Source organism: Pituophis catenifer, unplaced genomic scaffold, assembly GCF_029215685.1.
Source record: "Pituophis catenifer annectens isolate HBS135680 unplaced genomic scaffold, rPitCat1.0.hap2 SCAF_3, whole genome shotgun sequence".
In the NCBI taxonomy this organism is placed as follows: Eukaryota; Metazoa; Chordata; class Lepidosauria; order Squamata; family Colubridae; genus Pituophis; species Pituophis catenifer.
In genome coordinates, this window is record NW_027256883.1 from 162801321 (window position 1) to 162873409 (window position 72089).

The 72089-nt window shown below is 39.8% G+C and overlaps 3 protein-coding genes across 6 annotated transcripts in view; all 3 read right to left on the reverse strand.

Annotated features, from left to right (window-relative positions):
• Window positions 1-15807: 15807 nt before the first annotated feature.
• Window positions 15808-24833, reverse strand: CYB561D1 (cytochrome b561 family member D1). The gene is made up of 3 exons (XM_070939665.1): window positions 24710-24833; window positions 18579-18616; window positions 15808-16308 (listed from the first exon to the last, which is right to left on the reverse strand). Exons 1-3 carry the CDS (start codon window positions 24831-24833, stop codon window positions 15808-15810), a joined length of 663 nt encoding a protein of 220 aa, XP_070795766.1.
• Window positions 24834-28698: 3865 nt separating this feature from the next.
• Window positions 28699-53008, reverse strand: ATXN7L2 (ataxin 7 like 2). 4 transcript variants are annotated; one of them, XM_070939671.1, is made up of 11 exons: window positions 52852-53008; window positions 49532-49600; window positions 46717-46821; window positions 44207-44411; window positions 42256-42554; window positions 40815-40897; window positions 35686-35936; window positions 35386-35578; window positions 34216-34337; window positions 31502-32366; window positions 28699-28838 (listed from the first exon to the last, which is right to left on the reverse strand). In XM_070939671.1, exons 1-11 carry the CDS (start codon window positions 52991-52993, stop codon window positions 28824-28826), a joined length of 2349 nt encoding a protein of 782 aa, XP_070795772.1. In that variant the 5' UTR covers window positions 52994-53008; the 3' UTR covers window positions 28699-28823. The 4 variants fall into 4 exon arrangements, with proteins under 4 accessions (XP_070795772.1, XP_070795773.1, XP_070795774.1 ...); XM_070939672.1 differs by having other exon boundaries at window positions 31502-32363; window positions 52852-52993; XM_070939673.1 differs by lacking the exon at window positions 46717-46821 and having other exon boundaries at window positions 52852-52937.
• A 12598-nt stretch (window positions 53009-65606) lies between these two features.
• Window positions 65607-72089, reverse strand: part of SYPL2 (synaptophysin like 2) — a 13582-nt gene continuing 7099 nt past the window's right edge. Inside the window, exons 4-6 of the mRNA XM_070939666.1 lie at window positions 70713-70917; window positions 68583-68774; window positions 65607-66608 (exon numbers count right to left, since the gene is read on the reverse strand). Coding sequence (XP_070795767.1) covers window positions 66480-66608; window positions 68583-68774; window positions 70713-70917 — 526 coding nt within the window. The 3' untranslated portion in view covers window positions 65607-66479. The remainder of the gene's footprint in view (window positions 66609-68582; window positions 68775-70712; window positions 70918-72089) is intronic.

Below are 72089 nucleotides of genomic sequence, written 5' to 3' on the forward strand. Positions count from 1 at the left end.
GATGGCATTCATGTGCATGTGCTGCATGTGCAAAAACCATGTGCATGCGCAGATGGTGCGATTGCATGTGCAGTGCACGGGGAGCTCACATGGAAAAGATGTACGCATGCGCAGACGGTGTGGTTGTTCACGCAGCGCATGGTGGGGGCACACATGAAAGCTGTGTGCATGTGCAGATGGTGTGGTTGCATGTGCAGCGCATGGAGGAAGAGCTGCATGTTAGCACGGATGGCACACACACGCACGAAGCACATGAAGCACGTACCTGTTCGGTGAGTAAAAGATTCACCACCGCTGTACTAAAGGAACAATTGGCCAGAGGTCAAACTAATCCTAGGCATGAGTGGCACCTGAACACAGGTATTCCAAAAGAGTGGCGATTGTTTCTCTGAAATGCGATCCTGTGTTTGGTCCCTCTGAAAGGTATGAGCCAGGGGTGAAATCTAAAATTTGTTACTACCGGTTCTGTGGGCATGGCTTGGTGGTGGTGGTGGGGGTAATGTGACTGGGTGGATGTGGCCAATTTTTTTTTTTTACTTTTAAAACCATTTTTTACATGTAAAACCATGTAAAAAAATGCTTTCAAAAGGCTCTGACAATCCCAGCTGAGTTGCCTGATCGGCAGGCAACTCAGCTGGAATCGTCCGAGCTTGGCTCGTCAGAGCCATTTAAAAGAAAAAAAAAAGGCTCTGATGATCGCGCGGCTCAGCTGGGCATGGAGGGCGGGGGCAGGGATTTTTGCTACCGGTTCTCCGAACTGCCCACCGCCATCACTACCTACTTGCCCTAGCCGGTCCGAACCAGGAGCATTTCACCCCTGGTATGAGCCAAACATTGCAAGGCAGCACCAGGAAAAAAAAGCCACCTCTTGAAGCTTTACGCAAGATACCCTGTTTCCCTGAAAATAAGACCCTGTTTTATATTTTTTTTGAACCCTGAAATAAGCGCTTGGGCTTATTGCCATGCACTTTAAAGCCTGATTGGGCTTATTATCAGGGGATGTCTTATTTTGGGGGAAACAGGGTAGAATAATGTGACATTGCAGAAAGAAGAATGATCTGATTGGGACAGAAGGCAAGCCGAAAGGTCCCATCAGGAAACAGGGTGGCTGTGTCTGCAGCTCTCTTTGAAAGAAGGGCAAAGCGACCCAGAGAGCAAGTGCTGCTTTGCTCTCTGCCCCTCCTCCCACTTCTTTCCATCTGTGAAGGAATGAAAGCAAAACAAGACTTCCTTGCCATGAAAAAAAAAAAAATCCCTGCAAGTACTATTCAGGAGTCTCCCAGGCTGATGAAAGGCAGCCAGCTCAGACAAGCGGGAGTGAAAGATCAGAATCACGGAGGCCTCCCGGTCTCACAGCTTTAATACAAAGCTAAAGGGCTGAAAGGAAGCTAATGGGCAAGCCCCACTCGTTGATGGGAAAGGCCCTTTTTACTGCCATTGTCTAGCCATCTGTCACTGCATCCACTCCGGATAACTTGCCAGCCGGCTCAGTTGAATTCCCAGCTGACATCTCACTATGCAAGGCAGCTGCAAGGCAGTCTGATTCCATGGATACTGAGAGAGAGGGAAATAGCAGCTTGTTCATTGTTTGGGAAGAGGAGTGGCGGTGGGGATGCAGAGGAAGAGACCTTTCTGGGTGCTTGCGAAAGACGATTGTATAATAAACCTTACGGCTGCAGCCTTAAACATACAAATCCAGGAATAAGAGCGTCTGAGTTCAACTGGAGCATCTAGAAGCACCATCCCTTTAGCAACCGGTACCCAACTTCTAAATCTGTGAAAAACAAAGAGCTTCTGTTATTTAGAATAAATAACTTCAGGAAGAAATATTAAATAGGTCACAGAACCTAGTCCAAAGAGCATTTTTACATCAGATTATTGGGTGGCTCTGCAGTGGGTTCTCTCTATAAGGCCATTTTCATAGAGGAATAGATTGTAGTTCCACACAATCACCAGCCTTGCCTCTTTGCTGGATTCTCACACTACTGAATCAATATCTTCTTAGATGTTCTCTGGTCCTTCAATGGTGGACCAGGAAGATTGAGGAAGAATGGCCATCAAACTGACTGGGGGAGAAACTGATGCGGTAACCAGTGTCCTGCCCCTGTCTTCCTTGCAGCTTTTTCTTTTGCAATGAAGAAAACAGTGATCCAAACCGGAAAAGTTTCAAAGCCATCCCAAGCAGTTCTGAAGACTAAGTGGGAAGAAGAAAGTAAATCAGGTATGAGATATGAGATAAGCCCAGAATTCCCACCAATAAAAAGCCACCCATTCTTTTCTCCACAAAAAACTCTTTAAAATAATGTTGTGGGAGCATTTTCTTTGGAGGGTCTGAACCAGCAGTGAAATCTGGCTGGTTCTATCCAGCTCGCACGAACTGGTGGCGCCGGCAGCGGGAGGCCCCACCCAACCGCCAGGACATCATTACATCCTGTTTTTTACCCTCTGTGCACGCTCCCATGCACTCCCATTCCTGAACTGGTAGTGAAGGTAAATGGATTTCACCGCTGGTCTGAATCTAATGGTAGCATGACTGTTTCTCAAGGCCTATATAGAAAGGCTAAGAAGGGGCCTGGAAAAGTGATTTCCTTTGCAATAAAGTCTGTCTTCTGGCAGGCCTAACAGCATCTGGAACATGTCATGAAAGTGCGTTTTAATTGCACTTAAGAGACAGAGAAAGGGGAATAGGACTCACCTTCTGTTGACCTTATTAACCACTAAAAAAAAAGTCTGAAGTATGTTTTGAAATTCTCTGCATTTTGTCTGTGGTTGGTAAAACTTTAGTGGATTATTAGATAATGGATCCAGTCATTACCGGTACAATGACCTAATCTTTATTAGAGAAGTGTGGATTTGACTTAGTGATACTAAATGGATTTTGTGATCAACATTTCATGTAGCATTTCCTCCTCATAAGATCTCCTCTGGGTCATCTGTATCAATGCAAGATCTTTAACCAACAAACAAAATGCTGTTTCAATAGACTTAAAACAGTGAATGATAGGAAATTCAGAGTAACCTTTTAAATTAATACATAGTAAGAGAAAAGTACATGGAATTTTCTTTCCAGTTTTCAACTGATTAAATTGATATAGCTTTATTATATACTCTTAATATGCAAAAAATAATCCAATTGAATAATTACTACCTCCACAGTTGGTTGGTCTGTTAGTGAGTGTATAGTTAAATAGTTGTATATTTAATATGAAATATATGAAAATGATTTTTATATTTATATTATTTTGTTTTAGTTATTTTAATAAATGAATATTTCTTTTAGTGAATCTCAGCTACTAACTTTTCTGCTAAGCATAAGTTTTATAGAAAAAATATTGAAAAAAATACCCTACTCTTTATTATTATGAAAGGAAAGGGGGAGATGAGAAACAAGATCAAAGTCATAATACAACATTTACTGAGGAAAGATCTCAATCATTTCTTGTAAGTGCCAAACAGATTTCTGAAAATATAGTATTCCAGAGTGAAGGACAGATTGGTTTTCTGTGGATTTTGGCACCAGCAGGAAGGCTTCCCCAGAAGATCTTACCAATCAACTTGATCAGGGGTGAAATTCATTTACCTTCCCTACCAGTTCGCAAATGTGCGCGCGCCATTGTCTGCGCATACGCAGAGGCTGAAAATCATCACAAAAAAGGGATGTCATGACATCCAAGCGGGTGGGTGGGGCTTCGCACAGTCGGCCCTACCAGATCGCACGATCCGGATAGAACCAGCTGAATTTCACCCCTGAACTCGATTTATAACAGCAAAGGCAATATGTTGCACCTGCCCATCCAGTGACAATTGGATGGAAATTGGATCCATTTATCATGTATCACTACAGTGTAAATTCTACAGAGATACTAGGTTAACTTACATTGTTCCCCTAATATGTAAATCCCCATGAAGGCCAGCCACTTTCTATGTGAATCAGATCCTAGAAGATTTGAAACCCTTCATTACTTGTTTAGCCAAATTCTGTGTTGCCACAATGAAAATAAGGCATAATTAATCTCAGGAATAACCCTTTCTGTTTTACTGACACTTCAGTTTTAATATACCTTCTTTAATTGTGTTACCTAATTTTAGATGATGTGCATTTTTTTTTCTCCACAGATTTTTTAGATAGGATATTTTAGACTTATCATTTCACAGTTTATTAACATAGAAAATTATAGTAGCTTATGTACACTTTTATTATAGCACCTCCTTGTTATGTTAGTCTCATCCACTTGATGTGACTTTCCTGTGTATACTTTGTAAACTTTGCCGGTCATTGACTGAATAAACATTTCTGGTACTTACTGATAATACGTCAGCTGTCAAGATTTCTTAGTTGGCAAAGAGTCACTGTATCTGTTTCAAGTATGTATATGCATATAACTTGAATCAGGTACAGTAACTCCTTGCCCACCAAGAAATCATATCATATCCTCTGCAAATGGCAGTTCCTAACTGATTTTGAATAGGCAGAATGAAGTCAGACCTGGTGGGTATTTGAATGGATGACTCCTAAAAATAAAATATCAGGACTGTAGATTACTCTGGAAAACAAAGGAGAAAACCATATTCATGTTGTTTCCAAAAAATCAACAAGGTTATGTCATGTAGACCCCAGGAATTGTGCTGTGCTCAGAAGGAATTTGTGCCTTATCACCAGAAGAAGAAAAAACCCCACCACCCTAGAGAATAATTCTTCCATCCACTGCATAGTAATAAAATAATTATCTGCCGTGGTCCTTCTTTCTAATATTCACATACTTCACTACTTCCCTGCTGCTTTGGGCAATCTTTGCAACTGAATTTTACTCTGCATAAATTATGATTTAAAATGTGTTTGATTCACTATTCACCAAATTACATTGCTATCAAAGATTTCTGCTTAACAGCTTTGACAGCTCAAACTTTTCCTTGTGTAAGCCAAATTAAAGATACAACAATCAATTCCTGATGTCTTAATGTTTGTAGAAACAGACAGGTTGATGGAAATTTTAACAAGCCCTAGCATTCTGGAATCTAAATTATCTTTCACAATATTATAGGGACTGGAAATTTGGAATTTATAAACATTATCCTTTGCAACTGGAATCTATCTAGGATTTTAAGGAGTCCTACCAGAGAACACCATAGCAAAATCATTTTACATATGCAGATATTCCTGGAAACTGAATAGACTGGGGGAAAAACATCGGCTTGGAGAAATGAATCTACCTTGGATTCATGTTGCATTCTTTTGTTAAAAGATATGTAGATCAATGGAGCATGAAGCTTCTCCATGCAATTAAATGCTTAATTGGGTTTTGGAGGATATCTGAGAAGATATTTTAAAGAGCCTACTTCTGGCTTGTAAGTATAAACACTGGTGTACATTGCTGTGTAGGGTAATTACTCTTTTCCATTCATCTGGAGTAAAGGGTCTGTAACAGTGAACTATAGTGTTGAGTTGGTGTATAAATCTATGTTAGTCAAGCTGCAATGTAGGGATAACAACAAGGGATAACATGGCAAGATTTCTGTAAGCTACTTTCTTACTTTCAATCCAACCTGAAGGAAGGGTCTAAAGCTTCTAGATTGTGCATAATTTTCTTGGAACTAGCTCTGAACATGTATTACTGAATATGAGTTAGGCTGAAGGGTTCTTCTAAACATTAGATCTTCAACTATCATTTTGAAAATAAGTCACATTGTCACATAAAATGTTTGACTCCAATAAAGCTAGAGTTAAATGTTTTTCTCTCTTTGCTATCTTTTTTGTTCTTTGGTATGTAGAGGATGTATGGATTCATTATCTGCCTTCAAGTCACTTTTGATTCCAGCAACTACTTAAATTTTCTCCAGGATGATCTGTCCCTAAGCTGGCCTTTCAGGTCTTCCAATGGTACATTCATTGCAACTGTAATTGAGTCTATTCACCTTGTTGCTGGCTCTTCCGTTTCCTTCCACTTTTTCCAGCATTAGGGCATTTCCCAGAGGTATGCATGAGTGATGAAAATTGTGCTCCTGGTTTCTAGGTTTAATTAATTGATGTATAGCTCCATTATGTTGCCTGATTTAGAAAAGGGTAACATTAAATTAATTTCCCCTTTTAAGCCTCCAAGTAAAGAAATGGAAGACAGGAACCAACACAGAAAGGAGTTGCTCCAACAGCAGCATTTACACTACTATCAAGTTTTTTTCTTAACCCTACTGAGTATGTGGAGGTTAGGGTGAAATAATTGGAACGAGACTTAATCTTCCCCAACTGGGTACAGTTGCCTTGCACCTGACTGGGTCACCATTTAAAACAGGGCTGTCAAACTCCTGGCCCGCGGGCCAGATGCATCACACACTGGCCACGCCCACACCCAGTTTAGCGAAGGGGGAAAAAGTCTCGATATGCCAAGTGACGCCGACGTGATGTGAATTTGACACCCCTGATTTAAAACATATAATCAAAGGTAGGTAGGGGTGGTATGTGTGTGTATCTGATATTTATTTGTTAATGAATATCATTATCCCAGCCAACCACCTTAAACTGACTTGCTGGGATAACAAGCCTAAATGGAACCAGCCACAGTTCATCTTGTTCTCTGCTGAGGCATTCATGAGACTCACTTACTGTATTATAATGAACATGCTGAAGTGAGCACTGTGGAGGCAAGTTCATTATTCCAAGGTATCTGAACAGTGCTAGGTTTAGGAAGTTTCATGTAAATTATAAATTAAAGAGAATACACCGTTTGTAATAGCAACACATCTGATATGCTCAAGACGAGGAGATTTAACACAAGTTAAGCAGTATCTCACTGTAACTGCATCAGGATGTGTAGTGCAAACAGAATAGCTACTTTCTGTTCCCTAAATTATTTTTACCTGGTCCTCCCCAGTAATAAAGAATATTACTGTCTTTAGAGGAAGACTTGCAAATGGCTCCCCCTTGTGGATTACTAATCCACAAATAAATCACTAGTTGGTACTTCTTGGTACTCTTGCATTGAGAATTTAGAAATACTAATCCATTTAGTGACATGAGTATCCCTTATGCAAACATTCGTATCACAGAATCAGTGTTGTATTTTTGGCTAACAATCTTAATGAAGTGGAGAAATTGTCCTATACTCTGGATCAGTGGTGAAATGCTACCAGGGCGAACCGGTAGTGATAAAAACTACCAGTTTGGGCAAACTGATAGTAAAAAAAAAGCTACCAGTTCCTCCAAGCTGGTATTTCCGACGATCAGCTGTGCCGCGTGATTTAAAATTGCTAGAAAGCAGGAAATCCTGCTTTCTAGTGAATCTAAATTGCACAGCACAGCTGATTCCCCCCCCATCCCGCTGTTCTACTTACCTTCCCAAGCCTCCTTTTGGCCCGTACTGTGCATGTGTGTACAGTGTGCGTTTGGTGCACACTGTGCATGCAGTGCGCATTTAGTGCACACTGCACATGCGCAGTGTGCGCTTGGCACGCAGCTCGCATGCGCAGCCAGAAAACCAGTAGCAAACCGGTTCAGATTTCACCACTGCTCTGGATCCCTTGAATAGCCTGTCACTGGCGGGAGAAAATGCTGTTTCCTCGAAAGCTGCTTCTGTAAAACTGATTGCAGAACATTTCACATGAAGGTAGCTTTTACTAGCAATTTTAAAGCATGAGCCTGCCATGTTAGGAACCACAGCATAACTTAATGCAAAGGGCAACACTCACAGAGTCTCTCAGTCAAAAAAAGCAGGAGAACCAATTTGGTGCTTTCTAGATAGTTTGATTTTGTTCTCCATAATTGCCAGTTAAGTGTCATTGTGAGAGCTGAATCCCAACACAGCTGGAAGGAAATAGATTGCGGAGACTGGATTTGGGCATTGCCAAAAGTCCCACATTTTGTAAACTGGTCGCTCCTAATTGATAGAATAATGATACAAATGGTTTTTCTGTTCAACTTGTTCCATAGTTAACATCAAATAATCAGCCAATAATACAGGCTTTTGTGATATTTATTTCTATATTGGAATAACACATCTTAGTTTCAAAGTAAACAGTTTACAAGAGAATATTTGTGAGGCAAACTATCATCAATTTACGGTAGCATGTTTTACCCTAGCGCGTCAAATAAACATTACTTAAATCATTCAAACTCAAACAATATTTTTTTATGCTTTAAGCAGGCTGTTCTGACAGGCTGCTACTAAATAGAGGGTTTTTTTAATTACAGTATAACTGCTTTTCTAGTATTTATTCCAGAATTGCAAAAAAGCGTACATTATTATTATTTTTTGTAATATGTTTTAATAAACTAATGCACATTAGTGCATTAATGGCAGCTATACCAATCTACTAACCTCAAACTGTCTTTACTTTCAGTTCTCCCTTACTCATTTATAAGATTGGTATTCTTGTGTCCTGTAACAATGAAGTAAACAATCATTTGCAAGGAAGTAATCAATAATGCATTTCATGAGGTCAGCTCAGGAAGAACAACATATAAAGAAACGGAATCATTGCTTTCTAGGGAGAAAACCTTATGTATTAAAGATTCATAACTGCTTCATCAAGCTGATTCCTCTACTCAGAATCAGCATTGTTATATGATTTTTAAATGAGAAAATATGCAGGTAAATTATATAAGCAAATAAAATCTAATGGCAAAATCATACAACTGTAAGGACCAATATAGTGCCAAATGCAACACTTAATCCATATTGGAATTCAGATTAAGGTTCTGTCTAGTCTCTACTGGAACCCATCGAATGAACAGGAGGCTACCGCTGCTCCAAGGAGTAGGTTCCATTGTCAAATTGCTCCTTCTGCAAGGAAGCTTTCCCTATCATTCAATCGTCTTTTATTGCTTTCCTATAACATAAACCCATTATGTCGCAGCCATCACTCTGTGATCTTGGCCTTTTCATCTCTTTAGAACTTGAAGAACTTTAGCTACATACAAAGGTGGGAAACAAACAAACAAATAATAGGTGGGTAAAAATGCTAAATCCAGTCTAAACATCTGGCTGACTGTGCAACTGACCACTACAAAAGAAATCAGAGATAGTACCAATAGTAATAGACCCCTTGGATATGGTCCCAAAGCAGTGGTGAAATTCAAATTTTTTTACTACGGTTCTGTGGGCGTGGCTTGGTGAGTGTGGTGTGGTTTAGTGGCAGGGGAGGGATACTGCAAAATCTCCATTCCCACCCCACTCCAGGGGAAGGATACTGCAAAATCCCCATTCTCTCCCCATTCCTGGGGGAAGGATATTGCAAAATCTCCATTCCCACCCCATTCTGGGGCCAGCCAGAGGTGGTATTTGCCGGTTCTCCAAACTTCTCAAAATTTCTGCTACCGGTTCTCCAGAACCTGTCAGAACCTGCTGGATTTCACCCCTGTCCCAAAGTATCTAGAACACCACTTGAACACCATCAGACTGACAAAAATCACCATCAGTCAATTGCAAAAATAGTTTTATTTGGAATAGCTTACATCCTGAGACAATACCTTTTGTACAATCAAACAAACTCTGCCTAGCCCAGGTCAGAAAGGACTCTCATGTATCATATATAACAGAGGTATCATCTGTTATGAAAATGTGTACTGCCTTCCACATACTATTTATTAATAGCATTAATCAACAGTTTTATAGCAATAATCAAGCTGAATCTATACAGGGTATATAGTTTTATTTTCTGGGAAAGGTGAACATAGGCAGATGGGAGGTGCAGATAAACAGATGAAGAGATCTGTAAATGCAAAACTACTAATTCTGAAAGGTTATAGGGGAATTGCAATTCTGATCCTGGTCTTTTGAAGTACCACCCAGTATCAATAAGAAAAAAATGGGACTGTTGATTAAAGGGAACTTCTTCACCAAACAAAATTATGAAGTTAATGTCAGTGCATTATTAGCAATTCTAAAGATGGTAATTTATTAATTTATTGAAGAAAAAAAATGCTGCCAGGCCAAGGTTGGGTGATATTAAAAGGCTAGTGTGAAAATCCCCAAAAATAAAAAAAGAAAGAAAGAAAGAAAAAAGAAAGAAAAAAAAGAAAGAAGAAAGAAAGAAGAAAGAGAGAAAGAAAGAAAGAGAGAAAGAGAGAGAAAGATTCTGTAAAATCAAATCTTCTTTCTATAAAATAGCAGTACAATCACAGGTTCAGCCTTTTATTTTTTTATGTATTTTAGCCTTTGGTAAGATTGAATGTATCTAAAACTAGCATACATTTTCATTTTTATATAAAGCTTTTGCTGTTGGAATCTGTTGTAGAAAAGGGATCCAGGCACTGTCTTCCTGCTGAAGTCTTATGTTTTCCTAATGTTATTTTTGTCATTTTTCCAATCACCAAAAATTAATCAAGAAGGAAATTATAGAGTGTTTATTTAATCTATTTATATATCCACCCAATCACATGCAACCCAGAAGCATTTATCAGTATAGCTCTAGAGTATTAGGTGATAAATAGCAGTGGGGACTCTGCATTCCAGACCAATGGGCTTGACATGCTCAGAAACAAGATTTATTGTGCATGGGTTTAGCACGTCAAATTCTTAAGCTTCCTTCCTACGGAGAAAATCACTGAATTACACTCGTCTACACGTGTGCACACCCACCCACATACCACCTGTGTGCCCACAGGTGTGCCCATAAACAGGACAACAGAGTTGGTGCTATATAGGTTTACATTGTCAGTATATGAAGACTTAGTTTCAGAGATGTTTCCTTGAGGTTAATCAGAAAACTAAGCAAGTGAATACGTGAAACAAGAAAAGCAAAGATTCAGAAGATTAACACACCTCAATATCGAAGTATTAAATACTGTGATCTATTCCAGGAGAATAAGCACCTAGAAAGTAAGCTCTCCCTAGTCCAGTTCATCTGTATTTTTCACTTATAATGGTTTTAAAGTACAAATAATCTTTGACTTGCAACTCAATTGAACCCAACATTTCTGTCGTTAAGCAAGATAATTTGCCCCACCTTGTGACTTTTCTTGCCACGGTTGTTAAGTGAATCACTGCAGTTGTTAAGTTAGTAACACAGTGAAAGTGAATCTGGCTTCCTCATTGACTTTGCCTGTCAGGTCGCAAAAGGGGATCATATGACCATGGCACCATCATAAATACGACCATGGCATCATCATAAATATGAGCCAGCTGCCAAGTATCTAAATTTTGATGACGATGGGGATGCTTCAGTGGTTGCAAGTATGAAAAAAAGTCGTAAGTCATGTCAGGTGCTGTTGTAACTTTGAACGGTTACTGAACAAACTGTTGTAAGTCAAGGACTACCTGTACCATAACCTACACTTCCAGCCTTTTTTCCAGCTACTTTCCATTTTCCATTCCAGAGTTCTGCCAGGCCAATGATATAGCAAATCAGAAATGTGCTGCTCCAATTTCACTAGCTAACTCAGAACATCAAACTATGTTGCCAGATACAAGCAAGGACAATACAATACATTTCCTCTAATAGTCTAATTAGTGCCTTCCAGATATTCCTATCATACTATAATTCTATAGTATACTATAATTCTGAGTGTTACAGTCCCAGCATATCTACCGTAGAAGACAAGCAGTTTGGGAAGGCTGCAGCAGAGATACACATCATGCCATACATACAATAAGAACAAAATATAAAATTAGGTGATTTCCTCAGTCATAAAATAACCTGAGAAGATAGAAGACATGGAACGTCAAAGCAAAACATCTGAATTACATTCAACAAAATTTTACTTGCTGTCAAAATATTGCTATATTGCACGAAAAATATGAGAACACAAAAACATCTTCTGTATGACTTTGAATTTTCTTCAGATCTTCTGTTTCTGATTCATCGCTCTAGAGTAAACTGCTTTAAAAATTTGCATGACAATCAGAACTGTAAGTAGTGAGTGGGGGGATACAAGATGCAAGACCAAATTGCAAAATTTACTCCTTAAGTAAACCTATAAGCATTGCAGGCACCTATTTAATAGAGACATGTTTGGAGAAATGTGGCACTCTGTTGGGATCACACTTTACATTCTAACAGGTGGAAAGGTCATCACTTATCTTAGCCTGATACTTACAGTATCAAGCTAAGATACGTGATCACTTTTCCACCTGTTAGAATTACATGAAATCAAATGACAAGGAAAGGAAGGTAGTTGGGGCAGAGAATAAATGTAAAACATCCGGCAATATAAAACAATGGAAAAAGTACAGGAGCCATAGTACTGAGGCAACACCAGTCCCAGGACAGTTGTATAATTAGTTCAGGGATGCACACTGATCACACTTGTGGATGATTTGTGGCAGAGCTGGGATGGGGAGCAGCACATCTTGGGAAGAATGGTTCTTCTCAATCTCTTAGCAGTTTTTGATACTATAGGTGTTAGTATCCTTCTGGATTATGGGGAGCAGGAGATGGAGACGTGGTATTAGGGTGCAATAATTCTCCTTTCTCTATGGTTGGTTTCAATTGATGTTGGCAAGAAATATAGGGAGCCATGGAGGTTACCTTGGAAAAGTCATCCAGATGCTATTATCACAACAAAAGAGCAAGTATTTGTTTTTATTCGCTGTGAATAGGAAAGCATTAGAAACAGACTCAGACTAGATCTCTCCTGATTTTGTGGTGTATAAGAGGGAAAACAAATCAGATATGCAATATTCTGTTATTCTAATCTGTGTCAATAAAGTATAATTCCATTATTCCTGTGAAATCAGTTTCATGATCTGTATACTTCATACAGCTGCCAGGAAGAGACAGGTCAAACCCAATGACCTGATGGTGAGGTATCACAATGGTCGTTGCTCTGACCCTTCTTACTTTATATCTACATGAAGCTGCTGAGTCAGGATATCCATCCATTTGGAGTTAGGTATCATCATCAATATGCTAATGATACTCACCTATCTGATTCCCAATGTTGAAGTCATGTTTCAATGCCTAGAAGTTGTGAAGGTCTAGATGTGGAAGAACAAGCTCAGATGGGCTTCTGCTACCTGTACTGCCGTTTGGGTTGCACAGATTCACCTTATATGCCGATTACACATTTTCTTGAACCAAGAGAGCTTTCTAATTGTCATTAATGCCTCAGTCACATTTTGGTTGAACAATTGCAGTGCCATCTATCTGGGGAAACCTTGAAAACCATTCCAAAGCTAGAGTTTTTACAGAAGCAGCAGTGATTGGTGAGCGATCCTATATGTCATCCAGGTTCTAAGGCTTCATTGGCTACTAGATGGCTTCTGGATACAATTTAGTGTTCTATTTTTTTTATCTTTAAAGCCCTATACGACATAGGACTTTGTTATTTGGAAGCATCTGTCCTTTGTTTCTGTTTGTCCTGCAAGGCTTGGGACTCTTCCTGTTCCTGTTGATTAAGTAATTTTATCTAGCCCAGGAGATGAGCCTTCTCGGTGTAGCACATACCTCTAAAATACTATTTCCCCATTTCCAAGATTCACATGGAAAGGGCCTTGGGTTAGGTGATTTGTGTTTTTATCTCTATAGATAGGAGAGCGAATTTGCTGTTGTTCTCCAGATGGTGCAATCTTTTGGTTTGGTTGTTTTTTTTTTCCTTTACTGTTTTAAATTCTATTAGCTGCCATATAGTTGTTGGACTGAGCACCTTAGAAATGTAAAATATAAATATACTAAAAACATTTCCAGCTTGAGGGTGGATACTGAGTAAATTGCATATTGCAGCCCTCTTTGCTTCTGAGGCAATGCTGTGCTGGAACTCCCCAAACACACACAAACACACAAACATGGAATCATTGCCCTGCAGTTACTTATTAATATTGTAATTGCCAAATGAGTTTAAAAGGCCATAAACACTTTGTGTGTGTCACAGGAGAAACTGGGACAAGCACAGTTTTTATAGCCGAAGAGGCAGAAGGTTGTGAGCCACTTCAGTTTCTCTTTTATTTTTAAATGAACCAGATGTGGTCATGCTTTTTTAAAAAAGAAAAAAAAACCTAAAAAGTATTGGTTTGTGGCAGTGATGAAATCTAAAATTTGTTACTACTGGTTCTGTGGGTGTGGCTTGGTGGTGGGGGTGGGGGTAATGTGACTGGGTGGGCGTGGCCAATTTTTTAATATACTTTTAAAACCATTTTTTCTACAACCTCTTCAGCCGACCTCTACAACCTTTTTCTACAACCTCTTCAGCTTTTAAAAGCCTCTGAGGATCCCAGCTAAGTTGCCTGATCGGCAGAGGCTTTTTTTCTTTTAAATGCCTCTGACAATCAGGCAACTCAGCTGGGATCCTCAGAGGCTTTTAAAAGCTTTTTTTCTACAACCTCTGAAGAGGTTGTAGAAAAAATGCTTTTAAAAGCTTTTGACGATCCCAGCTGAGCCGAGCGATCATCAGAGGCTTTTTTTTTTTACTTTTAAAAGCATTTTTTTGGCCAGAGGTTGTAGAAAAAATGCTTTTAAAAGTAAAAAAAAAAAAAAAGCCTCTGATGATTGTGCAGCTCAGCTGGGCATGGGGGGGGGCAGGGATTTTTACTACCAGTTTTCTGAGCCATCCACCTCCATCACTACCGGATCGGGCGATCTGGTCTGAATTGGGAGCATTTCACCCCTGGTTTGTGGGTCTCCACAGTTGGAAATTGGGCTAAAATGTATATTCCCAATCTTCTAATAGACGGAACCTGCTATTTCTTGCCAAAATATTTTAACTTTTATATGGAAAGACATAGTTGGTGGTGAAAAATGTTGCAGAACATATTCTGAAGCCGCTTCAAAACCACTCCCAGTAATATAATTTTACCAGATTGGAAGTATTCAATTTAAATGGGTAGAAGCCTTACTTTACAATTACAGGGTCCTAGAAGTTTGGAAAAAATAGCATACAGTACTTTCAAAATAATAGACTGGGATTTGTCATTTGATACGTAAATAAGCCTACAGAGTGGGCTGAAGGGAATAATAACTACTGCAGATTGGTCCCTGATCCACTTACTGAAGGGCCTGTAGGACTGAGAGTAATAGATGTAAACTCCAGTAATTCTTTACTACTATTCAAGAAGAAAGCAAATGGGCAACTGTGCCCACCCTGTGCTTCTCAGCAGAACAACATTGTGGATTCAAGCTTGAGCACCAGTTAAATATCCATGTTGACTTGGTCAGTGAGCTAGAAAGAAAATTGGCACAATGCGATTGACAGAAATGGCAAAATTGACTGTATTATTTAGAAAAGAACCTATCTAGATTTGTTTCTATTTGGAAACCACTTCTGGACCTTTTGCTCAAAATTGAAAAAAACCCTTTGATTTTAGGTTTTGATCATTAGAATGACTTTGTTATAGAAAAGTCTTGAGTTGTTTAGAAATGCAAAGCAAAAAATTGAGGTTATATATATATATATATATATATATATATATATATATATATATATATATATATATATATATATATATATATATATATATATATATATATATATTTGTATTCTACACTGAACAAATCCCGGAGTCACTTTTTTTTTCTTTGCACCTTTCTTCTTCCTCCTTTTACCTTTCTAACTTTTGTTTCTTTTTGTATTTTTATCTTGCAATAAACTTTAATAAAACATCTTTTAAAAAGAAAGAATGTTAACATTTCCAGTATACGTAATTGGATATATGTATTGCTGTGTGTTAGGAAAATAACCCCTTGCCAGGGTGCTCTGTACACTTGCTGAATTCTAACTTGTAATTCCCTCTAGTATGTCCATACCCAACCAACCTATGGAACAAAAGAAGCAGAATGCATAGAAAATCAAGTGGGAATGTAACAAAGATCATGATAAAAAAGAGAACACACAAATAATAGTGTTGAAATGTTGATTCCAGGGCGTCCTACTGAGATTAGTTCTCAAACATACTGTCTCTTCTTCGACAAACAAGTTCTAGAAGTCTGGTTCACAATTACCAGGGCTGGACAGAAGACCAATCCCAGGCATAAATACCAAGCCACGCCTTTGATCTGGGCCTGAAACCAGTCAGACCAAATGCCCAGTACTACAGTAAAAGTGGCCAGCAAGTAAACTATCAGTCCATACACGGTGTGGCATCTCCGGAGCTGAGCCGCTAATGAAATCCTTATTAGCTGTGGAAACAGCAGGCCCAATCCACACAGAACTTGCCCACAGGTGGCCAATATGGTCAGAAGACCCAGAATGCTGTGCCAAGAGATGAAGTGTGGTAGTTCACTCCGGTTCTTGCTGGAGATAATGAAAACCAATCCCAAGGTGGCAGCCCCGAGGGCCAACATTTGTGCAATCCAATGCAGCTGCACTTTTACATTGTGGGAGCAGAAGAAAAGGGAGCCCTCTGGAGAGAAGATCAGGATGGCTTCCGTCAGGCAGAGGCAGAACTGAGTAGGACATAGGAACCCATTAATAACAAGGCTACTTCTACTTAACAGTAACAACTGAGGTAAAAAAAATATTTATTTTCCCTTTAAGTGATTTTTTTTTAATACCCTACACCTTTATTCCATTTGCAATCTTTGGGACAGGTAATAGTTGTCCCTAATGGTTCAGCTCCTAGCACACTCCCCCCTGCCAATAATGGACATATCAGGTTCAGCCTAACCTTTCGTGATGCAGGTTTTCAATATGCCCGTGATGGCGAACCTATGGCACACGTGCCCAAAGTGGCACGCAAAGCCATTTCGCCCGGCACGCACCACCTTGCCTGTTTGTCTTTCAGGTTTCTGGCACACATGCACATGTGATGATCAGCTATCCTTCGTGCGGCCGCAGTGCCAAAAACAGTGCATGCCTGCATGCCAGCCAGCTGATCATCGGGCGCGCATGCACGCTAGGACCCGGAAATTCAGCTTTTCCAGAGCGCAGCCACGACGAGGGCATGCGTGCACATGTGACATTTTCGAGCGATCTTTTCCTTGTGCCTTCAGCACTCACTCAGTGCTGAAAAGGTTCGCCATCACTGCAATATGCAGTAAATGATTAAGGTGGTCTATAATAGAAAAGCAGTTAAAAAGCAGTTAACTGATCTGGAGTGACATGAGAGGAAAAAAAACACTTTTCACACAAAGAATAAGAGGTGAGTTTCCTTCAAGTCAAGCTCAACTCTTGGTAATTTCATAGACATGCCTATTCAGTTTTCTGGCCACTTATATCCAATGTTTTGCTTTTTCAAAGACTTTTTTTAAAAAAATCTTGCTTTTATTGATTTTATAAATAATTCAAAGTGGCAAACATACTAATATTCCTCCCTCTTCCTATTTTCTTTTACAACCACAACTCTGTGAGGTGAATTAGGCCAAGAGACAGTGAGGCCCAAATTAGGCCCAAAGTCACCCAGATTAGAAGTCAGCGTCCTGATTTCCAGCCTGGTACTATCAGACCAAACATTTTTCCTAATTTCTTAATGAAAAAATTCCTAACCTAATTTACAATGCTGGGATTTCCTAGTCATCTCCTATCCAAGCATTAATCAGATCTGTCTTTGCTTGTTGTGAGACAAGCACTGGGCACTGACTATTTAGACTGGGGATGGTACTCAGTAAACTCACTTAGGTTTTGTTAATGAGCATCTGAAAAACTGGAGAGGATGGAATAAAGGCTGATCTTGAAATCTTCCTTCTCTGTTGTTCTATGCTGTCACTGCCACTCTGGCAGCCCTCCTAGCACGCAAGCAGAAACAAGAGAAAGCAGAACATCACCCTTCCCCTTCTCTTTCTTCCCCCTCCCCACCTCAGGTGATCTGCAGTTTACACCTTAACCAGACATGCACTGTACAGGTAGTCCTTGAATTACAACAGTTTGTTTAGTGACCGTTAGAAGATATAACAGCACTGAAAAAAGTGACTTATTACTGTTTTTCACACTTAAGTCCTCTGCAGCATCCCCATGGTCACATGATCAAAATTTGGATGCTTGGCAACGGACTCATATTTATGACGGTTGCAGTGTCTTGGGATCATGTGACCTCATGTGACTTTTTGAGACAGCAATGTCAATGGGGAAGCCAGATTCACTTAACAACCATGTTACTAACACAACAACTGCAGTGATTCACTTAACAACTGTAGCAAGAAAGGTCATAAAAAGGGGCAAAACTCACTTAACAGATGTCTCATTTAGCAACAGAAATGTTGGGCTCAATTGTGGTCGTAAGTAAAGGACTACCTGTATTTTGGACTTCAAAGGTAACATTTGGGCTTTGAAAAGTGTGCTGGGCAAAAGCCAGGCAGAGCCAGGAGTACTGCCAACTATATTTGATTTAATTTTAACTACTAATATTCTCCATATGTTTAACCAGGAATGGTGGGGGGGGGTCTAATCTAGGAGGAGGACATACATAATTTAAAATGTTGAATTTTAAAGAGAAAGGATCTGAAGTGATAAAAAGAAACTGCAAAGCTTTCTTTTTTAAAAAAATCACTATTCTGCTTCAGCAGCTAAATGCTCAGTTTTTATAGGACAGAAAATGTTTTAAGATTCAGGCAAACCACACCTGTTATGACTGTTCTGTTCTTGTTGGATGGCTCAAGTATTATTCAACAGGTGCCTAGGATACAGTACTTGCCTGAATAAAAACACACATATCTACAGTAGAGAGATATACGTGTTGAGTGAGTACTGTCATATACCGAATAAAAAGGGAACAACTTACTGCAATTGACATGAACACCGGGTGCCAGGAAAATAAACCTGGAAGGAAGAGAAAATAAGGAAGACTATTCAGCTTTGGCAAAGCAATCTAAAAATAAACCTGACTTCACCAGCCAATTTGATGCCAGGAGACCAGAGGAAGTCTGATCTTATGCGTTTCTATGTTGCTGTTTCTGATGTTTTTATACTTCATTTTGTTATCTGGTTTTTTATGATTTATTGATGTTTGCTTCTCTCAATCATGTGCTAAGTGGGAGAGATATAAAATCAAATATATAAACAAATGTATTATAAAGTTGTGCTTGCAGTCAAACAAGTGAGGGACATCTTTGTATCTTAGCTATGGAAGGTTCTGGGTAACAGCCTATGCATATGCAGCCAACAGTTGCCCAGTGCTAAAATGATGCAAGGAAAATATGCTATGGTTTAGTTACAATTCTCAGTCTGACTTCTCTGGCTTTCTCAAAATGCTCTATATGTAAACTATCTGTATGTGCATGCTGATTTCAGGAAGTGTGATTTGTTCCAATTATAATATTTACAACATTGTCTTTCAGTGTTTCAAACATTTTAGCAAGGACAGAGAGAATGGTAGGTTACCTTGCAGGAGCAAAAACAGCTTGGGAAGAATCAAAGAATCCAAGCATAATGCAGCATTTCGACTCTCTAACAAGATAACCCATTCTCCTCTAAATACTCCTTTTTTAGCCTTTTAGCAAACCCCATCTTTAACATTTTCAAGATTTGCTCCACAAATATTTTGTATATTTATTTTTAACAAAGGGAACAGAATTTGGAGCACTAGAGAGCTAAAAAATGAAACCGTAATTCACATAGCATGGAGCTGTTAGCTCTCAAATCCTTGTGTTTTTCTTTCATACAAATCTCTTTAGATGTAGCAGCCTTTTAATACATACATCCTCATATTCAACATCTGCACCCAAGTATTTGACACTGTTCCTCTGAAACAAGAGAAAAAAGATGATTCCTTTATCTAGAGAAGTGACTGTTTTTAAGTTTTAATTTTATTGCAGTTTTAATGTTTTCCCACAATTTCTTTAAGTTCTCTAAATTTATTAAGTCTTCACCCAGACCCTTTTCCTACTGCTAAGTTAAAGTACTATTCACCCATTCTTTAGGCAATAGAAAACCAGCAAGGAATGTTCCACCCTCATTGCCAATCCCTATTCCTGCCTCTATTGTGTCTCCCAAATGGGCTCTCCTGATTTTGCATGCACAGTGCACTGTATGCAAAGCATTTACTTCAATCTTCCAGCTTTGCTATCCTCCCTCTTTTGCTCGTCAATAGCAAAAACATCTGCCAATCAAGCCACAGCATCAGTAATAGGACATATTGAGCAGTAGGATTATGTATGTCAACTCTATATTGCTTCTTGACTATCCCACCCTACCCCCACTTACACCCAATTCTGTCGTAGCCAGGAGAGTTTCTAATTTAAGCAACAATTGGTTCCGACAATAATTTGCAAATCCAACCCTTATTTTGTGCATGCTGATGTACAAGTGGCACACTTGGTACATTTTTCCAAATATACATGCCTGCAAGTACTATTGGCTATCACAATTCCCAGGCCTTGTATTTTGCTAAAGCGGTAAGCAGCTTTAAGGTGCAGGGCCATTTTATATGTCTACCACTAGTTACATGTTATGTACTATGTTTATATTTGGGGGAGAAAGTACTGAATGTACTTGGGACCCGGACAATCCCCCTTTCCTGAATTTCCACCACTGCCTCTGATTATGCAGTCAGCCAATTATTCTAAAACTTTACTTTTATTTTTTTTATTTGACCAAGTGTGGTTAGACACGCAAGGAATTTATGTCTTGACACCTATTCAGCAGGCTTCACCTGGAGAAGGAAAGTAGAGAAAGCAGCACTTCAGGCAGCCTCCAAATTTGCTTCCCCGTCTTCTCTTTTTATTCCCATCATGCACAGGTGGGCAACTGAAGCATGAGAGAATTTTGGGCAGAGTTGAATAGCACTGATTCCTTGCTACCAGTGAATGACTTTTAAAATTAGTGGTCTGGGATGATAGGACATGTACTCCTTCATTCAGCTCTAGTGGCCAACTGTAGTAGGGCAGGCCCCAAACACTGCTTCAAGAATGATTCACTGCTCATCTCAATTTGTCTGGCAAGGATCAATATCCATGGCTTTTGATATAGAACAAGGAAGGGGGGGTGTAGATTGCCTTCACAATAGCCAAGGACAATTTTATGTCAGGCATTCAACATTTTTTAATATTGCTTATTCTTCATGCCAGGGAAATCAGAGTATGGGAATAAGCGAACAAAAATGTGCAGACTTGAAACCTCTTGACAAGTCCCCTCTCCTTGTCAAGTTGGTTTTAGTCATCTTTATCCATCATTTGGGCATGTGAACACAATCATACCTTCAAGTCAGTTCAGTACTGACTCCTGACTACTGCCTGGACAAGCCCCTGCAGGTTTCTTGACAAGATTTCAGAAGGAGTTAGCCATTGCCTACTTCCTAGGGCTGAGAGAGAATGACTAGTCCAAGGTCATCAAGCTGGCTTTGTGCCTAAGATGAGCCTAGAACCGACAGTCTCCAGGTTTCTAGCCTGCTGCCTTAATCACTTCACCAAACTCGCTTTTAGTCTTTTTAAGTCAATCTACCTCTCATCATCTCGGATCCACTATCTTGGATCAGATCACAAAAGATACTATCTCACAGCAGCTACAGGGTTTGGGGATTTTTCTTTTAGTAGGGCTAAGAATTTCAGAAATTGAAGAGATCTTCTGGTGTTACCTTTACCAAAATGCCCCTTTCCTAACAACAGAATATATTTTCAATTTGTGGAGGGAATTGCAGGGTGGGGGAGGGGAGGAGGGAGGGAGGGAAAGGAAGGAATTACAGGTTCAAGACTGGAGACGTTTCACTGAACACCTGTCCTGGTGTCCCAACTTCCAATGAATACATTCCAGAGACACTGGGCACATTTAATCTTAATGGGTTTTCTATGAAGAAGTGATTCTTCAAGTTTTGTTTTTTCTAAGTTGTAGACTTCTAAGTCTACTAAAATTTCTAGGCTATACAACAAAGCAATCTTTGATTCCAGTGGCTGAAGAAGGAGGGATTAGAAGATTGCAAAAGGTGGAACAATGAATCAAAGGAATCTGTCTGGTTATTTCACACATCTCATTCAGTCCTGGATTTTCTTCCTTCTTTAGTAGTGGGGAGAGAGAAACCTGTGTGAGCCTTGAATTGTACTTAATGCATTTACATTTCTATTTAATAAAGTATAAATGTACTGCGTTAAATACATTACAAAGCTCATGCCACTGTGTTTCCACTCTTAAAATGGTAGGGTAGTGCCATATCCATTTTTGGCAGTTAAATTGTAGACATTAATTTGCAACAACCATTGCACAGGGCCATGAATCTGTCAGCTGGAAAAAGAGATTTTGGACCACATAGCATTGTCATATGAATTTCTCCATAACAACAACAAACTCTATACTGATAAATTTAGCAAAAATCAGATTTAGGAGAACTGAATCTGTCCAGAAGGAAGATACAGGAATCCAGAAGTATAGGGGAGAATTCTGCATATTGAAATACTGTATCATTTGCTCCTCAACAAATACATTGTACTAACTCAACTGTTAGCCAAATCTCTGGAGCAAGTTTTAGTTCTTTTGTACGGGTATATTGAAATACACGGAGGAATACTCCATGAGAAACCTTGGTAGTACAGTGGTCTAAAGCACCCTGTTATTAAGACCAGCTGCCTGCAATTACTGCAGGTTCGAATCTCACCAGGCTCAAGGTTGACTCAGCCTTCCATCCTTTTTAAGGTAGGTAAATTGAGGACCCAGTTGTGGGGGCAATAAGCTGACTTTGTATAAATATACAAAAGGATGAAGGCTATTGCTTAGCATATTGTAAACCGCCCTGAGTCTCCGGAGAAGGGCGGCATATAAATCAAATTAAAAAAAAAAACTTAGAAATTAAACTTAGTAGAAATTCATAGACTGCATGATAGAGCTATGTACAGAGACATGGAAACAACTGAACTTTGCCATAATATGGTTCAGTATTTGAAATAATCAAATGAATTAGTATTTCTCATTCAACAAAATTAGAATTGCAAAATCCTATTATAGTGTTCTGAGATTTCCCATGCCTTTTCCTTTACTGGGCTGCTGACTTTAATGGGATTTTTTAAAAAAATACACTCCGCTGTGTTATTTCTATATTGCCTCTCCCCCACCTCCCAAATCTTAAACAGGCTCTGAAAATAATACAGAGTATACCAGCTCTGTTGATTTCAGTAGAAATACATTAAGCAGGTTAAACCTAATGGAAATCTGTTCCACTTAAAAGTGCTCAATTCTGGTTGAGTCATGCCTACCGGTAGTTGTTGCAAATATAAGAAAGCTTTCATACACAAGTGGCTTTACACATTAAAAAAAAAAACCCAGAAACAATCCAACAACCATAGAACCATAGTGTCTATTGTATGAAATTCACTGATGCTGTTGGATTCCAAAATAAGAATCATCTGTTATATAGCAGAGAGCTGTCAAGTTTTAAAATAAAACTTTTTTTCCAACAGTTGTTTCAACAGATAAACACCATTCTAAACTGAAAGAACCTAATACCACCTCATAAAAAGCAATTCTAATTTCTAAGGATCTGCAGATAATAGAATAGAATAGAATAGAATAGAATGGAATGGAATGGAATGGAATGGAATGGAATGGAATAGGAATAGGAATAGGAATAGGAATAGGAATAGGAATAGGAATAGGAATAGGAATAGGAATAGGAATAGGAATAGGAATAGAATTCTTTATTGGCCAAGTGTGATTGGGCACACAAGGAATTTGTTTTGGTGCATATGCTCTCAGAGTATATAAAAGAAAAGATAATGAAACAGATTTAAAGTGCATATTATACAAAATTATGAGCACAGCCTGTGCCTGGCGCACTTGAAAACAAATATAAACCTGTTTCTTGGTTATCTTATTTTAGACAGAAACAAAATAGAATTGATAGGTAGGTTTATTAGATTTCAAAGTTCAATTTTATAATGGCATAAACACACTCTAAATAGAAATCAAGAGCTGCTCATCTCCTCCTGTATAAAACCTATCCTAGTTTGCTCTTGAAAATAAGAATAAGAATAGCCATAAAAAAAGATGTTGTTGTGATGGATCTGGGCAACTAATAACTTATATGAATAAGTCCATATTTATTTTCTTAGCAACAGTATATATAGTTTATGATTGTCACTTTTAAGAATTGTTGTCCCTTTGCAGTCTTACCTATAGTTCTAACTTATTATCCTGACAGTCTTTTTTACCTCCTCTGCAGATGTCCAAGATTGTTTTATTACCGTTTCTCTTACCTTTATATTAAAATAGCAACATCCTTCAAATGTTTAAAAAGGCTTCCTTCTCCATCTCCATGTACAATGGGGCAAGAGGAGCCAAATTTCATAAACTAAGCTATATAGAGAATTCTCTCTCTCTCTCTGCTCATCAACTATTTTTATACTGCAGTTTAATAGTCTACTCTTTCCCATCAAAGCGTGAAGCAAAAATAGATGAACTAAAACCCAAAAGCCAGCACCTTGAGAAGAAAAGAAGGGGAAAAAAAAAACAAACCACGAACATGCAGTGATGTTCACAAAAAAGCTTCTTGCTTCGGTGATGGTGTAGACAGATTTTCACAGGTTTTCTCCTTCGTTAAAAGCTTCCTAGCTTACCCACCATCCTTTGTAACTCTCTCGCTTGCCTTGTGTAATTCTTCCCCCACTGTTTTGGGAATATTTTTCCCCCCCCGATTTCTGGCTCGTCCCGCCTATGTGACGCTATCGGCCAGCCTGATATTTATTGCTTAACTCTTCAGGTCATATGTGAATAAATAAAAGTTGAGGGCAAGTCGTTCGGCCGCGATTATTAGGCGGGCTCTCCCGCCGCCCTAACGTTTATCTGAACCGATTGCCCCGGGAGCGACCCGAGCACGGAGAAGCTACCCGAGGACAACCCAGAATCGTAGAAAGGGACGATCTGCCGCTTTCAAGGAGTCCCCAGCGGGATCAGCCTGGGCTGGGAGTAACCGGAAGCAGGGGTGTCACTCACTAGTGCCAGGCCTGGAGAGCAGCAGCAGCAAAACAGTCATCCCCCAAGCCGCCAAGTGGGCCAGGGCCCCGCAGCCGCGCCGCAGCCAAACAAACACGCGGCAGCCGGCGGGGGCGTCCGACATGACGAAGCCTTCCACTCCCCCTTCCACCCCACTCCCGCCTTCTCCTCCGGCGTTTTACCCTAAGGAAGGGAAGGGCTGGGTGTGGTTTGATGCAGGCTGCGACGCACAAGCACCTGTTGGGCGGGACGTCGCCCGAGAGAAAAGGCTAGGAGGGCTTCCCGGGCGAGGCAACGTGAGAGGCGCTGCTTAGGCAGCTTTCGCTCCGTTCCGCTTCCAAGTCCTTTCTTACGGGACGGCCCACAAGGCTTCTTGCCGCCTTTTTAAGGATTCGCGTGGTTTGTTTGGAAATCACCAGGCCCGAATAATATTTCGGCCAGTGCTGAAATCCAAATTGTTTTACTACCGGTTCTGTGGGCGTGGTGGGGCTTGGTGGGCGTGGCAGGGGAAGGATACTGCAAAATCTCCATTCCCATCCCACTCCAGGGGAAGGATACTGCAAAATCCCCATTCCCTCCCCACTCCTGGAGGAAGGATATTGCAAAATCTCCATTCCCACCCCGTTCTGGGGCCATCCAGAGGTGGTATTTGCCGGTTCTCCGAACTATTCAAAATTTCCGCTACCGGTTCTTCAGAACCTGCTGGATTTCACCCCTGCTTTCCGCCCTAACGTGTGGAGAAATGACTGAGAATGAGGGAAGGAGTTGGAACACAATGCCTGCTATTGTCTCAACCAGGCTAGGTTCTCAGAACCCACTTGCCCATAGTTAAGCCTACTTATTGAGATCAGTGTTCTCACGTTATATGTGTCATGTCAGGCTAAAATGAGTTGGTTGGGCTGCACCCAATGTTTAAAATACATTGAAGAAGGCAATCTGTCAATTGGATGACTTGTAAACCATCATCTATTTATAGTTCTCGACTTACAACAGTTAAAGGGATTGTCTCAAGTCACAATGGCACTGAAAAAGTCTTATGACCATTTTTCACACTTATGACGATTGCAGCATTCCTGTGGTCACGTGAACTGACTCATATTTATGATGGTTGCAGTGTCCTGGGGTCATGTGATCCCCTTGTGCAACCTTCTGACAAACGTCAAAGGGGAAACCAGATTTACTTCACAACTGTATTGCTAACTTAACAACTGCATTGGTTCACTTAACTGTGGCAAGAAAGGTCATAAAATGGGGCATTACTCACTTAACAAATGTCTCACTTAGCCACAGAAATTTTCGGCTCAATTGCAGTTGTAAGTCAAGGACTACCTGTATAGCACAATGACATTCCATGAACCCAACATATCCTGGCTTGGAGTTAGAGTGAGCATCATTCCCTCCGTCATTCTAACATCTCTCTTCAAGCTATATTTTTTAAGGAAGATGTTGCAGATTCCAAGAATTGGGATTATTCTGGAGTTTCTTATGCAATACTTCTAAATGTCAGTTTCATAATTTTCCAGGGTATGAGGTCAAACTACCCTGAACGCCTCCAGGTCTGTATATCTATATTTTTACACACCAGCAGGAAGCTTATGTATCTTTTTTTTCTTCTCTTCCCTCAACTTCATGATATGGGTAAAGCTACATGGAAAGCATCCATCTGTATTCTTCCTGCTGTTTTGAAAACACTAGGTCATTTCTCTGTGCCTGAGAAACAGTGAAGCAGTGGGGTGTAGATTTGTCAGAAAAGATCAGTTCTGCTATTACATATGACCAAGTGAGACTTATCTAACTTTTTACTCCGAAATTCAGTGAAACAAGGCAGAAGCCACATTACCAGTTAAATGGCCATTTGTATGTACTACTGCGTTGTAAGTATGTATACTCAACGTTTCTGGGTTCTACTTCAAGTCACACTTCCAACACTATCTGGTACCTTCCACAACTTCTGATAACTCAGGTATTTCTTGCTCCTGGAATTTAGCACCTCTGTTCACCCATCTTTCTCTATTAATGCCAGTTGCCTCATCTCTTAATCAGAGATCTTTGCTGACATTTAAGATGTCTTCAGTATCTAGAACTTTAAGCAGTAAAGGAGTGCTCCTCTACCCTGGGTTTCTCGGACGCAAACCCCAATTAAGGCTCAATTAAGATATTCCTCAAATTCTTACATGTTTTCTGCAACTCAAGAATTGGACATAGAGTGAAAAATCTCTCGTTGCTGGGTTAAGCCATTGTCACTGTAATGTTTTGGCCCAGCCCTCTTGATGTTAAGATAAAAGTATGCATAAAAAAGAAGTATTGGTTTTCCGTTGGCAAATAATGTACATTATTCTAGAGCAGTGGCACCAGGAACTGGTTCTGTGGAGAGAGGTTTTTCTGCAAACTGGAGGGTCATGGTTTCATGTGCTACCTGCATCCCCAAGATGGGCTTTGCTTGTTTGTGCAGCCCAGTTTCTGTCATGCCACGAACCAGTGCCGGTCCACGAACCGAGGATTGGGGACCCTTACTCTAGAGACATCCAGAGCCACTGAATCCTCTATATTTTTCAATCCAGCCTCCTTCCAGATGTGCTCATCTCTTCTGCGCGAGCTGCACTGGCTCCCGGTGGTCTTCCGGGTGCACTTCAAGGTAGTGGTTACCATCTTTAGAGCGCTCCATGGCTCAGGACCTGGTTATCTTCGAGACCGCCTTCTGCTACCGGTAGCCTCTCACCAACCAGTACGCTCCCACAGAGAGGGGCTTCTCAGGGTGCCGTCGGCCAAACAGTGTCGACTGGCGGCCCCCAGGGGGAGAGCCTTCTCTGTGGGGGCACCTGCCCTTTGGAACGAGCTCCCCCCAGAGATACGGAGGATCCCGGATTTGCGCACTTTCCGCCGTGCCTTCAAGATCTTTTTATTCCATCAAGCGGGGCTGGCCTAATCCTTTTTAATTGTTTAATTTTAATTCGGATCTGTTCTTAAAAATAGGGGTGTTTTAATTAGTGGGCCAAATCTATTTAATATGTCTTTTAACTGGTTTTTAAATTTTATATTTGTTTTATTTATGGCTGTTCACCGCCCTGAGTCCTTCGGGAGTAGGGCAGTATATAAATTTAAATAAACTGAAACTGAAACTGCTGAACCACGACTTCTATGGTGCTGGTTAAATGTATTGCTAAAGTTCGATAAGGTGACCTAGATGGGGAAATCTGGAGTACAAAGGTGGACTGATTAGCAGAATTGTAAGTTAAGTGCCATAGAAAAACACTAAAGCAAGCATTGGGTTTAATTTGCATGCAAACAATTCTTGTGTGTTTATGTACTGTACTTGGTGGGGAACAATTTCTATGGCTATTGCCTGAAGTGTGCATGCTTATCCCTACCCTCCAGCTCCCTTTTTCATTTTCATCTTCAACTTGAGCCAATAGCCTTTTTTAACATTAGAGAAGGAGCAAAGGCAATCCTGCCTTCTTCTCATCTGAAATACATTTGTTTTCAAACCAAGAATGGAGATAAAAATGGTGCTTTCAGTCATTATTGCACTGATACAGCAATCGTGTATACGCTATACTAGAAACATGGTTTTTGTTTTCTCTTTGAAAGCAAATAGTACTTAGAAGCAGAAAGAGAGGGAAGCTGGGTCAAGATACAATGAGGGAGAAAAGGATGATCCAAATACAGCAAGAAAATGGGCATTTGCCAATATAATTATTATTTGCCAAGTTGTACTAATAACCACTTTGCACACGCAGGAAGATGGCAAAATATTAATATCTCCTGTAATCTAATTATTGTATGAGATCCCAGCTTCTGTACCCCTCCAGTCATTATATAGTTGGGAAGAAGATTCTGCATTTTTGTCAGTGTCCTTTGATTCAGTTTTTGTCTTTCTTTTCCTTCTCCTTTCATTTATTTATTTATTTGTTTGTTTGTTTGTTTGTTTGTTTTATTTCTCTAGGCAAAACCACCACAACACCAAAAAAAGAACAATCACAGTCTTCAGGTATTTTAGAGCATTTTTTTTCTTTAAAAAAATACTATAAAGTTATAAAAAGCAAAGAGGCTTCGAATTGGATCCATGGACAGAGTTCTCAGACTGCTGGCTTCTGCAGAACGCAGGCACTTGCTGTTAATGTGCTTTTGACTGTCAAGAGAAGAAAGAAGAGAGTGTCATTGCACAGAAAATGTATCTATTGTGGGTAGTGTGTAGCCAGTCCTTTTTTGAAATGACCAAAGGACATGCAGCTATACTTATTAATAACCTTTCATGAAACTTAAATGGACTTGATATATGTTGTCATAGCACCATGTAAACAAGGATATTTAGCTGAAAAAAAGTTGGATCAGGTTTCAAATAAACATGCTCCCGATTCTACTCTCTGCAGCAAGTGCATAAATTGGACTATAGTATAATAAGGAATTGTTCCCTTACTGTCCATAATTAGAGGTTCATAGTAATCCAGAGTGACACAAAAACCTGACATCGTACTCCAGCAAGCAATCAGTAATTTCCACATAGTTCCTCCATGTAAGTGCAAAAACATTTGAAAGATTTTTCTAGCCCTTTGCTTAACCAAGGGGACTTAAATTGAATGGGACGAACATGTTGAACATACAGCATAAAAAATTCTGAGTGTAGGGAGATGTGTTAAGTTGAAATATAGTAAGGAGTGAGCCTGGGGAGCTGGGCAGATGTTCTTCTGACTTATATATACTGAACCTCAAGTCACTGGTGGCTGGAATCCCACTCAGAGAACATCAGGAGCTATCATAGCAACTGCAGCTTAATTTTTCAGGAACAAAGTTTTAAAATGAAATCTCTGCTGGATTTAGTTTATATTTCCATGACAAATGAAATAAACTAACTCAAAGCAGAAAGAAACCCTCTCTCTTCCTGAATTGGCAATTGGGAACTATTTTAGCACAACCCAATATACTTACAGTTAGTGGCATAATATATTTAATAAATATATAATTCAGCTTTTGGAAACTCTGGCTGGGTGGTACCAAATAAAGGGTTGGATTATATGATCCTCAAATTGACAATAAGGAATATGCAGTTTTAAACTGAAAACTCTTTGGCCTTTCATAAAAAGTTTTAGAAACAGATTTTTTTTTCTTTCTTAGTGGGAGAACCCAGCATAATTTTGCTTACATCCTGCCATAAAACCACCAATATTATCTGAACTCAGATGCCTTAAATGCTCAGATGTCTTTCTCCCAAAAGAAAACTTACAGCTCTTTGAGTTGCGGAAAACAGAGGTGTGCCTGGCAGAAACAGAAACATCAAAAGGGCTGCTGATCATTAGCTGGGGTTTCATTCCCCATTCCACTCGGCTCATTTTAAGATAAATTTAACTAATTTGCAACACTGCATTAACATCTATCGGGGTGTCCGGAGGCTTGATTTCAGCAGATTGTTATGAGATATTAATTATACTGGAGCAAAAAATGTAGTCTTTAAATTAAAGGTTCATTTATAAATGTTTCGTGCGGTCTCTTCAGTTATGTTTCTAGGAAAATGTATAATCTGATCTTGATCAAAACCTGACTATTCCAATATATTTGACTAAATATATTCCTGTCCCTTCCAAGGACTCTTAGCTGCCATTTTGCTGCCATCCGTTCCTCTGCTTTTCTATTTCATATGATGAAAAAACTGCATTTGTGAACTGCTGCTTCTTGTATAGCTCTTATGGTCAAGCAATCCTGTTAGGAAACAGAACTGCATCTATAGCACATGCTAAAGTCTGCATAAAACTGAAGAGCAGGATAAGAAAGGCGGGAGTGCTTGTTTTACACACATCACAGCCCAGACTTGTTTTAACCATGGTTATTGAACACACAATGCCAAGCCATAAACTGTTTTAGAAATAACTCGGGATGAACCAGAACTAAAAGCACACTAAAACCTAGTATGATTTGTGTTTTCAGCCATTATGTCTCTGTGTTCTGTTCTACAAAGTTATGCAGAAGTAAAACACAGTTTCATGTGGCTTGAAAGCTAGTATTCCAGATATTAACTACAGATTTCCTCTGTATTTATTATTTAAAATAAATAATCCTCCTGAGAATTTAATAAGAAATAGATTTTCCCCAGCAATAAAATTAGTTTCCATGATCATTTGACTTTTCAGTAATTGTAAACTGACTTAATCTAACATTGTTGCTGAATTTATTTTTAAATTTTAAAAAAGCACAACTATTCAAAATATTTGCTATTGAGGGATACAGAAATTTTAAAAATACCTCAACTATAACCAAAAATAACAACATTGCTTAAAAATCCTATTTTTACTACAAAAAAATAAAAATACGCACTTATCTGCTCCATGTCCTTATTTCTCAAAAATATTGATCATTTCATGGTTCATTTGGCTAATTTACTAAATAAAGCTTACCATACTAATAAAAAATTCAGACTTGAAATGGTGACCATTCATTGGTGTTCAGTGTTGGTGCATTATTTTTCAAATATGTAACAATGCAGGGATCATTCTATCAAGAAGATAGGCAGCATTTAAATTTAATAAATAAATATATGCAAACACACCTAAGAAAATACCACATCTGACTACTTAGTGCAATAGCAGAAACTAAATGGTATATGGTGCTATCCACTTCAATATTGATTTGATTTGTTTTGGAGTGTTATACCTGTTTACCTGTTTATGAAGAAGTCAGCCTTGTAATGGCAGAATGCAGACTTTGCAAACAAAGCTATGAAGACAAAGAACGCCAGTACAGCTGTTCCAAGGTGGAAGAAAATTCAGCCGTTCACTTACAATGTCCAAGGCAGGAGCTTACCTTCATTGTGTTCTGCTTTTCCTCAAAGGAGACAACTGGCTTCTTCCTTCTGATTGAGCCACCCAAATCAGATGAGGAACAAGAAGGCATGGATGAGGGCAAATGCTTGGTCTTCACTGGCCTACAGTAGGTGGCTGAATTCTTGCGTCTCTTGGCCTCTTCATCTGAGATGCAATTGGTCAGCAGTGTTTTTGGACCATTCAATGAGCAGCCCTGGTTCTCCAGTGATGAGGCTTTGACTGGCATGTGGCTAGGTGCCCTGCAATCCAGGTGGTTGACTCTCTTGACCCTGGCCCCTGAAGAGACTGTCCCATTCAGGGAAAGGTTGGAGGAAGCCACTGAAGATGTCTTGGCCTTGGCAGATGGATGGGATACCTGGCAGCCAACTGTTTTGTTCTTGCCCAGATCAAGGAAACAAGTTTGTTTATAAGGTGGGCTAGCAGGGACACTGGGAGATTGTTTGCGCTTCCGAGCTAAGGCTTCTGGCTCCATATTACCAGCCATCTCCTTGGCTTTGGAGGACTTGCTGGCCTTGTTCGAAGGCAACTTGCTGAATGATGGTGATGGGGTATTGGCTGGGAGTGGGGAGGTGATGGATTGGCTTCCACCCATGCAGTCTGACTGGCTACAGGCAGCTGCGGCATGGGGCGAACCAACTGCATAGTTCACACTATGGTGGTTACGGCTGTCCCTGGATGCCATGGTCACTGAAGTTGCCCAGGATACAGAGGTCCTGCTTGGGGTACTGTGGGGAAGGCTGCATATTAGGGAGGAATTGTAATTTGGGGATGTATTGGATGTAGAGAAGCCCAAAAGCATTGGAGATGATGTGGAAACTGGATGATCAGCAGCTGGAGGAATCCTTCTGGGTGGGTCGAAGCAAGAAAACAAGAATTAAGAAACAAAGCTTGTTTAACATACCAGCTTTCAATTACTCTGCCTAGATATCAGTACTGAATCATACCCTGTTTCCCTGAAAATAAGACATCCCCTGATAATAAGCCCAATGGGACTTTTGAGCGCATGCGCTAAAATAAGCCTCCCCCCGAAAATAAGCCCTCCCCAAAAATATTTAAACACAGAGCTGGAAATCAGGTAAGACATCAAGAGGAGCTCCATGTTGCTCCATGTGTCCCAAAATAATATGACCTCCCCGAAAATAAGGCCAAGCACTTATTTCAGGGTTCAAAAAAATATAAGACAGGGTCTTATTTTCGGGGAAACACGATAGAATCTTAGGTCTGGAAGGGACCTTGGTTGTCTTCTAGTCCAATCCCCTGCTGAGGGAACGTTGTCTTTATTCTATCTTGGAGAAACAAAACGTCTTTATTATTTTCTTTGTTGACTTTTTCTTTCTACTTTTTTCTTTCTCTTTACGCTTTGTTTTTTTTTTTTCATACAATATTTCCAAATTATAAAGGATCTCTGTTCTCCTTCAGATTCAAAACTTTTTCTTTCTTTTCTTTTGCCTCTATTTGCTTCAAATTCAAAGGTCTTTACAAGAATAGATGCCTGGAAATACATGTATCTTCTCCATCATCTCGCAACCTCTTCCCCTGCTAGGCTCACTCATTGTTCAGATAGATTTTCTGCCTGTGAAGGATATACCACCAAACTTGGTAATCCAGTGCCATCTACTGGAGAATTCCCCCCCCCCAACAGCAGAGACTCAACAATATTTCTACAGGCCCTGAGTTAAAGGGACTGATGATGAAGCAGAGGAAAAAAAAGCTAAAAACACATGACCACCTCCTATTAAACACATGTATGACGTGTAAATGTGAGCCTACCTATTGGAACACAAGAAATATTTAACTGATCCCTATTTGTTTCCAAGGATCTAGATATCCTTTTATATTCTCAGATGCCATTTCTTTCAGAGATACAAAACTCTACAATACAACAATTCCAGTCTTGCTTAGGATGAAAATGAAAAACTCTCTTAAAAAATGACACCTCTCAAGTTTTCACAATGATGACAAGAGTGTAAAACTATTGTTCTGTATGAACAATATTGTGGAACAATATTCTATATGAAAATCCACCAAGCTTCTGTTGTTGCTTGGGCTTTTTTTAATAGCACTAGGTAAAGACAATTTCTCAGTTTTCTAACAATTGTTTTGGGTGCCTTTTTAATCTTTGCACCATTTTACCATTGCTATTATTTTAAATTTATTTTTCCTTTGTTACATATTGTTAGTGGTTTTATTCTGGTTTTTTTTTAACCAAGCTGTTTCATTGTAACTATTATATGTCTTTAAGCCATAACTAGACAGAAAAAAATAGTAGGTTTAAAAAGAAATGAACAAATAGATGTAATTGAATTTTCAGGAATAAGGAGGGTCTGCACTGTTTTTGCAATTTTCCCTTTTTTCTTCTTCTTGTGCATTACAGGCCCAACCGCTAAACATTTCTAGTGTATGATAGATGCTGCTAAATCTTGTTTAAGAGTACAAATTTAGTAATACAATTTTATGTCAGCCCTCAGGATTTGTTAGGTGAGATACAAACTGTGTAAATAAATAAATCAGGACTGGTTTTAAGAAATATGCAAGATTATATTGTGACTTAGAACTGACTTCTTATATATGAAGACATCATAATTTTCTTCCACTGCATGCCATGCCCAAATTCATGTATATGACTGTGCAAAGGCAGAAGCACATTCCAATTATTTCCCTAATTTGTTTGGTATTGTTCCTAAGGTAACTTACTTCCACATGTGTGAGCTAAGATGTCTCTCCAGCATGGAACTGAGTGCAGAGCAGAACCGATCCAGCCGTCGACTGAACACATAACAACCTGGGCTCATCAATCTGCTTCCAAAAGTGCAGAACTGTTGTGGTGGGGGAGGATTAATGGAAGGATCCAAGTGTTAGAAACTCACAATCATGCAAAGAGCACACTTTCAAATTCTACAGTGACGAATAGGACACACAGTTTATATCACGGAAGTTATTCATTCTAGCCTCCATTTCTTCAGCTAGTGAGAAAGAGAGACTAAGTTACCTCTATCATCTTAATTTCTAAGAACAATTAATTTTGTGTGGATTCAACCCACATTTCATTAGTACAGGTAGTCCTCGACTTATGACCACAACTGAGCTCAACATTTCTGTTGTTAAATGAGACATTTGTTAAGTGAATTTTACGACCTTTCTTGCCTCAGTTGTAAAGTGAATCACTGCAATTGATTAGTTAGTAACCCTGTTGTTAAGTCAATCTGGTTTCCCCATTGACTTTGCTTGTCAGGAGGTCACAAAAGGGGATCACATGATCTCGTGACACAGCAATGGTCGTAAGTATGAACCAGTTGCCAAGAATCTGAGTTTTGATCACATGACGATGGGGATGCTGAAAAGGTCATAACTGTGAAAAACGGTCATAAGTCACTTTTTTCTGTACTGTTGTAACTTTGAACAGTCACTAAACCAATTGTTCTAAGTTGAGGACTACCTGTATAGCAGAGAAGCTTTGCATTTGTTAGCCCCAATATTCAAGATCTGGTTGACTAAATTAAAGGAACTGTTAATCTCAAAGCCAAGAGGAGTTCCTTTTCTTTGGAGAGTTACCTCCTGCCCTTCAAAACACCAGCCTAGGTTGACTAAGGGCTTGACATATTGATTTAATTTACACATTGGGCTAAGCATTATTGAACAAGCATAATGTCTGGATTTAGAAATCATCTTAAACCAAAAACAAACACATCACATGATGATTTAGAGTGACATGTGAACCCAGGCATCAGAAGACCATCTCACAGCTTCACAAGTACAACACTCCATTCTCCTATAGCTCCACTTTTAACATCTGCCAAGCATCTTCCATCAAAGCCCCATAGCAACAAAGAAAAAGAGCAGGGCAGGTCTCGGTCTGCCACTTACTGCCTGGGGATGGGGTCGTCGTGTTGCATAACGGCAATCTAACTTGCGGGAATCATCTGTGGCATCCTCTTCACTCTCCTCGCTTGTCACCCGGCCCGTGCTCTTCAATGCTGGGAAACGGTAGAGACGGTTGTCAATTTCGCTAGAAGATATAGGCACGTCATCAGGGTCACTCTCGGAGGAAACCCCAGACCTGAAAGCAGCAGAAAAAGGATAAGAGCTCAGCTTTCCGAGAATTGAATTTCCAGAAGGTACGGTGGATGCCACCATCTCTGCTCCCTCATCTCAAATGTGTGTTACCTGGAAAGTGCACAGTGGGAATATGGTTGTTTCGTGTGACAAGAAGAAGCAGAAATATTGGTCAGAGCCAAGGAAGCCTGCGACATGGAAGAGAAGTCCTGCAACAGCCGTTCGCTAGCTATATCTTTCCTCACTGGACTCTTGTCTTTGGGAGACTCGCCTTTCTTGGTGCTGGCCTTCAGTTCGGCCACTAACACATCAAAGTCCTTTGTGCGGCCTTGCACCTCTCGACGTTGATGTACAGAATGGATCTGGAGCACAGGCAAGATAGATAGGGTTAGATTTATCAGCTGGAGGGTAGAAAAGTAAGCTCAGAGAGAGGATATGATGACAGGCCATTTTCAAATAAAGAACATCCCACATAAAACCCCATGAGTGGTACAATCTTATGAAAAGAGTGTGTGACATTTCTCTGGTGAACATTTTAACAAGTCTCTGAGAGACTGGCACTGAAGCAGAGGTTATGGTTAGACAAGCATTATTGTTATGGGAGTAGACAATCTTTTCCTGGGGTGAGGACCACATCTGATCCTTTAATGGGCTCCCAGGAGGTCATACTCCAGGGATTGCTTGAAACTGGAATCAAAACGAAGACAAAGCCAAATTTAATGTCATTCAATTTAAACATTAACCACAGCCTACGTTTAATAATTTTCCATTTCTGTCACATTAGACATGACAGTTCAGTAGCAAATTTTGGAAGAGTTCTTAACCTGAATCCAAGACTTGCTGGGAATACATGTGGCTTCTGACAGATACTAATTTAAATAAGATTTGTTAAAGGTTTGGCTGGAAAAAAAACCCGCCTCTAGTTTATTGTTACAAAGCAGAGAAAAATTGATTACATACAGTTGCATATACTGTAATATTAGTCACAAAGAGAACTTATCCAAAGCTATGTTAATAGCTGATATATTCATTGTACCTGTAACATGTTTATGTTATATGTTATGTTATGTTGTGCTTTGTTATGTTGTGTTAGGAATAAACAACAACAAGACAAAGACAAAGAAGGTATGAACTAAGAAAAATATAACTGAACATACACATATCTAATAAAGGAGAATATTTGTAGCTCGGGGTTGACAGGAGAGGTCCTTGGTGCTCTCTGAGCTGGCTTGTTTTCTTGAAGATGTTTCATTACCCAAACTAGGTAACTTCATCAGTGCTAGAAAGGAGTGCACTTTGCTGTCAGTTTATATTCTGCTGGCTTGTCCTGTCAGTGTTGGTGGAGATGGTCTTATGAAATTCTTTGGTTGGGCTATTGGCTGTTGACTCTTTGGCAGTTTCTTGATTGGGGTATTATTTAGTTGATTGTTGGTCTGATGTTAACCTTTAAGTTAATCTATGTGATCTGGGTGCTGATTGCTGGTAGAGAGGTGTTTGGGTCGTTTTGTTCCTTTTGGGGCTGGTTGATTGTCTCTTTTGCATAATCTATAGATGTTGTTAATGTCTATGTGTCTATTGATGGCTGATTTGTCAGAGTGCCAGGCTTCTAGAAATTCCCTGGTGTTTTTGGACTTGGCTTGGTATAGGATGGCTACATTATCCCAATTGAAACTGTGGTTAAATCTGTTTGTTGTGAATTAAAGAATTTTCATCATATCTTCTGACTACTAGTTGTTATTCGTGGATACTTTCTGACAGTCTTCTGCCTGTTTGTCCTACACAGTGGTTGCTGCAGTGCTTACATTGTATGTTGTAGATGACTCCTATTTTTTCTTCTGGGGTTGTTGGACCATCCTAGACCAAGTCCAAAAATGCCAGGGAATTTCTAGAAGCCTGGCACTCTGACAAAATCAGCCATCAATAGACACACAGACATTAACAACATCTATAGACCAATGGTGAAATTCCTTTTTTTTTTTTACTAACGGTCTGTGGGCCGGTAGAAAATAGAGCATCTTGGTGGGTGTGGTGTGGCTTGGTGGGCATGGCTTGGTGGGCGTGGCAGGGGAAGGATACTGCAAAATCCCCATTCCCTCCCCACTCCTGGGGGAAGGATATTGCAAAATCTCCATTCCCACCCCACTCTGGGGCCAGCCAGAGGTGGCATTTGCCAGTTCTCCAAACTACTCAAAATTTCTGCTACTGGTTCTCCAGAACCTGTCAGAACCTGCTGGATTTCACCCCTGCTATAGACTATGCAAAAGAGACAATCACCCATCCCAAAAAGGAACAAAAAGACCCAAGCACCTTTCCACCAGGATTCAGCACCCAGGTCAGTATAGATTAACTTAAAGGTTAATATCAGACCAACAATCAAGTGAAGTAATACACCAATGAAGAAACTGCCAAAGAAGCCAACTGCAAACAGTTCAACCAAAGAATCTCTAAGACCACCTCCACCAAGCCACTAGAATATAAACTGGCTGCAAACTGCACTGCTTACTAGCACTGATAATGTTACGTAGTATGGGTAATGAAACATCTGCAAAAAGACAAGCAAGCTCAGAGAGCGCCAAGGACCCATACCAATCAGGCTTCAGGCGCGGACACAGCACGGAAACGGCATTGGTCGCCCTGGTGAATGACCTCTGGCGGGCCCCGGATGGGGGTTATTCCTCCATCCTGGTGCTACTTGACCTCTCAGCAGCTTTTGATACCATCGACCATGGTATCTTACTGCAACGACTCGGGGGGTTAGGGGTGGGGGGCAGTGTTCTATAGTGGTTCTCCTCCTACCTTTCGGGCCGTACGCAGTTTGTCTGGGCGGGGGGGTCAGAGATCCTCCCCGAGGCCCCTCACTTGTGGGGTGCCGCAGAGGTCAGTTCTCTTCCCTCTGTTCTTTAACATCTACATGAAGCCGCTGGGTGAGATCATTCATAGTTTCGGGGTGAGGTATCATCAGTATGCTGATGATACCCAACTTTTCATCTCCACCCCGGATCAACCCAGGGATGCCCTTTCCGTGATGTCTAAGTGCCTAGAGGCGGTGCGGGTCTGGATGGGTAGGAACAGGCTCAGACTCAACTCCTCCAATACAGAGTGGCTATGGATGCCGGCATCTCATGATCTAGTATCCCCATCGCTTCTGATGGGAGGGGAGTGTCTGGCTCCCTCGGAAAGGGTTCATAACCTTGGCGTCCTCCTGGATTCACAGCTGTCCTTGGTGGACCATCTGATGGCTGTGACAAGGGGGACTTTTGCACAGGTTCACCTGGTGCGCCAGTTGCGCCCTTTCCTAGACAGGGATGCCCTCCGTATGGTCACTCATGCTCTCATTATTTCTCGGCTGGATTACTGCAATGCCCTTTACATGGAGCTGCCCTTGGGGTGCACCCGGAGGCTCCAACTGGTCCAGAATGCGGCCGCACGGGTAGTTACGGGTGCTTCCCGTTACTCCCATATAACACCATTGTTGCGCGAGCTGCACTGGTTGCCGGTGGTCCTCCGGATCTGCTTCAAGGTGCTGGTGCTCACCTATAAAGCCCTTCATGGCATGGGCCCGGGGTACTTGCAGGACTACTTCCTACCGCCCAGTGCGTTCACATAGGACTGCCCTCCTCCGGGTCCCATCAGCCAGACAATGTCAGCTGGCGGCTCCCAGGATGAGGGCGTTCTCTGTGGTCGCACCAACGTTCTGGAATGGTTTACCCACTGGGCTCCGGACGGCCCCCGACCTCCGCATCTTCTGTGCCGACCTAAAGACATGGCTCTTTCAGCAAATTGCTGGCTGGGGAATTCTGCGAGTTGAAGTCCTTACATCTTCAAGTGGCTGAGGTTGAGAAACACTGGTCTAAGGATCAAGCCACCACAGTGCATATGTTTTGGACCGGTTACTGACTTTCCTATTTATAACAAACTCAGCATGCATTCATTTTCAACTCTGTTGTGTTCTTGTTTCACCCTATGCCCTTCTTAAACACCCCATTCAACTTTCTTATATCTTTCTCCTGAAATATCTAACACTCATTTTCATATAACCAACCAAGTAGAAGCATGCTTTTATTCCTAGGCATCTTCATTCTTTCAACAAGATTTCATTCCTCACACAGAATACACAATACCCACCATGTTTCTCTCAGAATTTACACATCTTAAAATTTCTCAATCCATTTCCCTGTCTTTAATAATCATGCTACCAAAGGTCACAAATCCATCTACTTCCTCTAGCTCCCCCCCCTTTATGTATAACTTAAAATCATTCACTCCATTTCCTTGTCAAACATAATTGCCACATTCACACTGCTCCCTGCATCATACACTCTAACATTCACTGCAAATTATTCTGTTCTGTTAACACAGCATCATCTGCATACAAAAGTACATGTATATTCATGCGCCCAAACCAACACTCCTCCAATGTCATTGCAAGCATTCCTTATACATTTATCCATAAATACACTAAGCAACCTAGAGAAGTCCTGTATCCTTGTCTTACCTCGTTATTGTTGAATCATTCTCCAAGCATGATGTTTATTTTAACACACATTTTGTTCCCATCAGATACCTCTCTTATCACCATCAGTAAATAATCTTCTACTCCATATTTTCACAAAAAATATTGAATGGATATCCACATTCATTCAAGCCGATTCACTTGATCATGTATTTTGTCTAAATCAGTAATTGCAGTCTGAATACCACAACTGTTGCTTAGCACATTGTAAGCCACCCTGAGTGTCTGGAGAAGGGCGGCATATAAATCAAATTAAAAAAAAAAAAAAAACTACCCACACACAATCAAAACACGTCTGCATCAACACTGGGGCTTTGATCCCATGGTTGAGACCATCATTTTGATTTCCCATATGAACATCCCTGCTGGCATTCCCAAAAGATATCCAGAGGAAGACACAATAGAACCTATACAAAGACACCTCTCCACCATTCCAATGTGCAGACAGAGCAATTATTTGCACGGAGATACAAGATCACCTGCGAAAGATCCCCAGGCCAGACTGCTATTAATTAATTTACTATTTATTTATTGAATTTATATTGCCGTCTATTCGCCCATGGCAACTCAAGGCGGCTTAAAAACAAAGGAGGACAGCCTCTTGAAAAGAAGAAACCTATCCCACCAGAAAGTATGAGAACAGCAGTCATAAAGGCAACTCGCTGCACTGCACTTCTCATCCCTCCAATCGCTGCAGAAAGCAGGCTTACATTGTACAGCGTCTTACCTTGCAGGTTAGTAACCGAGTGCAAACTTTCTTAGTTTCAGGGTTCACCACGCCACATTGGCGGTTTAAGTCGCATTCTTTCCCTGTGGGAACAAATACAGAATCAGACGCCAAAGAGTCACATTTCTGCAGGTTCAATGACATGTCTCCCCACCCAATTGCCCATTTCCCTTTGATTTATGAAGGCAGCCCCCTTATTGAAAATGCAGTACAGGTAGTCCTCAACTTACGACCACAATTGAGCCCAACATTTCAACTGCTAAGTGAGAAAGTTGTTAACTGGGTTTTGTCCCATTTTGCCACAGTTGTTAAATGAATCCCTGGAGCTGTTAAGTTAGTAACATGCTTGTTACTATGGAGAATTTGGCTTCTCCATTGACTTTGCTTGGCAGAAGGTCGCAAAAGGTGACCCTGGAACACTGCAACCGTCATACATATGAGTCAGTTGCCAAGTGTCTGAATTTTGATCACGTGACATGGAGATGCTGCAATAGTTGTTAAGTGTGAAAAACAATCATAAGTCGCTTTTTCAGTGCCATTGCAATTGTAAATTGTAACTAAATGAACTGTTGTAAGTCGAGGACTACCTGTATTTAAAAAACAAAATGAAACAACCATTATTCACTTTTTGCTGTCAGAAGTGCATTAAATTCTTTATGTAAATGACTGGCATGTCTCATTTTGTATTTGTGTATTTATTTTCTTGCTGATCTTTGTTTTATTTTATGGGTCAGCCTACATGGAATCATATCTTTTGGGTAGACATTGAGGTGACATCCTAGAATTGTGATCATATGGGATTAACGGAAAAGAGAAATCCTTTGGGGGCTTGGAGAAGACCATATTCTTTCCCCCAAACTTACTTCCTATAGCAGTTAAGTAGCTCACATCACATATCCTCCATGTAATCCTATAATCCCAATGCCTAAAAGTGAGCATGCAGTATTTCCCTCCCTTCCCATCCACTCAGGTGCCTTTGGGACAAATGCTCAACCTCATGGAATTAAACTTGACAAACTGGTTTTGCACAGTAGATACACTGGTTTTGCAAAAATTCCCAAGTGGTTATGACACACACCCTTTTTCTTTTGACAAAGGATGAAGTGAGAAAGGTGATAAATATACATGGAAAGAGGCATCTAAGCTGGCATCTTAGAAGCCCGGTTCTCTCCCTTCAGGATTACTAAGGAAGCAAAAAGTTGCAAAGAACTTTCATTCAACTTTGCCCTATGACCTAGGTAGCAACTCATTCCTTACAGATGAAATGAGGGATGGATTTATGGGAAATGTTTTGCTTAGGAAATACGGCTACCAAACCAAGTTTCATTTTTACAATACCACCCATTAAAAAGACACTATTATGTAATCATTCCTGATGGGTTAACTATTTATTACATTGTCTCCAGCCAGAAGATTACACAATCAGAAAGGCAAGACTCACGAGATATTTTCTTCAGAGATTTTACAACACCCAATTCTTTCTCACTCAGGCTAGAAGCATTCTCCAGTTTCCTGTTCAAGGTGTCAGCCGTTATTACGGAGGTGCTGCCAGCTTTGGCTGATGTCAGAAGTTCTTTTGGTGACGCCAGTAAGGAAGGTTTGCCTAGAACCTCTTTTGAGTTAACCGAAGACTGTTTGGGAATGGCAGTGTCAGAAAGCAGAGCGGGAGCTTTGATTCCATCTCCATCGGACTTTGGAAGGCCAGAGATCTTCTCTAGGTTCACTACAGGCACAAACAAGCTAGAGGACAAAACAGCACACGTGTTTTGGTGTTGACATCACATGCAATCTTCTGAAATTGTGTTTCATCTAAATTCCCAAACTTGGAGGCCTTGTAAAGGCCTTCATGATGATTGGAGTTCTATACCAGCAAACTCTTGCAGCAGCTTCATTCACAAAGCCGCCTTCCTCATTTATGAGCATTATATTTATGGATTAAAAAAAGAAGAAGCATGTAATCATTGCATGAGAAGGCTGCCCAAATAGAAGGGATGCAGGAGAAAGTAGAAGAAGTAAAGACAGGAAAATAAAGCTCAGCTTCCAACAGATGGTAAAACAAGAGTCTGTGAAAAGTGGGGAGTACCAACATTGATAACTTCACAGATGATCCCAGCACCTAGCAACACAGGCTTCTAGATCACTTTCAGCCATCAAAAGACCAAGCCAAGAAAAACCACTTTAGAATATTTGCCATCACACCTTACCTTTTAGTAAATACACTGTTTTAAACGCACTAGATAAACGTTTGCCATCAACAGCTCACCTTGTTAGTAAATATGCTCCATTTCAGTAAATACACTCTGAAACCAAAAATGGGGTCATCTAAAACCCAAGGGAGCAATCGTATTTTCTCACTAGACCTCAAAAAATTCCAAACACTGTTATCTCGCTAATGGAATTCAACCTTAATCATTAAATAAATGAACAAGCTTCCATCTATAATGCAGAAAATGGATTATTGTTTTGACTGTACATTTTTAACTGCTGTGTGCTAGCTTTTCCATGCTGTATTTCCATTAGCATTAGTAATTAAATAAATAAAATTAATTAGTTAATAGAAAGAAGCCACAGAAGTATCAAAAGGGCATGAAGGGAGTACATAGTATTCCTTTTTTGCATCATTAATACGGTACGTGGGTTTATTTATTGCTCTGATTTCTGCTGGAGTTGCAATCCACTATAAAAGAAGAAAGTTAAAAAGTTAAAAAATAAAGTCCATGTTTCAAAAATCATCTTTCCCGGAATTATCTGTAGCAAATGGGACCATAAATGTGAATCAAACTAAAAGTGTGTAAAACCTTTTTAATCTGACCATTTCAAACTCAGAACATCCTAATCAGGTGTGAAACAGCTGTTTCAAATGCAAAATTGCTGAGCAATTGTAAGCCGCCCTGAGTCTTCGGAGAAGGGCGGCATATAAATCAAATTAAAAAAAAAAAATAAAAAAATTAAAAAAAAATGAGCTGTTTTGAGCACTTCAGAAGAGTTTCACACTCATAGCAGTGTTGTTCTAAGCATCAAGAATTCACAATCACTAGAATAGAAATCTTCAAAGAAAAAAAATCTTCTCTTATACTTGCATGAAATATAAACCTTAGAGAACAAGAATATAAAGAAGTGCTTGCAGATTCCCTGTGTCACCTCAGAATGTATTGTAACTTTTATTCTATATTCATTCGTTCATTCATTCATTCATTTATTCATTCATTTTCTATAGCTGTATGGCTCAATTTTTATAGCTATCCTGAAAGAGATTGTTTTTCTCTTTCTTACCACACTTCAAACAACCAACAAATAGCTAGGATTGCTTTCTCTAAAGTTTGCCTGAGCTGAGATCTTCTCAAAGAGAATGGTTGGACTTATCACTCACAAAGAACCCCAGAGCCTCTTACCATAGGTTGTCCTTCGGCATCTTGTCTGTCTTCTCTGGCACATGCTGGGTTTGATTAAAGAAGCTCTGGGATTTTTCCCTCCATGATTTGGTGGATCCATGACTGCCACCGACAATGGGTCGCCCATTGACTGCATGACACTTCTGCAAATTGGATGAAGGCTGCACCCGACCACAGAGTTTGCCGAGAGGTCCATGACGTCTCTCTATGTGGGAATAACAATGCTGTTAGCCAGAAAGCTTGGCTAGGCAGGGAAGGAGCCAGTGAGGCAGCAATCAGATTGCAAATTGTAGGTCTGCCTTAGGTATGAAGTGGGATAGGTACAACAGTAAGCCAGGGCCTTTTAAAAGCATATTTTCCATAATTCTACTACAAATATGTTATGATTCCCAATCTCTTTCATCAGCCATTAACAAAATATTGTTCTCCTCCGAAAGCTACTCAGGGATAAAAATAATGCAAACAATGTAAAATAATTATAATAGGTACTTTAGCCTGATCGCTCACCTCCCAGTCAAAATTGAATTGGTGGATCACAACAGGCCAACAGGCTAACTAAGTCAGAGAGAGCTTATGCAATTCTATATTTCATTCTAGTCAAATATCATTTAGATCAGGGGTGGGCAATTCTGGCCCTTTTACAACTTGTGGACTTCAACTCCCAGAATTCCTGAGACAGCCAAGCTGTCTCAGGAATTCTGGGAGTTGAAGTCCACAGGTTATAAAAGGGCCACAGTTGCCCACCCCTGATTTAGATAGTTTTCACTGCAAAATTCTGGATCTTTCCTTTTCTTATCTACTCACCACCCCACCTGCAAACTTGATTTTATATACACAATACTGCCCTAGGAAAGACCTGTTATTACTAAATTTGAACTTTCACCCAGAACCTTAGAGCCAAAGTACATGACAGCATCTAGAACTGAGTCTAGAGCTCCCAAAATTCAGAAGCACATTAGTACAGCTCTCCGATTTACCAAATCACATTTAAAGTCTCTTCCTGTTCCTCAGCATAACTCTTTGCTGCTACTACAAGTCACTTCTAATCTTGATTTCTGATTATTACATAGTTAAATCCACATAGTTTTCCTGACATTTTTTTCAGAAGACAGTTATCATTGCTTCTTTCTCCAGGGCTGAAAGAGAATGATAGCCCCACGGTTACCTAGCTGGCTTCATCCTAAACCAGGAGGGCTAGAATTCATGGTCTCCCAGTTTTTAGTCTGGTGCTTTTAACCACTGCACCGAGTTGACTCCTTTTGCTGGCAACCCTCAAAGTGCATCTTTTCAAATTTGTCCCAGATAATTTTGACAGAGCTGAGAGACAGAAGTTTGTTAGGGAAGAAACTCATTAACTGTACATAGCCAATCACCAAGACACATGGGGCTCAGAAGAGAAACCTCATACAGTTTTTTTGTGTGTGTGGCTGCCACTAGCAACATGTATAGGATTATTCTGTCCTTCTATGCATGATTCATAAAGCCTAGGGTATAAATACATAACAGAAATAAAAATGGTATTTCTTCCATCATATAATTTGAAGTGATATTTGTGGTTGTCCATTGAAACACTGTGCAGATTCAACCTATCTTGCTTCAGCAAGGATACTGCATCATGTGACTTTTGCTCACATTCTGGATACTTCTGTCAATCTATTCACCCATTTGCCAACAGGCTAAATTACAACTTGCTGTGTCACCAAAGGGCTTCAAATTTAGACCCTTCGCTTGGCTTGCTCCAACTCAGAACAGATTTTGATAGCGAGCAAAAAGATTTTGATAATCCTCATGAAATGACTACTTCCCCTCATCTCCCTCCAGGCAACAGTCCAGCTCTGGATAAAGGTAGAAATTTGAGATGGAGGTAAATAATTAACAGATGTTTGCTAAAGGAAATTTCTTACATTTAATTTCCTTAGCTGAATTTTGAGATCACAAAAGGAAAAACAGCTAAAAAATGGCCAAACATAATTTTATCTCTAAAAGTTGGAATTTGGTAGGAGGCAGCTATACCAGCTGGGAAGGAGAGGAGCTGTAATGCCACTTGCTAAGTATTAGATGGGAAAGGGTCAGTCAGATGTACAACTCAAGCAAAGCACTATTCTAGCAAATAGTGTCTTTTACCATTTAAAGGATGGCTCTGTTAGATGCACATAATTATTCATATGTCTTTCATACATATGTTGCAGAAGTTATGCAGACATGCAGTTTTGGCCATTTTCTAGCTGCCTCACAATCTTGGGGTATAAGTAGCAAAATATCATCTTGTGAATTACCCTATTAGAATGTATCCTTTGTTTCCTGACTACTATCTTACCAGCAGTCTCCTTGCTCACTGAGAAGCAATCCTAGGGAAGAGGAGCTTCCCTAATTTTCAGGAAGGAAACCAAAAAGAGGGCCTTTTTGGCACCGCCATCATCACCTCCGACCCCCAGGCAGAAGCACTACTCCCAAGTAAACTTCCTGAGAGACTACAGACATTCAACTGGCATGTTGACTGCCTAGCTTACCGCAGTGCTTCTGAAAGGCTTGAGGTTTGACCACTTGGCCACAGTGGTTACACACGACCAGGTAGAACTCATCATGAGCCGGGCAATGACCAAAGATAGACATGTCTGAAAGGACAAGAGATGTGAGCGATGAGAGCACACTCAGGGAAGAGGCCCATGTCACCTTGTTAATTTTGCAGTCTAAGAAACACGTAAGCAAACCTATGAGCAAAATGAGATGCCCAGCCTATCTTGAAAGCACAGATTAAGTCAGGAGAACCTCTGTGTGCAGCTGAGCTACAACTGTTAACATCCCACACCACTGAGCTCGCTGACAGAAACTGTAAAAAGGGCAATTCAGCAACACCTGGAGAACCACAGAATCTCTCTCTCTCTCTCTCTCTCTTGACTTAAAAGAATAGAGAGAGAGACACAGAGCTCAGAAGAAAAAGCATTTTGTATTTTTGTCACAATTATTTCATACACTAGCATTTCTTGGATTCTTTGTATGGGTGCAAGGTGGAACAGTCAGTGTTTGCAAGGTACATTATTTGGTTATAATCAATGGTTGTTTATATCAAGTCAGGCCATTGGTCCAACTAGCCAAATGCTCTTTGCTGTAACTGACTAGTCGTCTCACAACGGCAGGAGTTGTAAGAGCTGAATAGCAGAGCCTATACTCTGTTACTTAGCAAAAGAAATGCCTAGTTCTTAGTTGAAAGGCTACATGATCAGTACCTTAAAGCAACATTCCCCAACTCATTACCCCTTAGTTTTGACTACAATTCTTATACTATCCTGATAATACCAGCAATGATAACAGGGCTTGAAAGCAAATGTAGGTGGAGGGCATTAGGTTGAAAAAAGGCAGATCTAATGCTGGACCACCAAACTAGGCATTCCAATCTGTGTGCAATTATTTTATATGTTACTAACATTTAGGTTGATGTTTTCACAAGCAGCTATTAGATTTAGAAAACTGCCACTGAGTGATGTGGCCTCCAGATCTACTCTGGATATTGCCTCTCCCTGCTCTTATGGGCGCACATGTTAAAAACAAAAACAAAAAGGTGACAGAACAAATGGCTATCATCTGGCAAAGGGGGTTCTCACATGCTGTCCTATGCTCTGTAACGTTGGCAGCAAGCAGCCCCACCTCCTAGCACAGCTGGGGTAGCAGAAATGGAAAACAAAGAGTCACAGACAGGCTAGAAAGCAATGAAAAGACCCAGGGCAGCAGGGCAGGAAAGAGAGGAAAGCTGCCAAAGAGGAGGGAGGGACAAGGCCCAACTAATTGCAGACTATCCAAGGGCTTGGCTGGTTCAAAGTGACTGCAAAAGTCAGACAAAAGCACAGCAGAGGTTCATCTGAACATTCTGGCTTGGGTATCCAGTGTAATTCATATTTCCAAAGTTCTGCTAAAGAAGCAGAAGGGGCTATAGGAAGAGTTTGGGGTATGAACAATCTGATCTGGAAAAATAATTTCAGGTCCTGATGTCATTGCTGATGTCAACATTCTTACCTTCTAGTAGGACTTCAATCTGCATCTGTAGCCTTCTCTATAAAGAACAGGACTTCTTTAGAAATGCATATGTACACACAGAGAGAGAGACACAAAACCGAGGAAGCTGTCTGATTTCTTGGCAGAGAGTATAGGCGACTCAGGGCATATTTTTCTAACTACTGGTATTAACAGAGACTGGACTCGGATGAGTTGGATTTGATTTTATCTCTTCTAGCATGGGTTCTAGCATCATTTTCATTTAATAACATTTCTTTGGTTAAAATACTGAACTGATGGACAGAGTATGATTGATATTTGAGGTCAGAAAAGAACAGTCTGAGAACATATTGGGCCCCTCCCTGCAGCCTTGACTCATTTGCATGAGTCATCTGGAGCCTCTATAAAAGTCTATTTAACTTCGTTTTAAGAAATACTTGAGATAGTATAATATGAATATAAGGGAAACTATGGACAAATGATCTTTAGGCAAAATATGGTGGGAAGTCAGTGGCTTTTGCTTGGGGCTCATGCAACTTCATCTTATTAGAAATCATAGAGATGAAACCATAACAAAAGAGACTTTGAAACTAGTTTAGTTTATCTGAAATCTCTGGAAAGGTCATATTAACTGTTTGGTCGATAAAAGGTCTACAAAGGCAAGATGGGAAGATTCAAGACAAAAATCTACAAACCAATTCAGATATCAAGGAAGATATACTATATCTTCAAGACTATATTGATTTCCTAATAAATTGTAGGAGCATTCCTCCTTTTTATCGTAAAATATGGCAAGTTTCATGCCATAATTAGGAAAAATCCATTACTTTTTAAATGGGAAAAACATTACCCCTCTCTGAAATACAAGATAATCATGGAATAGGACATGTTTACCACCGCTGCCATCCATGATGTAGCAAAGCAGAAAATGCCAGTATCAAAACATTTGCCCAGGATTTGTTCTACGAATTCCAACTCTTCCCTTCCCCACAAATCTTGTGTCATGGAGAAATTAGAATTGGTTGTCATAATGCAGCAAACCCTATTGTGGCTGTCACTCAAAGTTATGGACATGTTACTGCTCCATGGGCAAGCAAAATCACAGTCTTCCGTTTGCAGAATTGAGAAGTCTGTATAGACTAAGTTAAGGATCACCGGCTGTGTGAAAATGCAATAATTATCATTCCAGACAGTGGAATATACAATACATATAGCAATATTCATCCTTTTCCTTTTTTTTAGAGCATTTACAAATCCAGAAGATTTGATTTTGATCTTTGTAGAGCAAAGGTTTCTACAGTCCATGTTTCACCAGAGAGTTTGATGTTTTCTTACCTTCTTTAATGAGGGTCATTGCATCAATCTTCTTTCTCCCATTTCTACTGTTTTCTTCCAGATCGGACACTAGGCAAAAATTTTTTTTAAAAAATGTTTCCATCAGCCAAAATTAAAGCTACTTAAGATACATTATCTCTCAATGCTAACAAGAATGGCATCCAGATACATTAAAATGGATACTTTCTACCTCTTAAAGTTCAACTCAAAGCATGCTCAATTAGAATTAGTTCATACTATATAGTAAGGCTTACTAGGGTATGTACGGTTATGCTGGTAGGTTGAATAGGCTTACAACATATTTCAAGACAAATAAGTAGCAAGAGGAACTTCCATCTCATTTACACATCACACCTTCTCAAACTTGCCATGTAGCACTCTGCAATTACATTATGTCCTAGTACTGTACTGAAGAGATCCATCTGCAAGCAGATAGCACAATGTCTCTTGTACATTTGTGGTTCAATAGATTTTTTTAAATTAATCCTCTCCCCCTTCAAAAGTACAGTATATGAAATTTATTTATTGTATTTATTTATTTATTTATTTATTTATTTATTTATTTATTGTATTTATGTATTTATTGTATACATTTGTATGCCACCTTGCCTCCAAATGAGCTTGAGCAAAGGACTGTGCAAGGGTTGTCTTATTTTTTACCTTTGTAACAACCTTTTGCAAAAGGTCAAGCTGGTTTGCCCAAGGTCACCCTGAGCTTTACCGAAGATAAGGAGTTAATTTAATAACAGCAATAATCATAGCAGTTCTTAAAGTTGCCAAGAAAATAAGGATCCCTAAGAATCACCTCTGCTAATACAGCAGACGTTCTTCAGCTTCTGCGAGCTTATAGTAGTGGACTTGCTGAATCTCAGACTTCACTGCCTGCTGTTTCAGCAGAATTGCTCTGCCAATCTATATAAATCAAGAGGTGTGTGGAAGACAGTGACAAGCATACAGCTCCACCCATGGAAGCTTTGCAAATTATAACAGTGGCCATAGGATAAGAACATGATTTGATCAACTCCTGTGGTAAGGCTTCATTTGAAAATTCTTTTCTTTTTCATTTAGCTTTCAAATAGCCATCATCCACCAGTATTCAACAAGCACATATGTAAAATGAATATGAATATGAAAGAGGCATGCTTGTATCACATCAAACAATAATATGTGTACCTGATCTATGCACTTTTTATGATCAGTATCTCTATTCTCCTAGCAGTTTCAAAAAATAGATGCCTTAAGATGGACTTCAAAACGGAATCCCCAAATTTCAAGGTAAATAAACACTGCTGGATTTTAGCTCATGGAATCAAAATTTTGCTGATGCTAAATTACAGTGGTGTCATGTTGTAAACCAGAATATTCTGGTTTCATTACAGGGGACATTTTCTTACACCACTGTGCATGTAGGTTGCCCTAATATTGTGGTCTCCACATGTACATGAGGAATCAAACAAATGAATTTAGAACTAATGTTTCTTCTACTACTTTCCACCTGGGAATCTCTTTGCACTATAGGGACATTCATGAAATGTCCACAAGTGTCTAACAATGAGGTCAAAATCAAAGATGTGACTTCAAATTAGCAATGTGAATGTGTCACAGAGATGGTCATCAGGACCAGACTCCTGACTTTAACCAACATCTAATGCTCTGTATCTAATAGATTTCCCTCCAACTGGTGCATTCACAAAGACAAATTGTACCTGTTAAAATGCATCAATTGCTTCAGCATCAAAACAGAAGAAGGACATTCAAAATAGTTAATTTTTTTTTTAAATCACAGGATTAGGGCAAAAGGTGGATGCTAAATAAGTATTAACACTTCGATAAGAGAGCTGTGAGCAAGGGAAATTTATAACTTGCTTCTAAATCTCTGAAAATACAGGAGCCATTATACCAACTCTCTGCTGGCTCTGGAAGTAGATCAGGAATTATACGAAGGCACTAACTCTATCAAGATAATGGTGGGGGAAGGGAGAAGCTCAACAATATAAAAAGCATCACCAGGGACAGCTCCGCAGACTCTCACCGCCCCTTCTGGAGTCTGCTGTCAGGTTGCACTTGAGAAAGTCAAAGAGACTAAAGGCAATGCTCCCAAATGATTCCAAGGACAAAAATCACCAGAGGCCAAGACATCCACCCACCATGTTAATATACTTTCAACCTGCCCCTCTAATAAGGGAGGGCAAGCAGAGCAAAGGACACAACAGAATGAAGGAGGAGGAGCATGGAGACGTCAGGGATCAGGTTGGTAAGAGAGGAAAGGCAGAGGCAAGGAAATTCTAGTGGGTGATAATTTAGTGGCCAAGTCAACAGAGCAAAAGAAGCTTGCTATAGAAGATAGAAGGAAGGTGCAAGGAATGCGAAACAGATGGATGGGCGGGGACCAGTTTCAGTGGCCAAGGCAAAGATCTGAATAAAATGGAATAACTTGAAGAGGAGGAAATCCAGAGAAGCAGCACAGCTGGAGGTAAAGCCAACACAGATTTCTGAAAACACTTTAAAAGAACTGGTTGAGAAGCAGCTATACGGGCATTTAAAAGAATAAAATCAATGTAAAATATTAGCTGGCTGAATTTAAAGGGCAAATGTGAACATTTAGAGAGAGAAATCAAGCAAGTCTAGAGTGACCCAGGTGAGAATTCAAGAACAGCAAGGTATTTTGTGGCTTGTAAGCGCCAGAGGAGCATATCAAAGCATGGGATGCTATTCTGGAGAAAGTAGAAAAAGTGATTGTAAAAGAATCCAAGGAAAGAATTCTCAAACGAACCGGGGGAAAATGAAAGCAGGGCTCAAAGATTCTAGTAGGAATTTACATAGACTGTTTCATAGGTAACCGTAGACTCAAAAAACAGTAAAGATCAAAAGTCGGGGAGAATCCTGTGAATAGAGCATAACTAACTACAGAACCCGCATGTCAGGCGGGATCAAAGCAAAGGACAGAACCACCTAACACTGTGGTGCGTGTGGAAACTACGGGGAACAAAGATTCTGATCGACACCAAGATGATCACAGTATGTCCTCCAATTACATCAGGCTCGATAGAGGAATCCATTCTAGGAATTCGGGAGATCTCGGGAAACCTGGTTTTGCAAAAAGAAACATTCATCAAGCAAGAAGTTCCACGGCGCTAGGACCCGGCGGCTCCTTTGTTTAGGGCGGGCGAAGGGAGGGAGGGACGGAGGGAGCTCGTCGTCAACGACGGCGGCGGCGGCGGCGGCGGCAGCAGCAGAAACGGCGACTGAGAAGTGTCCCCCTGCTTCCCCCCGCCGCTCCTCGCTGCCTAAAGGTTAATGAGCGGGATAGGCGCGCTCACCTGTCTCGGTAGTAGGCGGCCCAACTCTCTCCACCCAAGCACTCCAGCTCTGCCCCGCGAAGTCATCGAGATTCGGCAGCCGCCGATCCACAGCAGCCATTGCTACTGCTGCTACTACCGCCGCGCGTCCACGCACCGCCATCACCGCACGAGAACGCGCAGCCCTCCCCGCCGCCGGCGGCATCTTGCGCATGTGCGCCCTGCTCCTTGCACCACGGGAAATGTAGTTCACGAGCTCATGGCGCCTTTCCTCTGCGCATGCCAAGAAAAGCGATAAAAAAAACGAGAGGGACATGTTCGTTCATCCTTTCCACAGTTGTTCCACCATCTCAGCACCCCACACCTCGGCCTATAATTTAAGTAATTCCCATCTGTGGGGAAGAAAAGATCCTAAATTTATGACTTTTCCATCAGTGCAGTAGGAATTTTATTCTAAGAAATAAGCACATGACTAGGCTCGATCTACGCAGCTAGGTTCTCGAGATAGTAACCTCATTTCCAGGGTGAAAAAAAACACGTTTCGCCCATTCGTCTGTCCCGACCGGAGCTGCTGCAAACCAGATTGCAGCAATATGAACGAGAGAGAGAAAACTCCTCTCCGTTCTCTTTCTCCACTTTTTGTATAATTTTTTTATTAACGCAATATTTTTCCAGCAATATGATACATTTTCCCCCCTCCTGATAAAGCATGACAACCTACTGGTCATTTTTATTGTTCTGTGTGACACCTTTTCTAGCACAAATGAATCCTTTTTGAGATGGAGCGACTGTTTCCCCGCATCCCAAAATAGGATATAATAGATATGGTACTGTCAAGAAGCCGTTCTGTAATCATACCAACTATAGACGCGATCTTGTTTTGTCTTTGCATTCAGCATTCTACCACAACCCCAATATTTCATTCAGATTAAGTCACTATAATTCCAACTTCATACGTATACATATACATATACATATACATATACATATACATATACATATACATATACATATACATATACATATACATATACATATACATAAGTGGTGAAATCCAAATTTTTTTACTACCGGTTTGTGGGTGTGGCTTGGTGGGCTTGGTGTGACGTGGCAGGGGAAGGATACTGCAAAATCTCCATTCCCACCCCACTCCTGGGGCAAGGATATTGCAAAATCTCCATTCCCACCCCACTCAGGGGCCAGCCAGAGGTGGTATTTGCTGGTTCTCCGAACTACTCAAAATTTCTGCTACCAGTTCTCCAACTGCTCAAAATTTCCACTACTGGTTCTCCAGAACCTATCAGAACCTGCTGGATTTCACCCCTGATATACATATACATATACATATACACACACACATATCTATATCTATCTATACCTATCTATACCAAGTTTTTTTGCTGTTCATTTCTGTTCTGGATCCTTTAGGAACAAATTAAATCATACAGGTAGTCCTCGATTTACAACAGTTCATTTAGTGACTGAAGCACTGAAAAAAGTGACTTATGACTGTTTTTCACACTTATAACCGTTGCAGCATCCCCCATGATCATGTGATCAAAATTCAGACATTGGCAACTGATTCATATTTATGACGGATGCAGTGTCCTGGGATCATGTGATCCCCTTTTGCAACCTTCTGACAAGAAAGTCAATGGGGAAGTCAGATTCACTTAAAAACTGTGTTACTAACTTAACAACTGCAGTGATTCACTTAACAACTATGGCAAGAAAGGTCGTAAAATGGGGCAAAAATAAGCCTGTAGTACAGTGGACTAAAGCACTGTTATTAACATCTGCTGCTTGCAATTACTGCAAGTTCAAATTTCACCAGGCTCAAGGTTGACTCAGCCTTCCATCCTTTCAAAGGTAGGTGAAATGAGGACCCAGATTGTGGGGGCAATAAGCTGACTTTGTATACATATACAAAAGTATGAAGGCTATTGCTTAATGCATTGCAAGCCGCTCTGAGTCTCCAGAGAAGGGCAGCATATAAATTAAAGCAAAAATAAAAAATAAAAAATTAACAACTGTCTCGCTTAGCAACAGAAATTTTGGGCTCAATTGTGGTCATACGTCGAGAGCTACCTGAAGTAGTCTTCTGGTAAGAACCAGTTGAGTGAGGTGGTTAAAACACCGGCTAGAAACTGAGACTCTGAGTTCTAGTCCTGTCTTAGGCACAAATCCAGCTGGATGGCTTTGAGCCAGTCACTCTTTCTCAGCCTAGGAAGCAGGCAATGGTAAGCTACTTTCAAAATCTTGCCAAGAAAACTGCAGAGATTTTCCAGGCAGCCACCGGGAATCAAAACTAAGCTGACTTGAAGTCACCAAAAAAAGGGAAAAAAAATTTGACAGAGAGGTAGAGATAATTGTTATATGTAAAGAAAGAAGACACATTCCATAAAAACACAATATTTTATGTGCTATGCTAGCCAATCCTAAATTCATGTAACAAAATATATTCATAATATTTGCCATACTATATAGTAATATTAACAGTTAAATGCAGTACAGATTTCTAAATAGTCCTACAAATAAAAGTCTTTGCAGTAGAGTAGTTGTTCAAATATAGAAGCACTTAAGATTTATGCAACTAAGTAATCTCTTAAAACAAAATAAATATGTGAAAACCTCCTACCCAAAAGAGAACAGCTATAGTACATGGAGACAACTTGAGGAATAAATTGAATTTTGAAGATAACAATAGAATTATTACCTGACCCTCTCCTTTTTTAAAATAATTGCTTCCTTTCTGCCACTATGAGAAAGTTGCATTCAATGGTATCTAGAACATATTCTTGAATATAGCTTTCCAAAGCGATAATTCTATGCCCATTCATCTTACAGTAAGGATAATGAATAATATAATAGGACATTGAACAAGCCAGCATAAACTAAGCTGCAAGAAAGGTTTATTCATATAAGAAGTCCATGTATTTCTTTATGCTTGGAGACTGCGGGTATCTACAGGATGTATGTTCAGTAATTTAGCACACATGCAATATTTCCATTGGGATGCGGTGGCTCAGTGGCTAAGATGCTGAACTTGTCGATCGAAAGGTCGGCAGTTCAGCGGTTCGAATCCCTAGTGCCACGTTACGGGGTGAGCTCCCATTATTTGTCCCAGCTTTTGCCAACCTAGCAGTTTGAAAGCACATAAAAAATACAAGTAGAAAAATAGGGACCACCTTTGGTGGGAAGGTAACAGTGTTCTGTATGCCTTTGGCATTTAGTCATGCTGGCCACATGACCACGGAGACGTCTTTGGACAGTTGCTGGCTCTTCAGCTTTGAAATGGAGATGAGCACCGCCCACTAGAGTCGGGAACGACTAGCACATATGTGCGAGGGGAACCTTTACCTTTTAATGTTTCCATTGCAGCAAGTCACTCACTGCACCCAGCAAGCTAAATCAAAATAGGACAGCCAATTATGTTGCAAGAACTCGAGAGAGGTGGGGAGGACTGAGAAGCAGTGAAGATGACCTCAGATCAAGGTCCTCATTAGCACTTCCAACCCTAATACATTTGCTTTGAAGTAGGTAAAAATTGGGCATTTAAATGGAACTTATTTTCGTCTCAATTATGTGGGATTGCAGCCTGAGTGTCTGCCAAGTAAGGCTTGCAAGTGCCGAAATCACAGTTCTCCTTCATCCTGTGCGTGGAAGAGTCTGCTCTTCAGAGAAACAGCCCAACTGGTCTATTCTTGAGAGCGCTAGAGCTCAGCTGGTCTGCATCTTCTGTCACGGTGACAGAAGGCTCCCTTGGGCTTGAGAAGAATTGCAAGCTAGGAAGCCCTTGAATCCCTAGAAGCTTTTCTGTTGCTATACAAATGCCCTCGCTCCATTTGTGGATCAATATCCTGTGTGCCAGCCAGCATCCTCCTGTCCAGCCTGTACAGTAAATTCATCCATCACTTTGCTCTTTTCCTAATGAATATTTTCTCCCTTTAAGAGCTGTTGCTAAAGTCTCCAAACAGCAATATTTCTCCTTCAGGATGTCACTCTGCTTGTGGTGAGTTTTAATAACAGGGTTTGTTTCTACCTTTGCTCATAAGAAATCTTCCTTTCTGAAACCCACCCTGCACAATCTTTATTGCAATTATTGGAGACATATTAACACCAACACATTTCTGATACATTTCTCTTAGGCTATTTTGTACTGTTATGAAACCACAGTCTGAAATAGCAACATTACTTTATGAAGAAGGCTTTCTGGCTTCCTTGAGAAAGGGACCATTTTAGAGCTTCACCATCTTGTCGAATTATTAAAAAATGATAGTTTTATAATTTGTGTTATTCTGTTAAATTAGAATTAGAATTCTATTTTGTTAACAGAATCAGTTAAAGATACTGGAATTGCTACAAATGTTCATTTTGTTTACCTGATGACTGCACTAAAGTTGCAGGCAGTCCTGGGAATGTCATCCCTTGAGCAAGCGGTCCGCAATCTTTCTGGTACCAGGGACCAGTTTTGGAAGAAAAATTGTCCACCATGGACTGGGGTGGGGGCGGGGGTTTTGCTCACAACCTGAATCTCACACATGTGCAGATGAAGCTTTACTGGCTTGCCTGCTGCTTCCGTGGCTTGGTTCCTAACAGGCCATGCATGGACCAGTACCAGTACCAGGTACAGGCCCAGAGGCTGAGGATCCCTGCCTTAAGAGATACTTTCCAAGTGTTTGTCAAAAATTAGGAAATAACCAACTGCTAAAAGCCAGATTTATAAACAAAACTACATTAGCATCTGTAAGCTGATATACAACGTCTGTTACTGACGATGAACTGAAAATTCAGAAAGATAAAACATTGGACTTTCTTAATTCAGGAAGAAAAATATCATTCAGGAATTTGATAGCAGTTTATAAAATGATGATAAGTAAATAAAGTATGTGGGTATAAGTCATTACTCGCCCTCCTTAATATTAAAATTAATGGTTAGTGAAATTGGGAACTCATTTTGGACTATGGAAAGTACTTTTTCAGACAGAACATAGCACATTTCTAAGATTTTTTTCCTAGAAAAGGTGAAATTAACAGATTTAAAGGGGGATTAAGTAAAATAATGAAATATATTGAGCAGTAACAGCATCTGTTACTGGGAATGAACTGTCATTTTATGCACTGATCATAAGGTTCATTGAAGCCTCTAAACAACCACTTTAAGAAAGGAGCAATTGGAGCAATTAGATCTCTAACATTATCTAGTGCACCCTTCTGTTTTGATAGGATGGGATGGGATGGGATGGGATGGGATGGGGAGGAGAGGGGAGCAGAGGGAGAGGAGAGGAGACTTTATTTGGCCAAGTGTGATTAGATACACAAGGAATTTGTCTCAGTACAGAAGGTCTCAGTGTACATGCAATGCAACGGAGTAACAATAATGTCCCAAAGCTGCTTTTTCAAGAGGCAACTGGACTTTCTGGTTTTTTTTTTTAAAAAAAGACATTTCGCTTCTCATCCAAGAAGCTTCTTCAACTCTGAAAGTTTTGCTTCTTAGATGAGAAGCAGAACGTCTTCAAAGAAAAACCAGGAAGTCTAGTTGCCTCTTCAAAAAGCACCTTTGGGGCAACTATGACTGAGAATCTCCATAGACAATCATCATAATAATAATACCAATAATAGGGGTTAGTAGAAGATGAGAAGGATACAGTGATGGGTTCCTCCCAGTTCGGCCCGGTTCCGCCAAGCCAGTAGTGGTGATATGATGTCACCAAACCGGTTCTGCCCCCCCCGCCACTCGCCCCACCCGCATTATTCTTACCTTTTATTTGGCCCCACCCCCAATCTACTGCTGCCTCCTGAGTCCCAGCTGATCAGCTAGAGGGAAAAAAACTGTTTAAAATCTTGCCGCGGGGCTTCAAAGGGCCGCTGATCAGTGTTAAAAGAAAACAAATGAGTGGACCGGTGCCTGCAAAAATAAATGGGTAGACCAGTGCCTCCAAAAATAAATGAGTAGACCGGTACAGCTCTGCAAGCAGTTAAAAGCCTGGTAGACCAGTACCTCTGCTAAATCCTAAAGAATTGTCACATGACCATCAAGCCACACCCACAGAACCGGTAGTAAAAAAATTTAGAACCCACCCCTGGAAGGATAATAATAATACTACAGCCATACAACATGGATAAATATACTTAGAAATAAGACAATACTGTGAGGATTAGGTGTTCAGCAGAGTGATGGCATGAGGGGAAAGAACTGTCCCTGTGTCTAGCTGTTTTGCCATGCAATGCTCTCTAGCAGCATCTTGAGGAGAGAAGTTGAAACAATTTATGTCAGGATGTGAAGTGTCTAGATATTTTCCGGTTTTTATGTAATGCCCAGTGACCCTAGTAGGCTTCCCAGCACATTGGAGGCAGTGGTGGGTTGCCCCCAGTTCAGACCGGTTCACAAGAACTGGTAGTAAAACTGGTGGGAGGGCCCGCCCACCGCCCACCGCCCACCGCCCACCGCCCACCGCCCCGGATGTTGTCATTGACCGCTCTGCGCAAGCGCAGAAGCTTCTACGGCTGCGAAGAAGCAAGGCGCACGAGCGAGCAAAGTGAGATTGCGCGCGCGATCCCGTTGCGAACCGGTAGTAAAGGTAAGTAGAACCCACCCCTGATTGGAGGGTAGCCAAAAAAGTTCCTGATTAGACTATTCACATCTGCACTCTGAAAGAAATTCTCTTTGGAGAAAACTCTGGAAACCTCTGTGCAGAATTTAAGTGCCAGGCTTTGACTGGAGCCTGCAAGTTGGCATATATTATCCAGTGTGACTTGAATTTTATCTCAGTAGGTGATAGTACTTTGCAAACCTCCAGGACTCAAAAGTCAAGCAGGGTTGTGCCCTATTGCTGTCTGAATGTCAAAATACCAGGAATGAGAGGGCTGTAGACTAAATGGGAAAACATCCTGGAAGATTATGGCAAATTCTTTTGTACTTTCCCAAGAAAATGACATGGACAAGTTCATGTAATCACAAGAATCAAGCGAGACCTGAGGTGTTTTTCTTCTTTTTAACTTCTCACTTCTTACAGATTTTACCCATTTGTTATAAGGTTAAATTCAAATCAATAGGTTTGATCTTTAAAGGCCAACTCAAATGGCCTTAGGAAAAAAAAAATCAAAAGTATTATTGCTATTTGGATGATAGATCACCCAGGAAATCCTAGGTCTTATGAACTATATTGGAAAGCTTTTATAAAAATCCAGGAAAAAAAGCAATGCTCAGCTATTCGCATAAACTACATGGATAGTAGTAGTTGAGTTTAAACTGGGATCCAAGTTGTTTCACAATAAACTTTCTCACTTGTCATATAAACTGACCCAGGAACTAGGATTGACTTCTTGGAGCTTTCTGATCTACTGCTGCTAAATGATGGATAGCTTTTCTGGAATAGCATCTCTGGAAGTGTTTGCCTGCTTCTTTTGGCCTGCTTATTATTTCATTTTGCTAGTTGTCATGACTCTACATTTATTTAATAAATATTAGAAATAACATAACATAATTATAATAACATAAATCCAGTTAGTTATGTTAAAAATTCAGGACAATTAGAGAGTTTTCTAGCTAGACAATAGGTATATATGTCTGGATAATTAGGACAGTAAATTGGTCATGAAGAAAAGTATAGTGTTCAAATACTTTTTCAAAAATCCAGCTTGAATCTGCCTTTGAAAAACAATAGTTTTGCATATCCATTCTACAAAAATACATCTTCCCTACCTTTTTGCAACCTTAAAGAAGTGTCATAAATTACAACCAAAATTACATTCAGAATAAATTGTTTAGGGTTATTTAGAAAAAAAAAAGGTAAGAGCGTAGTTCTAATTCCTTGTTTCTGATTATAGAGGATCTAGGATTTAGCTGTTTTCAGGGTAGAAATCAGAGGAGCTCCCTGCATTGGAGGGCCCTCTTGTGCCTAGGTGCTTGAAATACACAGAACAAGGAATGTTATGGGCAATCAATGCACTGTAGTGAGTTTGGCTCTCCTCTTCCCCCATCTGCTTACTGTGACTGAATGTGACTCAGCTAAGATAGTGAGTCCTTTGCTTGTCTTCCCCAACCCAGTACTCTCCAGATATGGTGTGAATACATTCCCAATATTTTAAATACCATATGAGGGTAAAGCATATGGTCTGCCAAAACGAAAAATTTGAGAAACATAAATGTTCTCCATATTTTGTGCATATCTTCGTAAACTTCATTTTATACGATACCTTAATAAGAAGGTTCTAGTAACCTAAAACTTGGTGGAAACAAAAGCCCCCCTGTACAAACTCTGTATTGTGCTTTCAGTTATTATTAATGTAGATTACATGGTTGTATTGTATCTGGTATGTTCTGAAACTGCCATGTGTATTTCTAAATTTTCCTTTTACTAAAGAGAGCACTTCAAAATTTTATCAACATAGTTATTTTTCATGATCAAAGATATTAGTATGCAATGATGAAAAGCAAAAACCCAAATGCATTGGCCAATTCTTATTGCACCAAGTTGATTTGAAAGACAAGAGTTGCTATTGTCGATAATTTGTAATGACAGTGGATTCCCCTCCCCCATTAATTTGGTAGGCTTTACAGTATGCTGTTATAGTGTGCGTAGAAATCTTCACTTCATAATGATTAGCTAAGTCAGTTATCTAACCAGTTGTTTTTTGTGTGAGCTATTTTGAAGCAATATAGTTTATCAAACTGAATGTGGACATTTGATCAGGGAGGCCAAACTTAAGATCCAGTTCAATTATGAATGCAACTGAGTGGACTGTGACGTCAATACAATCTTAGTTTCGGCTCTTAAATGGGAATAGAGCTGACTTTATACACTAAGTATCAGAACACCTCTCTCATCACAGTGCCAGCAGTGGCTTTTGTGTCCTCACTTGATTCAACAGTTGTTTCCCCTGACATCTCGATTTCACCAAATCAGAATCAGTCTGTGTGGGGAAGTTTTTCAGACTTCCATGAAAACAGCAGGAAGTAGATAACACATCAGATGGTAGCAAGTCTGACCATATGCACAACGTGCCTTGTTACAAATAATGGAAAGTGATATCTTCAACAGCATCTATGCATGTTTCAATTTTAAATAAATAAAGAGCAAGTTGGTATTTTTTTAAAATGCAAAATAGAACTTTTCTTCACTTACCTGAATATGTTTGGGGTTATTAATCTCCAACTCTCCACATCCCTATCTCCCCTTTTCCACATTGTTTTCAAGGGATTTATGTCTATGTTTTAAAAAAATCAATACAATTTTTTGCTTTCCAATATTTTATGTTATTTTATTTGTTACAAATCATTGAGGTATCTTGCAGAATGAAAGTTCAAACCCCCCAACACCCATGAAATTCCATGGATGGCCTTCTCTTTCTCTCTATTTCTTCACAAAACATTGCTTTAAGATCAGAATGGAAAAGTCTCCCATGTATATCTCAATACTGTTCCTTTTTCAATGCCTTACAGTATATATGCTTTAGATTATATTAATACAGTGAGTAGTGGTAAAGAGAGCAAGAAAAGGCTTCATTATAAACTAGAGACGAGGGCAGACTGCAATCAATTGCTAGCCTATTCAATCAGTGGTTTATTATTATGGTTGCCACAAGGTCAGCCAGTTATTTAGACTGAATTTGTCATTTTTATCCATCTATGTTAGAATAAATAATTCTATCTTTCAGATAAAACACACAGCCATGTTTTAAATTCCTCAAATGTTTTGGACATGGTGAAATATGCTTAATTTGAAGAGAAGAATATAACAAGAATTTGATAGCACTTTTCTAATATTTTAAAGATTTAGAAGACAGCCAATTTTTGACTTGGTTGCCAAAAAGAGAATATATTTTTAGTTGCACATTAGAAACAAATTGTTCTATTAAGAATAGGTAAAAATGAAACAAATTATTGAGAAAATTGATGGTCAGAGATTGAGCAACCTAAAAAGTGCTCATGTTCTGAATATTTTGGCATTATGCCAAAATTTTGACTATATACTTTATAGGTATTTGTCTATTTATGGCGCATGCATGTATTCTACATAGAATAATTACTATTCAGTTAGGCATCTCAACCAATCACACTAAATGCACATAACAAATACAGATCACATTGGGAATCTTTTTCATCCCTTCCACTATGTAACCACAACCTAACAGAGAAAATATATAACATAGAGAATAGTTTGGCTAGAAAATTACTTGCAAACTTTTGACAAAACCATTTTTTGTTGTTTGACCACCATATTATAAGTTTAAAAGTTAGAAGACAGCACGTATTGACAAGTCTGTGTATGTGAATATATGTGAAGCTTGTCATACACTACACCAAATACAAAAGTTCTAAAACAGTCAATTAATCCCTGGAAAATAGACACTTCAGTAACATAGTGTTTAAAGCCATTATACTTAGGAACTAGATTGGACATAGATCAAAGCAAAACTATAAGTATACATAAAGGGTATAGTCCTTCAAAGTGAACTCTCAAAATATTTTATTAGAACAATACTAACAATCACTAGGAGAGTAAAAATATGCAATATCCTGTCACTAGAAGAGTAAAATGCCTGAGAAAGTAAGCAGAATTGGTAAGCATGGATGCCCAGAATTCAATAATGAACTATTGGTTGTTCCACTTTCAATAGAAATGTTTATTTTTCCAGGACAGGGAAGATAGACATCATGAGCATCTTAGTTACACATCATTAACCACCATTTCCTACACTGAATTTGTAAGAAATGCTATGCTTCAACTTTCAAAAACCCAAAGGCAGCAAAAGCAGTGCCCCTTCATTCTTTCTAGCTTGTGTCATGCCCAAGATACAGTCTCAGGACGGTGAGTCAATCATCTAGGATGACTTTGGATTCAATGTAATGGGTGTATCTGCACCTGCTGCCTAGTCAGCTGTTATACAGCTCTCTTCTACATTGGGTATAGAAGTAATGCCAAATGTAGCACAACTGTATTTATTTCAAATACAGAAGCAAGCATATTTTAAGTCAGAAAGTGGCTTGCAGAATTTGCCTGACCAATGGCATGCAACAATCATATACTTTTTAAAGAATATTTACTGTCAAAGGGACAGCACAGCATGTGCCAGATACTTGTTTCTGTTTACCGCATCAATTTACAAAGTATTGTTCAATATTTGCACAAATATCAGATCTTCAATTGGTACTATCAAACGATAACACTTAGTATCGTGACATTGATTTTTATTAATTGAGGACGTTGGACAAATCTTTGCAAAGGTAGCAAGTAATCTGTAAGATTCAGAAGAAAGAATCAAAGATATAAACAAGATGAAAGACACACATATCTAACTACATTTGTAGGTTCAGTGTTTCAGAAAAAAATATAGAACTCCTTGAAATGAATGATTATGTAAACACACTATTAGCTAAAAGCTATTAGTCTAGGTATGGACTAATTTGTTGATAGAAGCGCACATAATAATTGACTACCAGAGAAACTCATTCTAAAAAGATAGTCAAACAGTTTTCTTTGGTTTATAGTAATCTTTTTCTTCTAAAAAAAAAAAAAAAAAAGGACACCGCAGGGCCAGTAGGAGACTATATATCATAGTTTCAATGCCAAAATGCCACAGGATTTCCTAAAAACTATCACTGTGGTGAAGAAGTACCAGTAATAAAAATTCAGGAAAAAAATGAAGTTTACAAAAAATACAAAGGACACCTGCTTAATATGAAGGTCCCACACCTAACAAAGCACCAGTATTAGTAATATTAAGATTTTTTTCTCCCTTTTCTGATAAAAGAAGATGTGGAAATAAGAGAAAGTCCAAGAACAAGGTCTGATATAATAGATTTAATTCAACAGAGAAAATAATCATCCTTCCATACTCTGGCATCTCCCACATTTCCTAAAAGCTATCCCCTCCCCCCATTTAAGTTTAGGTCTATGGAAACAGAGATTTAAGGATTGAGGGGTGGGAAATAACTGAAGAATAGCTGATATTCTGAAGAGCAAGCTGTTTCTAATGAAAAAGATGGAGGAAAGGAAAATGCAGATTTATTGTACTACACTTAATTTCTGGCAGTCTTGTCCTCTACCTAAGAGACATCCAGAGATGCTAAAAGCTTCCTTAAGAATTCCCATAGCAACTTGGGTGATTAGGGTGGCTCATGTCACCATCAAATGATGTTGCTAATTGCAGCCAAATGGGAGTTAAATTTGAGATATGAACAAGTATACATTAGTTGACTGATAGTCAATTTCAAAAATGAAGAATTAACAATTTCCATTACAGAGGATTTAAAGGCCATTACAAGACACAAAGATTCTGAACAATATCATAAGTTATATATTAAAAAATTCCATCTGTGCTCTCCATGTTTCTTAGCCAAGTTTGGGCTGTCTTAACTTCAGGTGAATTGAATTAGTCTGCATACTCAAAGAAGTTCATATTGTGAAATGTTTTAAAATAAAACAAAATTTCAAGAAGTTTTGAAACAGATGTCAAAATCTAGAATACTAGAAGTATTTCACTAAAGCTACTTCTGGATGGTCAATATTTGTGTGCAATCTAGGGGTAGCAAAATCAGCTCACATTGGCAAGGATTATCCTTTGTGGCTCAAAATGACCAATGAGGACTTTCTCTTATTTCAATTAAAAAAAAAACTTTCCCATATTAGCCATGCAAGGCTGAACAAGACACCTGTGTGCAAACAGTATCTTAAGTTGTAATCAATTATATTTAATGGAAGCAAAAATATGTTTAGAATATATATACTCTGTAGTACAAAATGAGAAATGTAACACACTCCTTTCTGCGGTCAAATGTATTAAAGGTAAAAAAAATATTTTGTTTTAATTTTATTTTGCTGCTCAGCTAAGTGGCAAGTTAGCTGACAACTATTATTTATTGTATTTATTTATTTATTTATTGGTTCGATTTATATGCCGCCCTTCTCCGGAGACTCAGAGTGGCTTACAATGCGTTAAGCAATAGCCTTCATACTTTTGTAAATACCTGCTTAGTAGGGCTTTCGGGCCCCCCTAAGCAGTGTTCTTTTTTATACAAAGTCAGCTTATTGCCCCCACAATCCAGGTCCTCATTTTACCTACCTCGAAAGGATGGAAGGCTGAGTCAACCTTGAGCCTGGTGAGATTTAAACTTGCAGTAATTGCAGGCAGCTGTGCTACTTAACAGCACTTTAGTCTGCTGCGCCACCAAGGCTCTTATAGTTACAAAGTAGACATATTTTCTCTCTAAGGCACTTCGTTGTCCCAAGTTCTGTGGTTCTAATTATTTGGTTTTCTCTAGGTTCTTATTCAACTCTACTGGCTTCGTTTAAAAAAAGATAATGATAAAAGTCATCAGTAAAGACATATTGCCACACATCCTAAGATAGGTGACTAATGTGAAAATGTACAGTAGCATATGCTTATAAAAAATCCAAATAAAGAAGAGTTTTGTTGTAACTATGAACAGTCTGTGTATCTACGACCACAAGAAGACCAAATGATTGCAGCTGGAGAAAGGCCTCCCATTTCAGTCACAAAGGGAAGCCAATATGACTGCTGAGCAGTAGCAAAAATGGCAGAGAAGACACATTTCCTGCATGGGATGAGCAAAGAAACTGCATGTTCTTGATTTGGGGTGTGGGGGGGGGGGGGAAGAAGGCTTCAATGGGGGTGGGGTTTCCTTATTGCTTATCAACAGCCCCTTGTTCAGCAGAATTTTCCTTGTTGGTGGTCTGTGCATGCCAAGGGGTTTCTTTAAAAACAAACCAGCAATTTCCAGCCCAGAGTATAAAGTTGACAAAACCAAACAGCTGAGGAAGAAAATGAGAAGTGCGTAGTTAATACAAAGCAGTTATAGGTGAATGCTGAACGCTTACATAAAGTCAGTTCAGTACTTTTTAATGCCCTCTTGTTCAGATTTTCACAATGATTAAAGAACAGAAAAACAATGAACTTCTGTTTGGTTTACACATGTTCATATGCAATAGCAATACTGTCTCATATTATGTTTATGAGATCCAAAGTCATAGAGGAACATAATTTTGAAATCGGCCTGTCCATTACAAAATTATTCTGCCTTGACTGGATATTCTGTCTATTTGTCTGTTCTTTATCCACTGAACAATCAAGTGCTAATACTCCTCATATGTGAATTTTAATAATAATGATTGTATTCAGTAGCACATAAACCCCACCCAGTTTAGGGTCAGGCTATGCTTACAATAAGCAGGGAAAGTCCTCTCTTTTTCTCCTGCCTCGGAGGGTAGTAGTGTATTTTAAATCCTTCCCAAGGAATATACGTATTCAGAAGGGTGTTAAAAACGTACCTCTTCCAAGTAACATTTTTACTGTTGTTTTTATTAGGCATGTTTGTATTGATGACTAAGGTTCTACAAATAATTTCTATTGCCTGGCTTTTATTTTAAACACACTGTTGTTTTTCAATATTTCCTTTTAAATGTTAAAAGACCATGTTTTAAACTGTAATCTTTTAGAAATACGTTCTTATAAAGTTCTTAGAAAGTTCAAAATATTCTTAAAGATCCATCTAATCCTGGGCACCCTGTTTTTGAACTATTACCATCTGGCAGACAGTACTGGATAATAAAAATAAGGAGAAATAGGCTGAAAAACAGCTTCTATCCCAGGGCAATAATCATATTGAATTCTATGGTATAGTACTATAGTGCAATATCAGGTTTTCAATTCCAATTATATAGAATGTAAAAGAAGTATGTTTGTGTTTTTATTTTTATAGTTATAATGTACACTGAAGACGGCATTTAATTTAGTCGTAATGTGCAATGACAAAGTATTTAGTATAACTAAACTAAACTAAACTTATGTTTGTATACTTATGCTATTCTTGATTCTTCTTTAATCACTATGACCGTGATGGCAAACCTATGGCATGCGTGCCACCTGTGCCATAGCCATATCAGTGGGCACACCAGCTCAGCTCTGGCACGCATGCGCATGCCGGCCAGCTGATTTTCAGGCCTTCTCGGCCCACCAGAAATAGAGAAACAGGCTGTTTCCTGCCTCCAGAGTGCCTGGTGGGGTGGGGAAGGCCCGTTTTTCTTTCTCACCTGGCTCCCGATCTTCTCTATGCATCTGGAGAGGGCAAAAAAGCCTTCCCCACCCCCTTGGAGGCCCTCCGGAGGCCTGAAATGGCCCATTTCCCAACTCCTCTCTAGGAGTCTCTGGAGGCTGGGGAACAGCAAAAAAGTCACTTCCTGTCCAACTGGGAGTTGGGAAATGAGCCGTTTCAGGCCTCTGGAGGGCCTCCGAGGGGGTGGGGAAGGCTGTTTTCGCCCTCCCCCGATGCATAGAGAGGATCTGGAGCCAGGTGAGAAAGAAAAACGGGCCTACTGGGCCATCACGTGCCAGGAGCGGGGGGAAGGGGGGTTGCGTGTGCATGCGTAGGGCAGGGCAGATAGAATTATGGGTGTGGGCACGCACGCGCGAGAACCTCCTCCTGGCATACAATGGCAAAAAGATTAGCCATCACTGCACTATGATTTGCCTTTCTCTTGATTAGCAGCTGCTTGTTGAGCAAACTTAAACAGAAGTTTCTGTTTATAAAAACGATGGTGTTTGTTCACCCTCTTTCAATGCATAATTTCAGAGTTACTGCAGAATAAGACTTAACAGACTACCCCGTTGGTTGTCAGAATGCCTTTGATTTAGTTAAAAAAATGGAATGATACTATATTGACCATAGTGCAGCTAAGGTCCCCATCCTCTCCCTCCCAATCATTACATTATTTCCAGGCAACTCTTACCACAGAGATGTTGGCCAAACCCATAGAAGGAGTGGCCCCAGCATTGCACACTGCATTTTTGAATTGACATACTGACATGGCTGCAATAAGGCTGGAAGGCCGTGTAGCTCCTTTCACGTCCGATAGACCTTTGCCCCAAGCTGAAAATGCCACTAGCCAAAAGAAGGTAAATGAGACAGACGCACAGAAGTCCTGAATGAAGGGGGGAAAGAGAGAGAGAGAGAGAGAGAGAGAGAGAGAGAGAGAGAGAGTCATGGTTAGTATACTCCATGACAGTAGCTCCAGTCTGCTATATCCCTTCATCCAAAATGCTCATGCCCAAATGAGGGGGCAGACCATTTATTTTAATCAGACATGCTTGTTATTTCATACTATTTGTAGGCTAACAATGATCACTCCACTCCATAGTAAGTAAGGTACACACCAGTGGTGAAATCCAAACTTTTTTTACTACCGGTTCTGTGGGCGTGCCTTGTGGGTGTGGCAGAGGAAGGATACTGCAAAATCTCCATTCCCACCCCACTCTGGGGCCAGCCAGAGGTGTTATTTCCGTACCGGTTCTCCAGAACCTGTCAGAACCTGCTGGATTTCACCCCTGGTACACATGCTGCACCTAGTCATAATATAGTTTGTTTGCTGCTGCATCAGCTATTATTGGTTTATAAACCAATTGTAGCTTATTCAACAAATCATGGATAAGCAAATCCAGACTAAGCGCATCACATGAATCAGGTGATAATACTGTTGCATAGGTTGATTCTTCTTGTGCTAGTACTCCAAGGTCAAGAAAAATACAAAACAAAGAGGGCAGGACTTCAAAACTGGATGCAAGTAGTCCTCACTTAACAACCACAATTGGGACTGAAATCTCAGACATTGAGTGAAGCAGTTATTAAACAAGTCATCACATGACATGAAGACCTGGTTTTGTCTGGGGACCAAATGGTGGAGTTCTACACTGGAAGGGACTGCTAGATTGATGGCAGACTCCATATCCCCCATCTCCCTTGCTCTCTGTTTTCCACCCATCCACCTGTTTGGTTATCGTATTAATATTTTATTCTTGTTGTGTTCCTTTGCCATTGTTTATTTCATTGTTCTATTATTTTACTTCTATTCCGTCTACACTCCTTTCCTTTTCTCCCTTTTTATTATTGTAAGCTGCCTTGAGTAACCCCATGGTGAGATAGGCGGCAAATAATTTAACAAATAAATATAATGACTGCTTCATTCAACAACGTTGGCACTTCCAGTTGTGGTGATTAATCAATCTTATGGTTGTTCAATGGTCAAAGTCTTAGTTAAGGAGCATGGGGTATCTTGGGGCTGGGGGAAACCCTGGGAGATCCATTGTGGGTTCTGCACAAGTGTCTCTCCATTCAGGAGCTGAAGATCCTCCCTATTGAAATCTAAGCAGGATTTTCAGCCTCGGAGCAGAGAGATATTCATACGCAACCTACACCAAGCCTCCTAGGCTCTTTCCCCTACCTTCCTGAGGCACCCACACCCCTTGCTTTACTGTGCTTCCTCTCCAATCAGCATCTGAAAATCCTGCTTGGATTTTGGCTCCCCTCTTGTCTTTGCGGGCTGGGTGAAAGAGCTCCCTGCTAAAGGATTTCAGCTCCATGCAAGCAGGCATGAAGGATTTCAGCTCCGTGCAAGCAGGCATGAAGGATTTCAGCTCCATGCAAGCAGGCTCTTTCAGCTAGCCCCCAGAGGGGAGAGGGAGTTTTGGCAGGCAGCAGCAGCTTGAAACCTTTCCTGCTGTCTTTCCCATTGAAGATTGCAAATGGTGAACACATTATTGCATAGCACTTGGCAACTGTGAATGTAAATGTGAACAGGTTGCCAAACAACCAGACTGCAATTATGTGACTGTGTGTGTGTGTGTGTGTGTGTGTGTGTGTGATGTTTTGCAACGAGGCCAATGTTAATTTGATCCCTGGTTAAACAAGGACTACCTGTAAATGTACATAGTGGAGTTTTCTACCCTTTTTCTCGGATTTCATATTCAGAAACAATCATGTTTTTAATGGAGTTTGCTTTAAATTAATTGCATTTGTATAGAACTGGTTCTGTGATGCAATACTTGAAATCTAAAGAGCTTGAAAACCAAACTTGAGATCTTACCGCAAAAGGTAGCTTCTTATTCTCCTTATAGAGGGAGTGAAATCGCAGATACACTGCAAGAGCTGCCATAGTATATAGAAAACTAAAAACCCCCAAGGTCACGAAGAATTCAGCTGGTGCAGAAAAGTCTCCCATGAGATGCAGCACTCTTTTAGCAGTTGATCCTTCGATACAATCTGGCATATCAAATGGGATTTTATACAACCTAGTCAAATTGAAAACGAAAGCAAGAGAAACAGCTTAAATGTAATTTGAGTACCTAGTACAGAAGAATTAGGCTGCAGGATATCTCCAACATCTAGAGATCTGCATGGGGGAAATATATATTTGCCTCATTCCCACCTTTGTTAAAATATATTTTGCAGGTTTTAAACATTTTTCTTAGAGACAAAAATGAAAAGTCCCGAGCAGCAAATTTTTTAAAACAGTAGTCTGAAAAAAAATTCTGAACAACACAGCTTGGTTCCAGATTTTATGAGACTGCCTCATATTCTATCCAGTCCTGTTTAGTGTACATCCATCTAAGACTTTATGATAAATCAAGTTTTCTTGCCAATAACAACACTAATAAAATTGTTTGGCAAATTCTTTCAAACCCTATTACCAATTTTAATAAGTGAGAATTAAAAAGTAGTTAAACCTTCTCTAAAATTTTCAATTTATATATGAAGAAACCCTTTTGGAGTAAGTAATGTTATGTAAACATATAAACATTTATATGTTGGAGTAAGTAAAGTTATGTAAACATGTAAACATTTTAAAAAGTCAAAAAAATAAAAGCACGAATTAAGAAAAAATACAGCTAAATCTAATTTCCCAGTGCATATAATAACTTTCTGTATTTGCAAGCTCTCCTTGCTTCCAACACATCCATGTATCACATCACGGATTGCCTTATTCTACTTCCGTATTATTTTTAGCATGATTTCTATTGAACACATATCTTGGAAAAAATATAAAGGAGAAGAATTTATTTGAGATTTCCCTGTTGCAAACCATAATTTATGCGTTTATTGTAATGATAGTTTAACAATTGACAATGCATATACAGAATTTCTTGCAATGAAGATACATCTATGAGAAAAGAGGTTTATATCCTTGGCAACCATGTCTAACGTAATTCTGAATTCAAGAGACAAAGGGACCTCAAAGGATGGGGAGTGAGGAATCTATTCCACCTAAAATGTTTTTCAACCCATATACAATTCATTAAGATACTGTGTTTTGTTTTGAACTGTCACTGCCAGTACCACCACAACCCTTCCAATTTGTTCCCCTTCTTGTCAAAGGCATTTTAAAATACTTCACAGACATGCCTCTATTTATAGCTATCAGATGTTGGCAGGGAGAGAAAGATGCACACAGATATAACCATGT

What these genes read in the sequence shown, in the direction of transcription:
- CYB561D1 (XM_070939665.1), bottom strand. Translation starts at nt 24,833, where the DNA reads ATGTCGGACGCCCCCGCCGGCTGCCGCGTGTTTGTTTGGCTGCGGCGC. An exon ending in GCTCTCCAGGCCTGGCACTA is followed by an intron (nt 18,617 to 24,709) that starts GTGAGTGACACC and finishes TCTTCCTTCCAG; the next exon opens with GTTTATTTTCCTGGCACCCG. An exon ending in CGGTGTTCATGTCAATTGCA is followed by an intron (nt 16,309 to 18,578) that starts GTAAGTTGTTCC and finishes TGTCCTACTCAG; the next exon opens with TTCTGCCTCTGCCTGACGGA.
- ATXN7L2 (XM_070939671.1), bottom strand. Translation starts at nt 52,993, where the DNA reads ATGGCGGTGCGTGGACGCGCGGCGGTAGTAGCAGCAGTAGCAATGGCT. An exon ending in ATGCCGAAGGACAACCTATG is followed by an intron (nt 42,555 to 44,206) that starts GTAAGAGGCTCT and finishes TTTGTCCTCTAG; the next exon opens with CTTGTTTGTGCCTGTAGTGA. An exon ending in ATCTCTGAAGAAAATATCTC is followed by an intron (nt 40,898 to 42,255) that starts GTGAGTCTTGCC and finishes TTGTTCCCACAG; the next exon opens with GGAAAGAATGCGACTTAAAC.